This window comes from Anomaloglossus baeobatrachus, chromosome 2, assembly GCF_048569485.1.
Source record: "Anomaloglossus baeobatrachus isolate aAnoBae1 chromosome 2, aAnoBae1.hap1, whole genome shotgun sequence".
NCBI classification, from domain to species: Eukaryota; Metazoa; Chordata; class Amphibia; order Anura; family Aromobatidae; genus Anomaloglossus; species Anomaloglossus baeobatrachus.
This window is the reverse complement of record NC_134354.1, coordinates 276,399,198-276,471,286: the sequence shown is the minus strand read 5'-3', so window position 1 is coordinate 276,471,286 and position 72,089 is coordinate 276,399,198.

The following is a 72,089-nucleotide window of genomic DNA, read 5'->3' as shown; positions in this document are numbered from 1 at the left end:
CACAAAATTTTGCACAGACGGTCCATGTGACTCAGAGAACGTCATAGACTATGTTTTGACAGAAAAATGTAACCCCGCGCTTTACAGTAACTCTCCAAAACACCGGTCTCCATTAAAGTCACTGAAGATAGGAGCTACAGCTTATTAATAAGAGCTGTGAGTGGTTGCTATAGGAACAAAATAAATTGTTAGTATAAGAAGCTTATGTGTGAGGTACTAAGATGTCAGTGGAGAGAAAGATAGAGACAGAGAGAGAGACAGACAGAAAGACAGACAGACAGACAGAGAGAGACAGACATAAGCACAGACAGAGTAATCAAGAGCTGTGGAAAAAAAGCGCAATAGGGTCTTACCCCAATATAGAAAGGGTACAAATGTAAAATCAAACTCACCTATAGCAGTTGTGCCAGTCATGACCACTATGCCAGCATGTAAGAATCCGGGTCCAGGCAGCAGTCCCAAGAATGGCTGATAACAGAGAGTAAAAGAAGAAAGGGTTCTCAATTCCGCGCCAAGGACCCAAATGGATTCAGAAGGAGATTAATGCTTCTTTAACATCATGCACAGGTCAACGCGTTTCAGGAGTCACAGCTCCCTTCATCAGGACAACAGGCAAGGTTTGATGTTCTTTGCCTTTTGTTCTGATGAAGGGAACTGTGACTACTGAAACGCGTTGACCTGTGCATGATATTAAAGAAGCATGAATCTCCTTCTGAATCCATTTGGGTCATTGGCACGGAATTGAGAACTCTTTCTTCTTCTTCTCTCTGTTATAAGCACAGACAGAGAAAGAGGCAAATGGATAGCTGCGGTAAACCTGAGGACAAACCTGCGGAAAAGTCCGCGGGTACATTGTCTTATGGGCACATAGCCTAATAGTCCGAGGAAACAGTCCAGTCAATCCTTCAAAGCAGTAGCTAGGATTTTTTCTAAATAAGAGCATACAGCAGAGCAGAAAATGGGAAACAGGCTTTCTCAAGGCAAACTGTCACATGCAGGTGACCATGAAAGCAGTAGGTGTTTTGACTATCTGGCCATGGCTATCTCGCTATCTGGCCCCGAACTATGGTGTTAGGGCATTTTATACCTGGTTTAGACAAAGGGTCACATGTTGCAGAAAAAGGCGCAGATATGTTACATCATTCTGCGGTAAAAAGGCGTTTACAAAATGGACTGACCAGATGCTCTTTCGGACAAAGAAAAGTTGACAAAGAAATTCTTTGAAATATGATCCCCGTTCATACCCACGTTATCAGATGTCATTAGAGCCAGGCTTAGATCTCAGTTTGAACACACATCGTGGTACCTGTTAGAACTTATAAGTGGACACAACCCAATTCCATAATAATTGGGGTCCTTGCTCCAGGGGGACCGCTCTGCTGCTCATCACCCGGCTGTGTTCTGATTATGGGTATGCTTACTCTAGCTCTTCCCACAGTCTGATTTGTCCTGCTGCTAGGTTCACGCACCCTCTAGGTCAGGGGTCTCAAACACGCAGCCCGCGGGCCGCATGCGGCCCTTCAGGCTGCTTCGTGCGGCCCCCAGGCCCGTGCCCCTGGTCACTATCGCGGCCGGTGCAGGGGCCGCAGCCACTGTCTGCACTTTGTTAGATGAGTGTTTTGCCGGCGCTGCGCCCTCAGAGGCAAGGACTGCGCGCGCGCAGTGTCGGCAAAACAACCATCTGATCTGCCATAAATCGCTGCCAGGGGCTGCGGCCCCTGCACCGGCCGCGATAGTCACCGGGGCACGGCCTGCAGACAGCAAGAAGCAGAGATGAGGAGCCGAGGGAACGCGGGACAGGTGAGAAGAATGGTGTTTTTTTATTTGTTGTGTATGTGAAGGACGGCACATTAACCCCTTAGCGACCTATGACGTACTGGGTATATTATGGCTCCCTGGTACTTAAGGATCCATGACATACCCAGTACGTCATGGCGAAATCGCAGCCCCGGTGGCTGCGATCGCTGTTTGCATTGCAAATAGCAAATACCTTAGATTCGGGGAGGAGGGGACCTCAGGAGGGGTGGTGTCTCCTCCCCGGACCTACGGAGGCTGTGATTGGCTGTGCGGCGTTCGGCAGCCAATCACAGCCACTGTAATGTTCCAGCCTTTGAAAATGGCTGTAACATTGAAATCCAGCCCTGATCAGTGCAGCTGTAGCACCGATCATTGGCTGGAGCTGGGTGACCTCAGTTTCACCCGCCCCCAGCTCTGATTGGAGAGATCGGCCCTGTGACCGATCTGTCCAATCACTGTGGATCTGGGGTCCGAGATCGCCCCCTCAGCTTCAGGAATCTGTGGGTGGAAGCCGAGAGCGATTGGTAAATTATCACCTTTCACCCGCCGCCGCCACTGCCCCCCCCCATTACTACAGGATGGGGACATTACTATAGAATAGGGACAAGGTGGGCACATGACTATAGAATAGGGACAAGGTGGGCACATGTCTATAGGATGGGGGACAAGGTGGGCACATGGCTATAGAATAGGGACAAGGTGGGCACATGACTATAGAATAGGGATAAGGTGGGCACATGTCTATAGGATGGGGACAAGGTGGGCACATGTCTATAGCATGGGGACAAGGTGGGCACATTACTATAGGATGGGGACAAAGTGGGCACATGTCTATAGCATGGGGACAAGGTGGGCACATGTCTATAGCATGGGGACAAGGTGGGCACATGTCTATAGGATGGGGACAAGGTGGGCACATGACTATAGCATGGGGACAAGGTGGGCACATTACTATAGGATGGGGACAAGGTGGGCACATGTCTATAGGATGGGGACAAGGTGGGCACATGACTATAGGATGGGGACAAGGTGGGCACATGACTATAGGATGGGGACAAGGTGGGCACATGTCTATAGGATGGGGACAAGGTGGGCACATGACTATAGGATGGGGACAAGGTGGGCACATGTCTATAGGATGGGTGACAAGGTAGGCACATGACTACAGAATAGGGACAAGGTGGGCACATGACTATAGGATGGGGACAAGGTGGGCACATGACTATAGGATGGGGGACAAGGTAGGCACATGACTACAGAATAGGGACAAGGTGGGCACATGACTATAGGATGGGGACAAGGTGGGCACATGACTATAGGATGGGGACAAGGTGGGCACATGACTATAGGATGGGGACAAGGTGGGCACATGACTATAGGATGGGGGACAAGGTAGGCACATGACTACAGAATAGGGACAAGGTGGGCACATGACTATAGGATTAGGACAAGGTGGGCACATGACTATAGGATGGGGACATTACTAAAAGATGGGGACATTACAAGGATGGGCATAATACTATTGGATGGGGACATTACTATAGAATCGGGACAAGGCTGGGGTCATTACTATAGGATGGGGACAAGGTGGGCACATTACTATAGGATGGGGAACATTACTAAAAGATGTTGGCCAAAATTTCTATATAGTGATAATTGTAACACTATTAGTTACAAGAAAGGGATAAAATGTAAAAAAAACCAAACAAAATAAGGCATGACTTTTTTTTAACATCAAATTTTTTTTTTTAGATTTAACCAAAGAATGTGCACATTTGTTATAATAAACAAGTGAAAAATGTTGAAAGTCAGTCATCCAAAGGTGTGTAAAAAAATATATATGGTACCAATAAAAATGTCACTTTGTCCTGCAAAGAATGCGGCCCCCCAAATTATATTTTTCCTCTGTGCGGCCCATACACCCAGCCGGGTTTGAGACCCCTGCTCTAGGTCCACAACACCAAGAATATTTGATATGTACACTAGTTAACTTGGTATTTGCAGTACTACTTTGCTCTAACCACGATACTGTACTATTTATTCAAGTTTCCACTTGGTTGTAGTACTCTTTGGCTCTGATTGTGTTGTGACCTGCAGCTATCTGTCATGCTCCCCGGGTCCCCTGTCACGCTCTCCGGCTCCCCTGCCTCGCTCCCCGGCTCCCCTGCCACGCTCCCCGGCTTCCCTGCCTCGCTCCCTGGCTCCTCTGTCAGGCGTCCCCCGCTCCACAGCCTCCAGGCCCCATCACCTGCGGTCCCCAGGCGGCTCGGTCCCCGCTCCCGGCGCCCGTCGGCAGCTTTGCTCCAGCCCGGCTCTCCTGCCTCCTGTTCACCACTCCCTGCCCTGGCTTCTGGCACCCGGGCCTCGCGCATGCGCATTAGGGCGCGCGCGGTCATTGACCCTTTCTTAAAGGGCCAGTGTCCTCCAACAGGATATTGAAGGATCAGGTACTGGGTATATAGGGGGATCCTTTCCAAGTGGGCGGGGCCTGTTCTTCGTGTTTTGCTAAGCTAGGAGTCAGGTCTCCTTGTGTCTTCTGGTATACTTACCTATCTCTCTCCTAGAGCCGCTCCTGCCTCGCCATCCGGTCCTGACGATTCCAGAACCCCGAACGGTGACTGTCCGCCATCCCGTCAGTACATACCATCTCTGATCCCTGTGGTGACCCGTCTTCTCGCTCCGTCGGTTCCGGACTCTGCCTGACAACATCTCGGCCTCCGAACCTGAGCTCCGTCACCCGGACTACCTTCAGTGACTCCGTGGTCCCAGGGACTTCTACACTCCACCCCTTTGAACGGACTGTCCTGCTACCTGTAGTGCTCCGGCTACCGGACACCTTGCCTTCGGTGAGGTGTTCAGCCCAGTGGATCCACCTCCTGGGTCTGCCCGTCCACCTGGCCCTAACAGTAAGAACAGGCCATGGATCCCGCCGAAGCACTAGCGGCCCAGCTGGGCAACTTGCAGCAGGAACTCAGACAACAGCGCGAGACTCAGTCCCGCATGCTGGCCTTCATGACCTCGGTGGATACCCGCCTGAACACGCTGCAAGCAACTGCCACGTCCCTGGCATCTCAGGTTACCACTGCACAGTCCACGGTCACGGTTCCCGTGGCGGCTCCCTCGGAAGCTTCTAAACTCCGCTTGGCCTCTCCACCCCGATATGCCGGAGATCCCAAGACCTGCAGAGGATTCTTAAACCAGTGCTCCCTCCATTTCAAGCTGCTTCCGCACCTGTTTGCCTCCGACCAAGCCAAGGTGGTGTTTGTGATGTCCCATCTAGAGGGTAAGGCACTGGCCTGGATGAACCCCTTGTGGGAAAAGGAGGACCCTGTAACCACTAACATCCAGGACTTCCTGCAGGCGTTTAGAACCACCTTTGACGAACCCGGACGTGCCACCGCATCCGCCTCATCACTCCTCAGGCTACGTCAGGGGACCATGACGGTGGGGCAGTATGCCATCCGCTTCCGCACTTTGGCCTCAGAATTGGGGTGGAACAATGAAGCCCTCACCGCCGCCTTCTGGGAAGGACTCTCCAGTCGTATTAAGGACGAGCTGGCAGGCCGCGATGTTCCTTCTACTCTCGATGCCCTGATCTCACTAGCCACCCGCGTGGACCTCAGATTCCAGGAACGATCCAAAGAGGTGTCCCGTGAGAGACGTCCGATACGGCATTCCTCTCCTCCGCAGAAGCCCGCTGTAATTCAGTCAACGTCGTCTGGTGTCTCTGTCCACGAGCCCATGCAGATTGACCGTTTGCGGCAGTCCGAACAATGCCGAGCAGAACGGCTCGCCAAGGGCCTCTGCTTCTACTGCGGAGAGGGCACACACCTTCTACGCTCCTGTCCAGAGAGGCCGGGAAACGCCAAAGCCTAGGGCTGGTAGGAGAGGCCACCCTAGGTGCTGGGACTCTCTCAGACCCGGTTACGTGGACTGTTCAAGTGACAACGGGAGAGACGCGGTTCACGGCCGAGGCGTACCTCGATTCCGGGGCAGCAGGCAATTTCATCCAGCAGGCCACGGTGGACAAGTACCAGGTGCCTGTTACTCCACTCGACAAACCCCTCGTGATTGCCTCTGTAGATGGGAGACCCCTCTCTGACACCATCTCGTGGATCACCAAGCCGGTGGAACTACGCATCGGTGCCCTGCACACTGAGAACATCGCTCTCTACGTCCTCCCACACATGTCTCATCAAATCCTGCTGGGACTCCCCTGGTTACGGACACACGAACCGTCAGTCAGCTGGGGTACTGGTGAAATCACCCGATGGGGCTCCTCTTGCCACGAGAACTGTCTGAAGACTATACAGCCCATCCGACGACCTCCGGTTCCGGAGTCCCTACCGGGACTGCCCTCGGCCTATTGGTCCTTCAAGGACGTCTTTGATAAAAAGGAGTCAGAGGTACTGCCGCCACATCGTCCTTACGACTGTGCCATCGACCTACTTCCGGGAACTACACCACCTCGAGGACGGATATATCCGCTGTCTCCTGCTGAAACAAGGGCCATGTCTACCTACATCACGGAGAACCTGGCAAGGGGATTCATTCGGAGATCCTCCTCTCCTGCTGGAGCAGGCTTCTTCTTCGTTAAGAAGAAAGAGGGCGACCTACGCCCATGCATTGACTACCGGGGATTGAACCAAATCACCGTGAAAAATAAATACCCCCTGCCGCTCATCCCCGAATTGTTTGATCGGCTTAGAGGAGCTCGTGTGTTTACCAAGTTGGATCTTCGGGGTGCCTACAACCTGATTCGCATCCGCTCTGGGGACGAATGGAAGACCGCATTCAATACTCGCGATGGGCACTATGAATACTGTGTGATGCCCTTCGGCCTGTGTAACGCACCAGCAGTCCTTCAGGAATTGGTGAACGACGTGTTCCGGGACCTTCTCTACGTCTGTGTGGTGGTGTATCTTGATGATATCCTGGTCTTTTCTCCGGACCTCCAGACCCACAGAGAGAACGTGCAGCTGGTACTACAAAGACTGAGAGAGAATCGTCTGTACGCCAAGTACGAGAAGTGTGTCTTCGAGCAGTCTTCTCTTCCCTTCCTGGGTTACGTAATCTCCGATACCGGTCTGCAGATGGACCCGGAGAAGGTCTCTTCCATTCTCATCTGGCCCCCTCCTTCCGGACTGAAGGCAATCCAACGCTTTCTGGGATTCGCAAACTATTACCGTCAGTTCATCCCTCACTTCTCTGCTCTGACTGCACCTCTCTCCGCCTTGACCAAGAAGGGGGCTAATCCAAAGGACTGGTCACCTGCGGCCGACGCCGCGTTTGGCTCCCTGAAACAGGCATTTGCTTCCTCCCCTGTGCTCCACCGTCCTGAGTTAAACCGACAGTTCACCTTGGAGGTGGATGCCTCCTCCTCGGGAGCCGGAGCAGTGCTCATGCAGAAGTCCTCCTCCGGGAAGATGGTTACTTGCGGTTTCTACTCCAAGAGCTTCTCAGCGCCTGAACGCAACTACACCATCGGTGACCGAGAGCTATTGGCAGTCAAACTGGCTCTGGAGGAATGGCGCTACCTTCTGGAGGGAGCAGTGTACCCCGTGATCATTTACACGGACCACAAGAACCTGGAATACCTGCGGTCCGCTCAGCGACTGAACCCACGGCAAGCCAGGTGGTCCTTGTTCTTTGCCAGGTTCGATTTTCAGCTCCATTTTCGACCCGCGGACAAGAATGTACGAGCAGATGCCTTGTCCAGGTCATTCATGCCCATGAAGCAGGAGGAGGAGACATCCCAGCCCATCTGCCCTAGTAAAATCATTCCGGTGGCCCCTGTCACCCTGGCCCAGATACCGTCCGGGAAGACCTATGTCTCTGAGACTGACAGGCAAAAAGTGTTGCACTGGGGCCATGCCTCGAAAATAGCCGGCCATGCTGGTCAGAAGAAAACATGGAGTACAATTGTACGTCACTACTGGTGGCCATCCCTTCGCACGGACGTCGCTTCTTTTGTCTCAGCCTGCTCCTCTTGTGCCAGGAACAAGACGCCCAAACACCTGCCATATGGCCGTCTTCTGCCTCTGCCTATACCCTCCATTCCGTGGCAACACATTGCAATGGACTTTATTACGGACTTGCCCCTGTCCTCCGGACACACAGTCATATGGGTCGTGGTGGATCGGTTCTCCAAAATGGCTCATTTCGTCCCTATGGCTGGACTGCCCTCTGCCCAGGAACTCGCTGACGCCTATATACAACACATCTTCCACTTGCATGGCTTTCCATCACACATTGTGTCCGACAGAGGAACTCAGTTCACCTCCCGATTCTGGAGGGCTCTCTGCAAACATCTGGGAGTGACTCTGGACTTTTCTTCAGCCTACCATCCTCAGTCGAATGGCCAAGTGGAACGAGTCAATCAGATCTTGACCTCCTTCTTACGTCACTACGTCAACGCCCATCACGACGACTGGTCCACGCTTCTTCCTTGGGCTGAATTCTCCCATAACCACCACGTCAGTGAGTCCTCCTCCAGCTCTCCCTTCCATGTCGTTTACGGACTTCAGCCTTCCGTCCCATTACCTGTATCCTCTTCCTCGGATGTCCCTGCTGCTGATGCTGTAGTCCGTGACTTTGCAACAATTTGGGACTCTGTCAAGGCGTCCCTTGGACGTGCTTCCCTGCGGATGAAGAGACACGCAGACAAGAGGCGTCTGGATCCTCCATGTTTCTCTCCAGGAGATCTGGTCTGGCTTGCTTCCAAGTACGTCCGCTTGAAGCTACCATCATACAAGCTGGGCCCTCGCTACATCGGGCCGTTTAAAGTCCAAAGCAAAATAAATGAGGTCTCCTACAAGCTGCAGCTCCCAGCCACGATGAGAATACCCAACTCCTTCCACATCTCCCTGCTCAAGCCGGTTGTCCTTGGTCCCTTCTCTGCTGCTGCCAGTTCTGCTCCTCTTCCAATTGCTGATGATGACATCTATGCGGTAAGGGATATCGTGGCCATGAAAACCGTACGGGGCCGACAGTTCTTCCTGGTGGACTGGGCAGGGTATGGTCCTGAGGATAGGTCCTGGGAACCCCGGGAGAATGTGGGTACTCCCCTGATACGTGCCTTCCTGTCCCGATTGCGGGGAGGGGGGCGTGGGGGAGGGGGTACTGTCACGCTCCCCGGGTCCCCTGTCACGCTCTCCGGCTCCCCTGCCTCGCTCCCCGGCTCCCCTGCCACGCTCCCCGGCTTCCCTGCCTCGCTCCCCGGCTCCTCTGTCAGGCGTCCCCCGCTCCACAGCCTCCAGGCCCCATCACCTGCGGTCCCCAGGCGGCCCGGTCCCCGCTCCCGGCGCCCGTCGGCAGCTTTGCTCCAGCCCGACTCTCCTGCCTCCTGTTCACCACTCCCTGCCCTGGCTTCTGGCACCTGGGCCTCGCGCATGCGCATTAGGGCGCGCGCGCGGTCATTGACCCTTTCTTAAAGGGCCAGTGTCCTCCAACAGGATATTGAAGGATCAGGTACTGGGTATATAGGGGGATCCTTTCCAAGTGGGCGAGGCCTGTTCTTCGTGTTTTGCTAAGCTAGGAGTCAGGTCTCCTTGTGTCTTCTGGTATACTTACCTATCTCTCTCCTAGAGCCCCTCCTGCCTCGCCATCCGGTCCTGACGATTCCCGAACCCCGAACGGTGACTGTCCGCCATCCCGTCAGTACATACCATCTCTGATCCCTGTGGTGACCCGTCTTCTCGCTCCGTCGGTTCCGGACTCTGCCTGACAACATCTCGGCCTCCGAACCTGAGCTCCGTCACCCGGACTACCTTCAGTGACTCCGTGGTCCCAGGGACTTCTACACTCCACCCCTTTGAACGGACTGTCCTGCTACCTGTAGTGCTCCGGCTACCGGACACCTTGCCTTCGGTGAGGTGTTCAGCCCAGTGGATCCACCTCCTGGGTCTACCCGTCCACCTGGCCCTAACACTTTCTTGGTATATATTGCAATCTTCTATATCGCATTTTCAATTATATGCTTTATAATTCTATAATTGTTGTTGTACACAAGCCTAGTGAATTGTGCTGCCGACTCTGTATTGTGCCAGCCTTTTTGTATTAAAATATATTTTGCACCATACTCCTGTTTTGTTCTCCTGTTTTCTCATGCTTTTTGAGTGTGCTATGTAGGCATAATGTTTTGGCTTTCCTACTGTTTAAGTTGGGATTTTCTCACTATAACCAATTCCATAATAATAGACGCTATAAGTTAGAGGGCGCATGTAGAGGGGGGAGGGGGGGGTTGTTGGGGACTGTTTGGCTTATTTTGACATATTAATGTCTCAACTTTTGTTATTATTATCTCTGACATATATATTGTATTTTGAAACCTAATAAAAAGAAGTTTAAAAAAAAGGCGTTTACGGGTTAAACAAAGAAATTACAAAATCTATATTTCCATTTACATATACATCAACATTTAATTTCATGAAAACCATTAAGTTTCTATGTTCTCATCTACTCACGTCATTAATAACATCACGGCCATTAGGACATGCACATAACTTTTCAATATTGACAGGCCTGCATTCTGGTTTTTATGTTAACTCACTATATTCACTATTTTCTACCATATAATTCCACATATTTAGTCTCATAGCCCTGAGGCTGTTTCAATTATGGCTTTTCTCTCTTCTTGCTAAATGACACTGAGGTCATTTTATGGTTTTATTCTGGGGAGAACTTTCATTTATGCATCTCCTTTACTGCACTGCCTAAACTATACTAAGGTCTGCAGACAACATGGCTACTAGTGTTTGCTGAGCACAAGATGGCTTCTCGATGCAACAGGGCTGACCATTTTCTCACACCGTGACATTGCAAAAACATACAATAAAAAGAGATCAAAACGTTATATGTATCTGTGTCACCCAGGGGTCAGGGGGTTAACTTTACTCGTCGCCAGGCTGGTGATGTCGGTTTCGGGGATGACACGGGTGGCCTTGCCCAGTTTCGTGCCCGGAGGTGTCCACAATAAAAGGGTAAAATAGGAGGTGGATGTTTGTCGTGACTCCATCTGTGGTACGCGGCCAGGGATTAGCCGCCGCTGCTGTTGCTGTCCTCTGTGGCGGGTGGTAATAGCAGCAAAGATGGTATCGCTCCCCACAGGTGGAGTGGACCCTGGGGAGGATGAAGGCAGTGGGGTCGGCCGATGGCGCCGAAGTGCAGGGCAATGACAAAGCCGACACCGGGGCTGCAGTTCAAAGTTATGTTTACTCACAGTTCGTAAGATGCCCCGGTGGCGCCGCTCTCTGCCGCGATGGGCTCCAGCCGATCCCGGGTAAATCAGAAGCAATCAACGGTGTATGTGGAGTGTGAGACCTTCCTCCTCTGCGCTTACTTGTGGATCCCCGTGGCTTAAAGCAACTTGGAGACACAAGTGTTCTTGTAAAGTGTCCAATCCCGTATGCAGGTGGCACAGATCCGCCATGGGGCCCGACCGTGATCTTGACCCTGAAACCTATGTGTCACTGTGCTCCAGGAAAATGGGTTTTGGGCGATGGAACTGCCAATTCTAGTTGTCCAAAGTGGAATATGTCCGACCCCAGGGCTCTGCACCCTGTCTGCGCTGACACTGTGGGAACGGTTAGGCTCGACCTCCAGCTACCATATTCTCCTCTGTCTCACTAGCTCCACCTGCCTTTCGCCCTTTTCCAGTCTGCCAGATTCTAGCAGGAGAAGCTCTCAAGCACTCTCTCCTGCGACCGTGTTGTTCAGAGTCTCAGACTATTCTAAACTGAAACTGTTTGTGTGTTCCTACTCCCTCAATGCAGCCCCCACCTTTCTGATGACTTACCAGTGGTTGTCCCAGCAACCAGGAATTTCCCTTGCGGTCTGGATTCCTGAGTTGTGTAACTGTCTGACTCATTTACTGGATGTTGTGTAAGTGAAAAAAAAACAGTGATTAACCCCCTCTTACCCAGATACCAAAAGTCACGTGACATGATCATGTGGATTCGGTGGTTGTCATGGTAGCACAGGGTCATGTGATGACTCCTGTGCTAGTTAGTTGCTAGTGGTCGTAACTATAGATACCTAAGCTACTGTAATGCCCTGGACATCAAGTAAGCGGCATAGCTAATCAGTAGCACTATACTACATTTATTATTGCAGGTATTTGTTGTTATTATTATTATTATTATTATTATTATTATTAATAAAAATAATATATTATTATATAATCCAACTGGCTGTCATTTACCGCCCTCCAGGGACAGCCACTGCCTTTTTTGACCATTTCACCACCTGGCTACTACATTTCCTTTCCACCGACATCCCCACCATCATCATGGGTGACTTTAACATCCCCATTGACACTTCTCACTCATCTGTCGCTAAACTTCTAACACTCGCTTCCTCCTTTGGCCTCACTCAATGGTCCTCTGCAGCTACTCACAAAGATGGCCACACGCTGGACCTCATCTTCACTCGCCTCTGTTCCCTATCTAACCTCTCTAACTCATCTCTACCCCTGTCTGACCACAACCTACTCACATTCTCTTCCCTTTCGTCTCCAAGTACACAACCCCCCCTCCACAAACCTTCACACCCCCGCAGAAATCTCAATCACCTTGACTTACACTCACTTTCTCAGTCTCTTTTCCCTCTTGCAGACATTGCTTCTTCAAAGAATGCAGATGCTGCTGCCACTTTATACAACACCACTATCTCTGCACCTCTCGAATCAGCTGCCCCCCTCACACACTCCAAAACCCGCACAATCAACAGGCAACCCTGGCAGACGAGTCAGACTAAAGAATTGAGACGGGCTTCCAGAACTGCTGAGCACAGATGGAAGAGGTCTCATTCCACTGAGCACTTCGTTACATACAAACAAGCTCTCAACACTTTCAAGTCTGCACTAACCGCTGCAAAACAAACCTACTTCTCATCCCTCATATCCTCTCTATCCCACAACCCTAAACAGCTATTTAACACTTTCAACTCTCTCCTCCGTCCTCCAGCACTACAGCACCACCTCCCTCTCCTCTCATCTCAGCTGAAGACTTTGCCTCTTTCTTCAAGCAGAAGATTGACAACATCAGAGCAAGCTTTGGCCCACAATCCCCACAGCCACTCCTCACAACTATCAACCTTCTTCCTCAAAATCCAGCTTCTCCACCATGACAGAAGAACATCTTTCCACTCTACTCTCAAGATCACATCTAACTACCTATCCACTTGACCCGCTCCCATCGCATCTCATCCCCAACATCACCGCAGTCCTCATCCCAGCCCTAACCCATCTCTTCAACCTATCACTAGCAACTGGTGTATTCCCTTCATGCTTTAAACATGCCTCAATCACACCCATCCTCAAAAAGCCCTCCCTTGACCCATCCTCTGTGTCAAACTATCGCCCCATATCACTTCTCTCCTATGCCTCAAAACTACTGGAATAGCATGTCCATCTTGAACTGTCCTCATACCTCTCTTTGATCAGTTACAATCTGGCTTCTGACCCCATCATTCCACTGACACTGCCCTGACCAAAGTCGCTAACAACCTACTAACCGCAAAAGCCAAGCGACACTACTCTGTCCTCCTCCTCCTGGACCTGTCCTCTGCCTTTGACACAGTAGACCACTCCCTTCTATTACAAATTCTCTCATCTCTGGGCATCACAGACTTGGCGCTATCTTGGATCTCCTCATACTTATCCAACCGAACTTTCAACGTCTCCCACTCTCACACCACTTCTTCATCTTGCCCCCTATCTGTCGGGGTCCCCCAAGGTTCAGTTCTTGGTCCCCTGCTGTTCTCCATTTACACCTTCAGCCTGGGACAGCTCATAGAGTCCCATGGCTTTCAGTATCATCTCTATGCTGATGATACGCAGATCTACCTCTCTGGACCTGACATCACCTCCCTACTAACCAGAATCCCACAATGTCTGTCTGCTATTTCATCCTTTTTCTCTGCTCGATTCCTAAAACTGAACATGGACAAAACAGAATTCATTGTCTTTCCTCCTCCTCACTCCACTCCCCCACCTGACATATCCATCAATGTCAATGGCTGCTTACTTTCCCCAGTGCCACGCGCTCGCTGCCTGGGAGTAATCCTAGACTCTGATCTCTCTTTCAAGCCACACATCCAAGCCCTTTTCACCTCCTGCCGCCTCCAACTCAAAAATATTTCCCAGATCCGTACATTCCTTTCCCAAGAAGCTGCAAAAACCCTAATACATGCCCTTATTATCTCCCATCTGGATTATTGCAACCTCCTGCTCTGTGGCCTCCCTTCTAACAGTCTCGCACCTCTACAATCTATTTTAAACCATGCTGCCCGGCTAATCCACCTGTCCCCCCGCTATTCCCCGACCTCTCCTCTCTGCCAATCCCTTCACTGGCTTCCCATTGCCCAACGACTCCAGTTCAAAACACTAACCATGACATACAAAGCCATCCACAACCTGTCTCCTCCCTACATCTGTGACCTAGTCTCCCGGTACTTACCTACACGTAACCTCCGATCCTCACAAGATCTCCTTCTCTACTCCCCTCTCATCTCCTCTTCCCACCATCGCATCCAAGATTTCTCCTGTTCATCCCCCATACTCTGGAATGCTCTGCCACAACACATCAGACTCTCGCCTACCTTGCCAAGCTTCAAAAGGAACCTGAATACCCACCCCTTCCAACAAGCCTACAACCTGCTGTAACCCTCAGTCTGATACCGCGCCGCACAATCAGCTCTACCCTAACCTACTGTATCCTCATCTATCCCTAGAAGACTGTGAGCCCTCGCGGGCAGGGACCTCTCTCCTCCTGTACCTGTCTGTGTCTTGTACTGTTTATGATTATTGTACTTGTCCCTATTATGTATACCTCTTTCACATGTAAAGCGCCATGGAATTGATGGCGCTATAATAATAAATAATACTAATAATATTACACCTACTACATATTGGACTAGGATCTACAGGCTTGTGCCTGTGTGTCTATGTATGTGTGCATGTCTGTGCATGAGTGCCTGCATGTGCCTGTGTCTAAATATGTGTGTGTTTCTGTGCATATGTTTGCCTGTCTGCATGTCATACATATGTGTGTGTGTGTGTGTGTGTGTTTGTGTGCGTGCATGTGCCTGGCTGTATTCTTGTTCCTGTTTACATATGTGTGCGTGCATGTGCCTGGCTGCATTCTTGTGCGTGTCTATGTGTGAATGTGTCTGTCTGCATGGTTATGTATGTGTGCATGTCTGCATCCATGTGCGTGTCTGTATGAATATGTGCATGTGACTGTCTACATGCACCTGTCTGCATGTGTGTATATTTTTCTGCATGTCTACTGTATGTGTCTGCCTATGTGTACGTGTGCTTGTCTGTGTGTGTGTCAGCATGTCTGTACATTTGTCTGTGTGTCTTCAGTTAGTATGGAAAGTATTCAGACCCCTTTAAATTTTTTACTCTGTTCCATTGCAGCCATTGGGTAAATTCAAAAAAGTTCATTGGGATTAGTCAGATAGGGACATCGGTGTGAAGAGTGAGGACGCTGTATATGAGGGAGGTATAGTTGGAGTAGCCCAGAGTAATTCATCCAGACCCTCAGGGTCACCCCAGGACACCCAGATCAAGTGGACCAAGGAAACTCCTCAGTAGCTGGGTGCAGAAATAGGCACGGACTGACCCTGAAGTTGTGGGCTTTGATTCTAATGGAATTTCCAGGACGCAACTGAGCACATAACCATAGCACTGGTCTAGGAGTGAGGTACCATAGACCTGAATGAAGGAACTCCATATAGTGGTGTATGAAATCCCTGTGCGAGGGGACGTGATTAGATCTATGTGGGACTCCATTAATTTACTAGCTGCCACTGTGGTGTTGCCAGGGGAAACAGACAGCCCTATAGTAGCCAGAGAGATAGATGTACAGGAGGGAGAAGTGTGCAGGAAAATGTGAGATGAAACCAAACCGTAACATGCCTGTAACGTTCAACTATGTGCCCGCAGTGGATGTGCTCCACAGAAACTGTGTGAGTTATTCAGTAAAGCAGTGTTAAATGTTATCCTGAACTTCGTGTGTGAATTTGTCCTGAGGAGGAGAAGCTGCGGTGTCCCTGGTTGCCCTGTGGAGGTGGCAGGAGTGCAGCACCGAAGAGACACGCTGCCTGGAAGTAGGGGCTCATCTCTGCCCACGACTATGGCCACCTGCCACCCCCAAAACATTTGGCGTAGTCAGCAGGATAATGTTTAACACTTCTTTACTAAATAACTCATGCTATGTGGGGCAGCATTATGCTATGTGGGGCAGCATAACACTATGTGGGGGTGCATAACGCTATCTCGGGGTGGATAACGCTATGTGTTGGTGCATAACGCTATGTGGGGCAGCATAACACTATGTGGGGGTGCATAATGCTATGTGGGTGGCTGCATAATGCGGTGAGGGTACATAGCGCAATGTGGGCGTGCACAATGCTATGTGGGCATGCATAACACTATGTGGGGGTGCATAACGCTATGTGGAGAAATATAGGGAGTGTATTATAGTACAAGGAGGACGATGGGGTGCATTAGATAATATGGAGGACTATGTGGGGCCCATTCTGTATGGATGACTATGTAGGAGCATTATAGTATATGGAGGACTTTGTGAGGCCCATTATACTATATGGAAGGCTTTGTGGGACCCATTATTTTATTTGGAGGGCTATGAGGGAGCCTTTATACTTTATCTAAGAGTTATATGAGGGCCATTAATAATAATAATAATTAATAATTTGATTCATTTATATAGCGCTATTAATTCCACAGCGCTTTACATACATTGGCATTGTACTGTGTGCAAGCAATTATACAGTGTGAAGGTTTGTGTGGGGTCCGTCATACTGTGCTGAAGGCTGCGTGGAGGCTATTATACTATTTGGAGGATAGTAAGGTCCATTATACTGTATGGAGGGCTGTGTGGGGGTCACAGTTGGGGATCTTACTGTGTCTGGGTCATCTTTCATTACCACGGTAGTTGAAGGGGGGTACAGTAGGGTTATCATACTGTGATTGGGGAGGGCACTGTGGAAGAATTTATGTGTGAAATATGCTTTTCTGTGTCCCAGACGAAGAATATTATTTTTTTTTGGGGGGTGCAATTAGAAATTCTGCTATGGGGCCCCATGATTTCTATGTACGCCCCTGTGTGCAGTATTTACGCTACATAAGCATACTGCCCCAGCATTACATTTTATTACATTTTTTTTATTGGTTTAGTAAAGAAAAATAATCAATAAGCTATTTTTTGACTCCTGTTAGAGATCACTATAAATTATCTGATCTTTGTGTTGTACAAATTATTACGATTACAGGGACACCAAATAAGACCATTTTATTTTTGTGGTGTTTATTACTGGGTTTTTTTGGGTTTTTTTTAAGCGCATTAAAATGTCATTATTGTAATTGTTCTTCAATATTTTTTAGTAATTTTATATGAAGGAAAAAATATTTCTTTTATTTTCCCTGTAGAATAGAGATAAATAGAAATACATTGCTATGTATAGATGTATCTCTATGAACCAGTATAATCTACTTCTGGGTTCACTGCCTGTAATGCAGCTTCAAATACAGCAAATTCTCCTATCTTCATCAGTGTGACTGTGGCTGATAGCTGTAGCTACTGCCTGGAAGGATTAATACAAAGAAAAAAGAGTTTTTATAGTGCAAAAAAGTACAAATTTTATTCAGGACATGAAGTGGACATCTTTATAAAAACACTTAAAAGCATATCCGGACCGGGTATAGACAATGTTACATACACATTCCCAGGATCAATAGGCCATTACATATAAACGACGTCCGTGAATGCACTACTGCACGCCTCATCCGCCCATAATCCCTCGACAATCCGCGCCATCCCTACCGGACAATACTTAAGGATGAGGCGAATATGCTCATCCAGCACAGCCTTTGAGACGCAATCAGCAGATCTCAGGGACCGTTTCCGTAACAGAGAGTATAGTGGCAGGAGCATCAAGGCTGGTTATAACCAGGCTAAAAAAACTTCACGGATGCAACTGCTAAATACTGCCCCCAAGAAACAGGAGAAACAAGAATGTGCGGCGAGGTTCATTGGAACCTACAATCAGGAGTGGGAGACAATGCGGCGGATTATGAAAAAACATTGGCCAGTAATATTGACAGACCCAGTGCTGTCAGAAGTACTAACCCCAAACCCGTTGATGACCTCGAAGAGGGCGAAAAGTCTTAAAGACATTCTGGTCCAAAGTCACTACATACCTCCAAGGACCAATCCGTTTGGTTCTCGGGGTCCCTTACAGGGTTGTTATCCCTGTGGCCACTGCCTGGCATGCAGTAATGTCCTTCGGAGTACGAATTTTTACTCGTCTAATGGAAGAAGGGATTTCCAAATCAGACGATACATCACGTGTAGTACTACACGTGGTGTATTTTGCTACATGTATGTGCCCCCTGACCTACGTGGGCCTCACCTCGCGTGAGCTCCGCGTGGGGGTCAGGGAGCACGTAAGGGACATTGCTGCTGCCAGGACAGAGACAGATCCTACCCTGCTTTAAACACTGCCCAGGCACTTTAGATCTCACCACTCCTGTGACCCCTCTAAATTAAAGTTCAGGGGCATCGACACCATAGACGGTGAGATCAGGGGTGGTGACCTCAAAAAGCGCCTGGCGCAGAGTGAGACAAAATGGATTGTGACCCTAGACACTTTGGTTCCTCGAGGTCTCAACAAATCTGTCAGCTATTCCCCATTTTTGTGATACCTTTTTGAACTGTCAGTGTGCATGGTGGTGAGGATTTTCACAACTGCACACTGTATTGTGTACATAGTATACATATTAACAATAATAAATATCTCTTGGTCTCTATTGGGTTTTTGTGGTGCCATTTCATTCCTTTCACCTGCATCTTTTATGCTTTTATTCATTTTAGAATATTTGCGTACCCCCAGAATAATGCCGGGTTTTGTATTTACAGGCTAATAGAGTGATGCACACCTTTATCATGGCTTGATGGGTGACACAAGGAGGAGCAAAAAGATATGAGGAGAAATCGCATAATATAAGAAAGAATGGAATTCCTCCTACCATATGCATGGATGTCATCATTAATACAATATGATATGTGCGTCACAATATAATATTATATACTTCCTATTTACTCTCCAGTGCTACTCGGCGGTCCCAGTGCAAGCGCGCTGATTCCGGAGCTTGTCCTCGCTTGATTGCCGCTGTCTTTATGTCTCGCGCCTGCACGGGAGCCATGGTAACGTGTCCACGCTCCCGCGCATGCGCGATAATGACGTGACGGCCGATGTCTCACGGGATGTGACCGGCGCATCAGCGCGAATGCCACTTCCGGGACTCCCGATTTGCCTGGATTACGAAACACTTATATTTAATCCCGGTACACTGGGGACGCAACTAGGAATCCCTCCCCTGATGAAAATTTGAATACCTCAAATATCAAAACGTATGTAGGGCGTTTTTCCTGAGCCTTCCCCCCGTGGCTGGCTATGGACAATGTTCTTCCTATCATGTGGGCACTGTGCCCTTAACTTCATACTGTATGTATACTTGTATACTGACCAGTAATCTGGTATCATGGGCCACTTGTGATATTGCGCAAATATGGTGTATTTACTATGATGGGCACCTACTTTATATGTAATGGCCTATTAATCCTGGGAATGTGTATGTAACATTGCCTATACCCGGTCCGGATATGCTTTTAAGTGTTTTTATAAAGATGTCCACTTCGTGTCCTGAATAAAATTTGTACTTTTTTGCACTATAAAAACTCTTTTTTCTTTGTATTAATAGGTTGATGAGTTTGTGCTACATGTGGGGATTTGGTGTTTTCCACACCAACAAACATCATTGTATGGTTTTACGGAGCATTGTATTTATGCCTGGAAGGATTGAAGTCGTGGGTTAAATTTCCAGGGAGAACTGATCTCAAGAGAATAGTTTATTTAATTAAGTGTGTGCAGAGTAGAGAAGCTGGTTCACTCCAATGAGGAGGAACTCCGAAGCGATAAAGACATCTCATGAAGAGAGAAGTGAGTATTGGAAGTCAGGACAACACACTGAGTTAGAGGAACACACCCTTAAAGGCGTGGTTCACCCATATTTTTTATTTTCTAGATCGATATTATATTGAGAAACAAAGTTTCTCTCAAATACCTTATGTTGGCAATAGTGCCTGTGAGAGGCGCTATTGCAGACCGCTGTTCCCCTCACCTGATCCCCGGGCTCCGTGACCTTGGCCATTTTTCAGCAAGGCAGAACAATATTTTGCATTCACCATCTCATTATGAATTCAAAAATATGACTTTCTTATCTATTATATTGATGCAATTTATAAAACCTCAATTCATAATTTTTCTAAGGGAACAAAGGGTGTGAATGTACTTTAGTTTTCTGTCATGTGCTATAAGGGGATAAGCTTGGACTGGGGCTAATAGACTGGCCCTCAGGCCAGGCAGCCTTAGTTGTCCCTTATCCCCAGAAGTACTTTTGATGGTGAAGAGGTCTGGACCACCAGCCTAGCCCTGCTCCTGGCCAGTCCTGTTCTAATACCTCCTCTCCCCCACTCCCAGTGAGGGTCATGATTAATCCCACACAAAAAGACAGGAAAATATCGAAACTCGCACACAGAGAGGTTTTGACAATATGTTCTCAGGGGGAAATAAAGAACATGGAGGAAATAAACAGACTACGTGACAACAAGATTATTTTGACAACACACCAATTAACGCACAGAAGATCTCCAGAAACTGAATCACCACAGCACAAGAACCAGTATTGCAAAATGTCTAATCTGGATGGATCAAAGACACCATCTTAAAAAGGCAGTGAGTAGCTGTGATAGGTGTCTCACAACATGTAACTCCAGAGGCAATCACCAGGCTAGCAGAACTTAACTCCTGCAAGCCTGAACCAAAGAGAACACAGCTTGGTCGAGACCCAAGCATGTCAGAGAAACTCAGAAGTCTAACAAGAGACCTAGTGTGTAGTGTCAGACTCTGCTGTGTGAACAGGGTCTGATGCCGCCCTGACAATTGGCGAGTTTTGAACTAAACCCCGTGTGACATTTTCTGTTCACTGAGGCTCTTATCTCTGCCGGTGGTAAATCTGCCCTTCTTCATATCTTTATGCATTGAAACTAAGGCTGGGCTCACATTTTCTATCTCTTTATTTACCTGTTTCCCAAAGGAGGGGGTCAGCTACATAGGGGTCATGTGCAGGTTGAGTGTTAGTCTGACTTTGGTATGAGCCTAGCTGCCCATACATGGAGGTTTGTAGTCCAAATAGTGGCATTTTGCCCAGACACGGATGTTTTTAACCTAGATAGTGGCATTTAAGTTCCCGGATTACAGAGATATACCTTGCCGTTGGTTTCCGGGCTTACATGCATTGTCCAATACATAAACTAAATATCTCTCTTTTGCAGTAATGCAGTGCCATATTTTCCCTTGCACATTTTTGGCTTTTTCAGTGTGCAGCTGTATGCATTTTATAATCAGAGGCCAGCAGCTGACATCATTTACCAACGTCAGCTGCTTGCTTCTGATTGGACAGGGTATTATGGTCAGGAGACCACAAAAGATCTTGCAAAAATCCCATAAAAAAGGTAGAAGATAATACACAAGAGTAGTTGGAAACTTAGCTGGCTGCAATCCACTGACTATACAAACACAACTAGAAGTATTGGTGGAGACTTCCTAACAAACCTAGACACCTCATCACTGATGGAGAACTAACTAACCTCAAAGATGGAATGAGGAATCCTGACTTTCCTCAGAGCAGCTCCAAAGGAAAGTCAAAGCCCCCAACACATAATGACAGTGATGTAAGAAAAAAACAACACACAGATGGTAGATATACACTGTGTGCAGAACTATTAGGCAAATGAGTATTTTGATCACATGATATTTTTTATACATATTGTCCTACTCCAAGCTGTATAGGCTTGAGAGCCAACTATCAATTAAGCAAATCAGGTGATGTGCATCTCTGTAATGAGGAGGAGTGTGGTGTAATGACATCAACACCCTATATAAGATGTGCTTAATTATTAGGAAACTTCCTTTCCTTTGGCAAAATGGGTCAAAAGAGAGATTTGACGGGCTCTGAAAAGTCCAAAATAGTGAGATGTCTTACAGAGGGCTGCAACAGTCTTGAAATTGCCAAACTTTTGAAGCGTGATCACCGAATAATCAAGCGTTTCATGGCAAATAGCCAACAGGGTCACAAGAAGCATGTTTGCAGGGCCGGCTCCAGGTTTTTGTGGGCCCCGGGCGGAAGAGTCCCAGTGGGCCCCATCCACACGCAGACACACACATACGTACACATACATATACATATTTAAAGACAAACTCACAAAAATACATATAGAACTGACACATCTATACAGTCATATACACTGACATACATAGATACACATCATACATGCATACAGACACACACAACACAACTCTGCTAGATACATACATACAGACACACACAGCTCTGCTGCATACATACACACATAGCTCTGCTGCATACATACACACATAGCTCTGCTGCATACATACACACATAGCTCTGCTACATACATACACACATAGCTCTGCTACATACATACACACATAGCTCTGCTACATACATACACACATAGCTCTGCTGCATACATACACACATAGCTCTGCTACATACATACACACATAGCTCTGCTACATACATACACACATAGCTCTGCAACATACATACACAGCTCTGCTGCATACATACACACTGTAATACTTATATATGTTCTGAGGATTTCGATAGCGTAGGGCAATGACAATCAGAGACGAGTTCTTGGTACAAGATATTTTATAATATGTAACCACGGTAGATACACAACGGAAAACACAGCGGTTCAAATACACACGATACCTTCCCGAAACGGAGCGAAGGGAATTCCCGGGGCCACGCACCGGACTCCCCCAGGGAGACCACCAGAGCGAACCCCTATACAGGGACTGTCCGGCAATCACCCTGGAAGGCCTAAATGCGCAGCAGCCGGGACACAAGGGGCAAGCGGTAAAAGTCCAGGAGTGTCCGTACGGGATGAATGTCCAGAGTGGTTACGAACCAGAGAGAACCGGGCAGAGTGCTGACCGAAGATGGCAGACGGAATTCGGGCACAGCTTGAGAAACCGGGTAAGGTCCAGAGTCGGTCGGTCGGTAGTCTTTAGGAGGATCCAAAGGCAAACAGGATTAGCAGCAGCAAAGCAGGAGCACACAGCAAGCAGTATACTCAGGCACTGGACTAGGCTTAGAGGCGGCCTTTTAAGCAGCTGGACAGGAAGTAGGGCAACAGAACAGTAAACTCCATGTTAACCGAGGGCAAGCTCATTCAAAAGAGAACTGGAAAACCTGGAAACCTGACATTACTCCCCCCCCCAGAGACGGCCTCAGGACGGATCAGGGCCTGGCTTGTCCGGGAAACGTTGATGAAACTGAGCAATCTTCCGGGGTACCCGAATGTTACCCACCGGTTCCCAGGAATCGTCCTCGGGGGCGTACCCCTGCCAACGTACCAGATACTGAAGCCGACGACGATGGAGCCGGGAGTCAATAATGTCCTCAACCACGAACTGCTCCTCGCCGTCGACCATCACAGGCGGAGGAGGAGGCACAACACGACCATGAAACGTATTAGGGGAAACGGGTTTGAGGAGAGACACATGAAAAACCGGGTGTACCTTTAGATGGTGCGGTAACCGTAGCCGACAGGCCACAGGGCTCACGATCCCGGTGATCTTAAACGGACCGATGAATTTTTGTCCCAGCTTCTGCGAAGGAACACCCAATCTCAGGTTTTTGGTGGATAACCATACAGAGTCCCCTACCTTGTACATGGGTGCCGGTTTCCGGTGAGTGTCTGCCGACCTCTTGTAACGCTCCTGGGCCGTAGCCACAGTGTCCTTTAGAACCTCCAGATTTTGTCGTAGTTCTGTCAATCTGTCCTCCACCGCTGGCACCGAAACCGCAACCGGTGACCTAGGCAAAACAGTCGGATGGGAACCCAGGTTAGCGAAAAAGGGCGTTACCTTAGTGGAGCTGCTCTGAGTGTTGTTGTATGAGAACTCCGCCAACGGAAGCATCTTCAACCAATCGTCTTGGAGATAGCTGACATAACATCGAAGGTATTGTTCCAGGGTTTGATTTGTCCGTTCGGTTTGCCCATTTGTCTGAGGATGGTATGCAGAAGACAAACAGACATCAATCTGGAGTGCCGTACAAAACCCCTTCCAGAATCTAGACGTGAACTGCACGCCCCGGTCAGAGATGATCTCGTCTGGTACCCCATGCAATCGGAATACGTTCTGGATAACCAAATCCACTGTCTCTGCGGCTGAGGGAAGACCGGTACACGGAATGAAGTGAGCAGCTTTAGTCAATCGATCCACCACCACTAAAATGGTATTGTGCCCGCCTGAGACTGGCAACTCCACAATAAAATCCATGGAGATAGACCCCCAAGGGCGAGATGGCACGGGTAACGGTTGGAGGAGTCCCGTAGGAGCCACACGAGGGACCTTGCACCGGGCACAAACCACACATGAGTGGACATAGTCCTTCACATCCTTTAAACAGGTAGGCCACCAGAAAAAACGGCTCAGAAATTCCTGCGTCTTCAGTACCCCCCTATGACCAGCCAACACGGAGTCATGGACCAATTTGAGAACCCGAAGTCTTACGGCCTCCGGGACATAAATGCGTCGCTCTCTCAACCACACACCATTCCGAAGAACAAGAGTTACATCATTCGGGGGGGCAGCAAGAAATACGTCACCATCATAGGCCAGCTTGATGTCCTTCCACAAGTCCTGGTCCTGGATTACTCCAACGAAATTGGCATCCGATAACACGGTCTGAGACGGGGTTCCAGGCACGGAGTCCACGGCGTGGATTCGGGACAAGGCATCGGCTTTCCCATTACGTGAACCTGGACGGTATGTAACGATAAAATTGAATTGGTTAAGAAATAGGCTCCAACGGGCTTGCCGTGGAGACAGGCACCTGGCAGACTTAAGAAATTCCAGATTACGATGATCTGTGAGTACTATCACTTGCTGCGCGGCTCCCTGTAAGTGGTGTCTCCATTCCTTGAAAGCGGAAATAATTGCCAATAATTCCTTGTCCGCAATGTCATAGTTCCTTTCTGCAGGGGACAACCGGCGGGAAAAGAAGGCACACGGATGCAAGAGACTCTTGTCCCCGGTCCTTTGAGAAAGAATGGCCCCTAATGCATAGTCGGAAGCATCAACCTCCACGATAAAGGGAAGTGCGGGATTCGGATGTACTAATATTGGCGCTGAGGTAAAACATACCTTGAGACGATGGAATGCTTCCTGGGCCTGGGCGGACCACACAAACTTCTGTCCTTTTTTGGTTAACAGAGTGATGGGACGAACAATCTCTGAAAAGTTACGGATAAAGCGTCGGTAAAAGTTGGCAAAACCGACAAAGCGTTGTACCTCTTTGATGTTTCCCGGTTCCGGCCAGTCGAGAATGGCTTGTATCTTGCTAGATTCCATGTTCAGTCCCTGAGGAGAGATGACATAACCTAAGAATTGTATTTGTGAGCAGTGGAACTCGCATTTCTCCAGTTTAATGTACAGGTGGTTTTCCCTCAGCCGGGTAAGTACGGTCTTAACGTGCTCCTGGTGTTCTTGTAAAGAATCAGAAAAGATTAGGATATCGTCCAGAAAGATCACCATGAATTGGTCCATGATATCCCTAAAAATATCGTTAACTAGATGTTGAAATGCCGCGGGAGCGTTACAAAGTCCAAAAGGCATCACTAGGTACTCAAAATGTCCGTACCGACATCGGAACGCGGTCTTCCACTCGTCTCCGGGACGTATACGAAGCAGATTATATGCCCCACGGAGGTCTAATTTGGTGAATATTTTTGCCTGTTGGACCCTCTCCAATAGCTCAGGAATCAACGGTAACGGATACCGGTTCCGGATGGTTATCTTATTCAGTTCCCGGTAGTCACTACAGGGTCTCAGAGTCCCCTCCTTCTTTTTCACGAAAAAGATGGGTGCCCCTGCGGGTGAGGTAGACGGACGAATAAATCCCTTGGCTAGGCTTTCATCAATATACTCTTTTAGTGCTTCTAGCTCAGGTGCCGCCAACGGGTAGACATGACCAAACGGAATCTCCGCCCCTGGGAGTAAGTCTATGGGGCAATCATACGGTCTATGCGGGGGAAGCCGATCAGCTTTTCTTTTGTCGCATATATCAGCGAAGTCACGGTAAACCGGGGGTAAAACAGGTACCTGTACAGTGCCCTCCGTATTTGATGTTACTGGAACCGGAACAGTTGGACAAATGGTCGGACCACTCTGCGGTGGGAAGGATATTTCTTTAGTCTCCCAATCGATGACGGGATTTGTAGACCGTAGCCACGGAATACCTAAAATAATCGGAAAATGAGGAGAAGAAATTATCATGAAAACAAGGGTCCCCTGCTGACCTGGCTTCATCACGCATTCGAGCGGTACGGTTTCCCGATCCACAGGTCCAGAGATTAACGGAGATCCGTCTACCGTCTCCATGGTAACCGGTGAGGATCTTTGCTGAGTCCGGATACCGTGTTTCCTAGCAAAGGAAGAGTCCATGAAATTTCCCCCTGCCCCAGAGTCTATCATTGCAGAGGTAGGAATTAGCTGTCCCTCCCAACGGATCTGAATGGGGAGTGAGCAATGGGTATATTTCCCCTCTGAGTCCTTCGGTGAGGTAGACATTACCGTCAAGGGAAACACCGCATCCAAGTGTCCACTTGCCTCAGAGATATCGGACTCTGCGTCCGTGTTTTCACACTCTGCCATGGCTGCCAATACCTTATTTGGGCGATTTGGACGTTTCGGGCAGTCGATCAAGAAATGGTCCGATTGACCGCAATAGAAACACAAACGCTCACGGAGCCGGTGTTCACGACGTTCATTGGTCTCTCGTTTTTGCAGAGAGTCCACTTGCATAGGTACGTCCTCGGCCTCCCGTGGCGTCCTGAGAGCGGGTTCTCTGGAAGGAAACGCAATATTGTTTACACGGTTTACAGCTGCCCATTTTTCCTGTCTACGTTCCGTCAAACGGGTATCAATGCGCACACAGTGCTGGAGAAACAGTTCAAAATCCCCTGGAGATTCGGAACGGGCTAACTCGTCCTTGATGGTACCGGACAAACCTTTTCTGAAAACAGACAATAAGGCATTGTTTCCCCAATCGGTGTCTACCACTAACCTCTTGAACTCAGTGGCGTATTCAATGACAGAACGCTTTCCCTGACGTAAGGAAAGGAGAGCCGCTTCAGCGGTAGCACGGCGATTCGGATCATCAAACATTTGCGCCATTGCATTCAGAAAGTCATCCAGGTGATTCAAACGGATGTCCCGATTCTCTATCATGGGATTAGCCCAAGCCAGTGCTCGTGAGGTTAATAACATGATGATACATAACACCTTTGACCGATCAGAATGGTAATAATCAGAATGTACATCGAAAAACAGTATACATTGGTTAACAAATCCACGGAACTGACTACGATCACCATTGAAACGGAATGGGGGTAACCTAGGCATACCGGCAGTTGATACGGACGTAGTGGGGACGGCTTCCTGAGCCTCCACTCTGACTTGCAAATCCTGTATAGCCGGCCCCAGTACCTGGTGATCATGGCCCAGCTGTGCCTCCACATCTCTAAGTTTATTCTGCACCGCCTCCATCTCCTGCTGCAGGGAGTTAATCATAGAGAAGAGCTGATCTACTCGTGTCTCAGTCATTGCCCCAGCGAAATCCTCTTATGGCCTGAGTATAATGTAATACTTCTATATGTTCTGAGGATTTCGATAGCGTAGGGCAATGACAATCAGAGACGAGTTCTTGGTACAAGATATTTTATAATATGTAACCACGGTAGATACACAACGGAAAACACAGCGGTACAAATACACACAATACCTTCCCGAAACGGAGCGAAGGGAATTCCCGGGGCCACGCACCGGACTCCCCCAGGGAGACCACCAGAGCGAACCCCTATACAGGGACTGTCCGGCAATCACCCTGGAAGGCCTAAATGCGCAGCAGCCGGGACACAAGGGGCAAGCGGTAAAAGTCCAGGAGTGTCCGTACGGGATGAATGTCCAGAGTGGTTACGAACCAGAGAGAACCGGGCAGAGTGCTGACCGAAGATGGCAGACAGAATCCGGGCACAGCTTGAGAAACCGGGTAAGGTCCAGAGTCGGTCGGTCGGTAGTCTTTAGGAGGATCCAAAGGCAAACAGGATTAGCAGCAGCAAAGCAGGAGCACACAGCAAGCAGTATACTCAGGCACTGGACTAGGCTTAGAGGCGGCCTTTTAAGCAGCTGGACAGGAAGTAGGGCAACAGAACAGTAAACTCCATGTTAACCGAGGGCAAGCTCATTCAAAAGAGAACTGGAAAACCTGGAAACCTGACACACACATAGCTCTGCTACATACACGCATAGCTCTGCTACATACATACACACATAGCTCTGCTGCATACATACACACATAGCTCTGCTGCATACATACACACATAGCTCTGCTACATACATAGCTCTGCTACATACATAGCTCTCCTACATACATACACACATAGCTCTGCTACATACATACATGAATCTTCTACATACATACACATAGGATCGTAGCTACATCATAGCTACATACATGCACACATAGCTCTGCTACATACACGCATAGCTCTGCTACATACATGCACACATAGCTCTGTTACATACATAGCTCTGCTACATACATACACACATAGCTCTGCTACATACATACATGAATCTGCTACATACATACACATAGCTCTGCTACATACATACACACATAGCTCTGCTACATACAGACACACACGTGGCTCTGAGGGGCCCACAGACGCGGCTCTGGGGGGCCCACACACAGCTCCAGGGACCAGCACATACAGCACCGGGGGGGGCAGGACATACACCTAAGGGGGGAGAAGCCCATACAGCTCACCAGGGCACATAAATCGGGGGGCGGGGAGGGCACATACCGCTCAGGTCACGGTGGAGAGGGGGCCCACACAGCGCCGGAGAGAAGAGCTGTGCTGGGGGTCGCTGGCTGGCACTGCAACTCCTTCATCTGTGGGACTGAGCAGGCCGGTCGGTAGCTCCGCCCACAGATGAAGTTCAAACCAGGAAGTCTGCGCGCCTTAAAGGGACGGCGCTGCAGATTCCTGGCGAGGACTGCGGACCCCCGGAACTCGGCCCGGGGGCAGCAGAACTAAGGCGAGGGGGCCCCGGCCAAGGGGCACCAGAACTGACGAGGCCGAGTGGGCCCCCCCGGCTCTCCAGGGCCCCGGCATTTGCCCAGGTATGCCGCGTGCTGACGCCGGCCCTGCGTGTTGGGCAAAAAAGGCGCAAAATAACTGCCCATGAATTGAGGAAAATAAAGCGTGAAGCTGCAAAGATGCCATTTGCCACCAGTTTGGCCATATTTCAGAGCTGCAACGTTACTGGAGTACCAAAAAGCACAAGGTGTGCCATACTCATAGACATGGCCAAGGTAAGGAAGGCTGAAAAACGACCACTTTTGAACAAGAAACATAAGATAAAACATCAAGACTGGACCAAAAAATATCTTAAGACTGATTGTTCAAAGGTTTTATGGACTGATCAAATGAGAGTGACTCTTGATGGGCCAGATGGATGGGCCAGAGGCTGGATCAGTAAAGGGCAGAGAGCTCCACTCTGACTCAGACGCCAGCAAAGTGGAGGTGGGGTACTGATATGGTCTGGTATCATCAAAGATGAACTTGTGGGACCTTTTCGGGTTGAGGATGGAGTGAAGCTCAACTCCCAGACCTACTGCTAGTTTCTGGAAGACAACTTCTTCAAGCACAGGTACAGGAAATAGTCGTTATCATTCAAGAAAAACATGATTTTCATGCAGGACAATGCTCCATCACATGCATCCAACTACTCGACAGCGTGACTGGCTAGTAAAGGTCTAAAAGATGAAATAATGACATGGCCCTCTTGTTCACCTTATCTGAACCCCATAGAGAACCTGTGGTCCCTCATAAAATGTGAGCTCTACAGGGAGGGAAAATTGTACACCTCTCAGAACAGTGTCTGGGAGGCTGCGGTGACTGCTGCACGCAATGTTGATCGTAAACAGATCAAGCAACTGACAGAATCTATGGATGGTAGGCTGTTGAGTGTCATCATAAAGAAAGGTGACTATATTGGTCACTAATTTTTTGGGTTTTGTTTTTGCATGTCAGAAATGTTTATTTCTAAATTTTTTGCAGTTATATTGGTTAACCTGGTGAAAATAAGCAACTGAGATGGTAATATATTTGGTTTTTATTAAGTTGCCTAATAATTATGCACAGTAATAGTTACCTGCACAAACAGATATCCTCCTAAAATAGCCAAATCTAAAAAAAAACCTCACTCCAACTTCCAATAATATTAAGCTTTGATATTTATTAGTTTTTTGGGTTGATTGAGAACATGTTTGTTGATCAATAATAAAAAAAATCCTCTAAAATACAACTTGCCTAATAATTTTGCAAAGTGAGGCTCTCCTAGCTCGATACAAAAGTATAGAATAGATTGCTGGTTGTAGCCAGTAAAAAACCTGAATAATACCAACACCTGATAATCAAAAATTCCCTTAAAGATCACACGATCTTTCCTGCCACTATATCAGGAACTCTTGTGCAAATACATTTAAATAGAAAATGCATATATGATAGAAAAGATCTTAACTACAAAAACACATGCGATACAAAAATACAAAACTCCTGATCAAACAGGGAGTAAAAACTCCCTTTCTTGCTAGGAATAAATAGTCCTCTAAAAATAGTGCAGGAAGAGCACTTATTCACTTGCAAGTAACAAAAAGGACACATTCTCAACCACAGATTTAGAAAAAGACATAGATTAAGCAGAAACAGTTCAGCCTTTAACCAAGCCCAGACTAAGGCGGGCTTTGCACGTTGTGACATCGCAAGCCGATGCTGCGATGTCGCACACGATAGTCCCCGCCCCCGTCGCAGGTACGATATCTTGTGATAGCTGGCGTAGCGAAAATTATCGCTATGCCAGCTTCACATGTACTCACCTGCCCTGCGACCGTCGCTTTGGCCGGCGACCCGCCTCCTTCCTAAGGGGGCGGGTCGTGCGGCGTCATAGCGACGTCACACGGCAGGCGGCCAATAGCGGCGGAGGGGCGGAGATGAGCAGGATGTAAACATCCCGCCCACCTCCTTCCTTCCGTAGAGCCGCCGGCGGCAGGTAAGGTGAAGTTCCTCGCTCCTGCGGCGTAACACACAGCGATGTCTGCTGCCGCAGGAATTATCTGCTGCCGCAGGAATGAGGAACAGCATCGTACCTGTCGCGGCAGCATAATTATGGAAAAGTCGGAGCCTGCAACGATGATACGATAACCACGCTTTTGCGCTTGTTAATCGTATCATCTAGAATTTACACACAACGATGTCGAAAGTGACGCCGGATGTGCGTTACGTTCGATTTGACCCCACCAACATCGCACGTGCGATGTTGCAATGTGCAAAGCCGCCCTTAGAGAACAAAATACTTATCAAGCATAGCTGCAGATTCAGGATGACAATGGAAACAAAACCGATGGAAAGGAACAAAAAAACGCTGTGGAATTAATTCCTGGAATATCCAAAAAGGCGCTGAAAACAGGCAAAACAAAACCTACAGGGAAAGGCAAAAGCTTAAAGGCTGGAGGACAAATTCAGGACATCTTAACATGGAGCAGAAACAATTATCACTGGCAAAGGTTAGACAGAGACTGACTTCCTATATCCCCCCCAGGCTGGACTCCATAGGCTTCCTAGAACAGCAACAATCTCCAACACCTGTCTGAGCGACAGATGCAGAATCAGACTCACTACCAGCACTAACCACCAGAGGGAGCCCAGAAACACTCCCGGGAACAGCACCATCTCTGATGATATTCACAACAACAGGGGTTGCCATTGGTAAAGAGCTTCTCTGCGCTTCTCCAGCGAATCATTCAACTGCAATAAAGCACTGATGATGGCGGCCCCCGACACTGGCTGCGATTACCAAGGGGTCTAGGTGCCTGTGGGTCACAAGGAGCAGAAAAGAGGACACCGAGGGAACGGTGAACAGGTGAGAAGTGTGTGTGTGTGTGTGTGTGTGCGTGCGTGCGTGCGTGCGTGCGTGCGTGCGTGTGTGTGTGTGTTTTGATACAATGGGCAGCATGGTGGCTCAGTGGTTAGCACTGCAGCCTTGCAGCGCTGGGGTCCTGGGTTCGAATCCCACCAAGGACACCATCTGCAAGGAGTTTGTATGTTCTCCCCATGCTTGCGAGGGTTTCCTCTGGTTTCTCCGGTTTCTTCCCACACTCCAAAAACATACAGATAGGGAATTTAGATTGTGAGCCCCAATGGGGACAGTGTTCCTGATGTATGTAAAGCGCTGCGGAATATGTTAGCGCTATATAAAAATAAAGATTTATTTATTTTATTTATTTATATACAATAGGGGACATTCTCTAGCATGGGACATTGTTATAGAAGGGGACATTGCACACAAGAGGAACAGCATGGGCGCGGTACTACAGTGGACAAAGATGGGCACATTACTGCAGGGGACAAGAATGGGTACACTACCACATTATTAGAACCATAGAAGAGTCAGATCAATAGAGGATCATATATAGCAAAACCAAAAAGATAAAAACCTCTGATTACAATATTTTTATTATTACATATTAGAACATTTATATATTACATTAGTTTAGTGGAACAAAGATAAAAACCTCTAAAACATTAAATTTATTTAAATCTCATTAAAATAGTATTGTCAGTTACTTAAGACACAAAGGGGCCATACCCATTAATAAGGTCATGGACTAATGTCATAAAGTGCATAGAAACACACGGTGAGATCCTGGATTGGGCGGTGAGTAAAACTGAGTATGTGCAATGGTGTCGCTGCTACTCACAAGACAGTAAGGCTGCACCGATATTTAGATGTTCAGGGGACAGGGCCTGCAATTCCCTAAAATTGCCCCTGCCTGTCAATGGAGGTGTAGTTCACCTTACTGTTTTTAGTGCCCCCGTTCCTCGGCGGCTAGCCCTAAATACGCCCCCACTGCTATACCAAAGATCCAAATTCCACCACCAAGTGCAAAGTGCTGAAAATTGGTCACACAGTCAAATGTCCAACTCAAATGCAAAGAAGATACATGTGGCGAGGACTCCCATATATAAATGAATGTCCTTGGGCCTGTAAAACAAATCCCAGTCACTCATTTGCTCGGATGGTCATTTTATCCCTTTACACATTAACAATTGGGCCTGTAATTTTATCCCTTTAGATTTTAGATGTTTTTTTATTTTTGGTTTTGCCACATTACCACATTACCACAGGGTTCAAAGACAGGCACATTACTACAAGAGAAAAGGATGGGCACATTGCTACAGTGGACAAGGATGGGCACATTACTACAAGAGGACAAGGATGGTCACATTACTACAGGGGCAAGAATGGGCACATTACTACAGGGGACAAGGATGGGCACATTGGTACAGGGGATAAGGTTGGTCACATCGCCACAAGGGACAAGGATGGGCACATTACCACAGGGGACAAGGATGCGCCCATTAGTACAGGGGATAATGATGTGCACATTACCACAGCGGAAAAGGATGGGTACATTACTACAGGGACAAGGATGGGCACATTACTACAGAAGACAAAGAGGCGCATATTACTAAAGAGGACAAGGATAGGCACATTACTACAGGGGACAAGCATGGGCACATTACTACAGAGGACAAAGATGGACACATTACCACAGGGGACAAGGATGCGCACATTATCACAGGGGGCAAGGATGGGCCAATTACTACTGGATGAGAACTAGGATGCAAGCATTTTTACAAGGTGGGAACCAGGATGAGGCACATTACAACAAGATGTTGGTCAAAATTACTATAAGGCGCTAATTGTACAACAATATTCTTACAAGAAGGGAATAAAACGTAAAAAAAACTAAAAAAAAAATCAAACTAAAGCATGAATTATTTTTTACCATTATAAATGATTTTATATATAAACTGAAATAAATGAAAAAAGTGCACATTTGTTATAATAAATGAGCAAGAAATGTTCAAAAAAAGTGATCTAAAGATATATGGAAAAAGAAATATGGTATCACTAAAAATATAACTTTGTGCTGCAAAGAATGCGGCCCCCCAAATATTTTTTTTTTCTATATGCGTCTAGCAGTTCCAAATGTTTTAGACTAAAGGCCGCTTTACACGAGGCGATTTATCATGTGATCGCATGTATGATCGCACCCGCCCCCATCGTTTGTGCAACACGGGCAATTTGTTGCCCGTGTCACACAAAGTCGGTAACCCCCGTCACACTACTTACCTCCTGAACAACCTCGCTGTGGGCGGCGAACATCCTCCTGCTGAAGGGGGAGGGGCATCACAGCGACATCACACAGCGGCCGCCCAATAGAAGCGGAGGGGAGGAGATGAGCGAGACGCAACATCCTGCCCACCTCCTTCCTTCCTCATTGCCAGCGGGACGCAGGTAAGCTGCAGTACATCGTTCCCAGGGTGTCACACAGAGTGATGTGTGCTGCCTCGGGAACAATGAACATCCGGCGCACAGAAGGATGTTCGATTTTTTGAACATTAACGACGTGTCAATGAGCAACGATAAGGTGAGTATTTTTGCTCGTTAAGTCGCTTGTAGCTGTCACACGCTACAATATGTCAAACGATGCCGGATGTGCGTCACTAACGACGTGACCCCGCCGACATATCGTTTGATATATCGTAGCGTGTAACGGGCCCTTAATTCTTCAACTGCGATTTTTTTTTTTTTAAGTCGCTAAATTTGGCACCACTCTACTCCCTCCTTGGTAAATTTTCGAGTACACAAAACATTTGGTGCTTTTTTGTCATTTTTGGTGAAAAAAGTCACAAAACAGTTCAAGACAGGATGAACCCTCATTTTTAATGAATTTCGTGCTACAATTGGCAAGAAACAAAAACAGGAAATTGACTTAAAAAACTAGTGCTGATCAATCGAGGCACTTGTAGTTGTACAATGTATAATGTGCTTTTGCCTCCACCTAGTGGCCTTGCTTCATTATGTTTTGTATGCACATCAGAGCTGGAGTGGCATGTTCCATTGACCTGTAGGCAGGGGCATAACAATTGCTGTTGCAGAGGGTGCGATCATTACCAAGTCCGTGCGGGAGGGGAGGCCTGCTGACACAGGGCCTATTTCCCCAGGATGTGTATCTTCAGCAAATATCTGAAATTTATTACGATGCAGAGACTGGCAATTCCATGCAGTAAAATATATGCTACCAGCCAATCTGTGATTTTTTTTGTGCCATCTATGACGGGCATGACACAGTCAGTTGCCAGCCTCTGTATCGGCTATGAAAGAAGGCTTCGCACATTATGGGAGTGGAGAAAGGGAAGAAGAATTATTTAGTTTTAAGATATGTCGGAGAAGAGCAACTACATAGAGCCTTATTACTGGAAGAGACATCATGACAGGAAGGGCCCAGGATGGGGGACATTATTATATGAGGGGGGGAGGACACGTATGTTTTTATAGGACATAAAATGTTGCTAGGGTCCATATATCTGACCAATTTGCAGATGGGTGCCCAAATTTTGCAGCGTGGCCTATCGGATTCTAGTTATGCCACTGCCTCTAGGTACATTTCATAAATTACCTAAAAGCATGTCCATTGTATCACCTCACCGAGTTGTCTACATGCAACTAGTCTAGCTAGAGAAATAAAGATTTAGCGAGTTCACTTCTTACATTGTACAAGACATTATTACTTGCAGCCCTCAAAGACCTTTCCCACATACTGTATATCAGTGGCCAATTACTGTTTATCCGGGGGGGGGGGGTTTAACCAATAGTTTTTATTATTTTATAACATAGCTCGATTTATTCAACATTTACATCTGCACGTCAATTTTGGTTGTACATTTCGGTAAGGTTCCAATTTTTCTTAACTCTACAACTCTACAACAAAATCTCTCAAACTCCCCTTCCTTTCCCCCCATATCACACTATTGTTTCCCTCTCTTTTCTGTGCTAAAGATGAAGACAACCTCCCTTAAGACGCAGTCTGTGACTCTGTCATCTCCTTCGTTTAGATTGGCACTGAAGCCAGTCCGCTTGGCCGTGTGTCTAAGGGTATGTCCGCACGCTGCGTTCTTAATTTGACAAAAAAAATGCACCCTCTGGCAGACTTTCACAACTGGAAACTGCATTTGACAAAAAAAGCATCTAAAACGCATGCATTTTGGATGCATTTTGAATGCATTTTGGATGCGTTTTTGGCATTGCGGTCCCCCAGCACCGTAGAGCATGACTGGCCGCTGACAGCAGACAGAGACAGAGCCGTGCGATGAGAATGAACTCGGGTAAACCTCTGACTTTAGATCCAAAATACAACCAAAACGCAGTGCAAACGCACAGCTAAACATTTTGGTTGCGTTTTGACACACCTCATTCATTTCAGTTTGTGGAAAATGTTCACAAAACGCAATGAAGAAGTGACATGCATTTATGGTTACGTTCCCAGATAATAAGAGATTACCTTGTCGTTGTTCCGGGCACAATTGCATTGATCAATACTTTTGCTAAATATATCTGTTATCTACAGTATATATATAATTGCCTTATTCTGTCTGTCTGTCTGTCTTGCTCCAAAATGACGTCATTACAGTGACAACCGTCGCATTGGTCGCTTGGCTCGGCCGAGCCCCGACCCCCGCACGCATTGGCCGCTCGGCTCGGCCCCGCCCCCGCACACATTGCCCGCTCGGCCCCGCCCCTGCAAACATTGGCCTCTTGGCCCCGCCCCCCACACATATTGGCCACTCGGCCCTGCCCCCCGCCCACATTGGGCACCTATACACCTCCCCCCAGGACTACTCCACCTATTAGACACCTCCCCCCAGGACTACTCCACCTATTATACTCCTCCCCCTAGGACTACTGATCCTATTATACTCCTCTCCCCCCCAGGACTACTGCTCCTATTTTACTCCTCTCCCCCCAGGACTACTCCTCCTATTATACTCCTCTCCCCCCAGGACTACTGCTCCTATTATACTCCTCTCCCCCCAGGACTACTCATCCTATTATACTCCTCTCCCCCAGGACTCCTCCTCCTATTATACCCCTCTCCCCCCAGGACTACTCCTCCTATTATACTCCTCTCTCCCCAGGACTACTCCTCCTATTATACTCCTCCTATTATAGTCCTCTTATTATACTCCTCTCTGAGGGGTGCGCAGCATGGGGGATGGAGCACGATGGGGGGTGCGCAGCATGGGGGGGATGAAGCACGATGGGGGTGCACACCTCACCCCAAAACACACACACACCGCCCCGCACAACACACCACACACACTGGGAAACATAAACACCACCCTACACAGACACCCACACACACAGACAACGCCGCATACACAACACCCAACACACAAATAACACGGCACACACAAATATACGTACACACCGCGCAACACACACACACACACACTGCACAAAACATACCTCCCCCAAAACACACACACCCACACAAACCGCGCAACACACCTAGCACCACACACACACAATTCTGCAGATACACAGCGCTCCACAAACAACGCAACACATACAACACAGCACACAAACAACACCGCTCTCACACCCCCCCGCACACCCAGAACATTTACAGCGCCCTACACAAACACTTGGCAACTACACACAACAACATCTATATATATATATATATATATATATATATATGTATATATCTATATATATATATATATATATGTGGCGCCCTGGACAAGCCAGGTCGTCACAGGTACTGCAACAACACACCCCACACCCTGAGATAGGTACATCAGTCACACACAAATCCTTGTTGCCTCCCTCCAGGGGCTGATGTCCATACCAGGTGGGGTGGAGCCAGGCGGTTGGCCCCACCCACCGAGGAGTTCACAGTCCTGGAGGCGGGAAAGGAAGTCAGTTAAGCTCGGGCAGAGCTAGAGTTCAGTTAAGGAGAGTGAAAGTGAAGGAGCAAGAAGTGGTAGTTGAGGAGAAAGAGCAGACTGACCGTGTCCGGGTATGTGGCCCGGGCACCAAGAGCAAGGTTGGCAGATGGTGGTGGCCGTCTGCAGGAGAGGCCGATCGACGTAGGAACGGGGACGGGCGGTGGCCCGCCGGTACCGATCCGGGGAGCGAAGAAAAGCGAGCACAAACCGGCAGGGCCTACGGACCCCGAACAGGCTTGGAGTCGCCGTTAAACCGGTCAAATCCGTTAGCGACTGGGTTTCCTAGCAGCAAAGACCTGATAGAAGGCAACCGTCCAAATCGAGAAAGGGAAATACAGCTACGGCCACTGCTAGAATTCCCAGGGCCAGAGCCTGCGGGCAAAAGGGGCTCCTCCGGCACACATCCAAGCTGGGGAGCGGGTTACCGGTGGAAAGCCATCGGGACCGAAGACACACAACAGGTGCAGGGAAAGGCAGCCACCACCACCCGTCCGGGAGTAACCACCGCAGCCGGCTGCGGAACCCATCCATCCAGCCGTTTGTTTTACCAGAGACTCTGTATTCATCATTGGCTGAGTGAGTACCACCGTGCCGTCAGGCACCGCGCTGCCCCCGCGACTCTGCACCTCGCCAACCCTGCCTCCCCCGACACCTCACCGGGCCCCGGGACCACCAAATCCCCCTACCCACGGAGGGGAGAGAAACATCTCGGCTGCTCCCTGTCATCGCTCCCGGGATCCCCGTCCAGAGCAGCGGTGGTGTACCAACCTCACCACAAACCGTGGGTGGCGTCACGGACCATACCCTCCAACCCCAAACCACCACTTTCACGGGCGAGGAGCGCCGCTCGAGTCCCCGGATCCGGCCCACCGCTCGAGCCACCGAGCAGCGGCGAGCAAGCAGCAGCCCAGAGCCGGACCCGAGCGCGGTGAGCGCAGCGGCCACCCTCCCCGCCCGCGATATATATATATATATATATATATAAATAAAACAAAAATCCTACATTAACTACACAATAAATTCTAGAATACCCAATGCGTTAGAATCGGGCCACCATCTAGTTTCAAATATTCTCAGCAGTTATGCAATTTCCATTTTTCATGTTTTCCATTTTTACAGTTAGTCAAAAGTATTTTTCATTGTTCTTATATTCGTCGTATAGCAGTAATGCTTTTCCTATAATTCCTTATAACATAGTGTTTAGTGTGCAGCTTTTTCACTTTATTATAGTTATGTGTTTTTTTAAGCTAGCACCTAATTCACACATATTGGTGTTCCAGACAGTCTTTTCTTATTAAAAAATGTTCACAAAACACAATGAAGAAGTGACATGCTGCTTTTTTAGGCAATGATTTTGACAATATTTGTCAAACAAAACGCTGCCTAAAAAAAGCAACGTGCGCATGGAATTTCTGATTTATCATAGACTTGCTGGGGGAGCACAACGCATGCATTTTGTCAATGACACAGTGCAGTTTAAAACGCAACCAAAACGCAAGAAAACCTCAACATGCGCACATGGCCTAATACTTTTAGTTCCCCTAGTGTGCCGCTGATGTCTTCTAATAGGTACCACGCTGTTGATATAACGGGTTTTATGAATTTGGCTGTTTAAGCATCCGAGTAATAGTGTAGCAAGAATGCTTTCCACTTTACAATGAATGGCTTTATTACCTTTTCCTTGTTATGTTTTGCTTCCAGCCAATGCTGAATAAAGTAGAGTTTAGGTTTGGTCTATTATCTCACCGAGGCTTGGTGCCGAATCTTGCAACCATTGCCTCAGCAGGCACCTTTTGACTATTAAGCAAATGGAGTGGAACAAAACCGGAAGACACAGTTAACCCTTTGTCTACTTCCCATCAACCAGCTCCTCCATTATCCGTTATTTTCAAGTATTCATATTACTGCTTTTTACATCTTGTATAATATTTTGCGATATGTTTTTACACATTTTGTCTGTGATTAAATTGTGTTTTTTCAAACAGATTATACTGTGGGTACTTTTTTTATTCTTTAATCTGCCTTGTCCTCTTAAGGAGTAGCCATTGTTTTAAATGTATATTTCATAAATCAGTAGTACACGTAACAATACGCAATTTTGTATTATAACTAGGGATGATCGAATATCACAAATATTCGGCAATATCCGGCTTTGCGAATATTTGACGAATAGGTCGCCGCTATGTGAATATTCGATGCACAATGTAAGTCTATGGGAAGCCCGAATAGTTGCTATTCGGCAACTATTCGGGTTTCCCATAGACTTACATTTCGCATCGAATATTCGCAAATAGTCGAATAGCGGCGACCTATTCGTTGAATATGGGCGTAGCCGAATATTTGCGGTATTCGATCATCCCTAATTATAACTTATAGCAGAAATCCGCTTCCTTCTCCTCCTGGACTGATCATTCAGTCTCAAAATTCTCAATTTCTGGGTACGTTATTGGGTCATATCACTGCCAACATGTTTCGTCCATTCATTTAGCTCATGGTATTCATTATTATGGACTAATCTGTTGGCTAGGCCTTTTCTACACAGAGGTTACTGTACTGGTATATAAAAATATTTTAGGAACTTTGGGTTGACTAACAACTTTGATCATGTGGATTTTAAGATTGATTTTGTAGTTCTAAGTGCAAAATGAAGTCTGATAAAATGTTTAATCAATTGAAATGCAAGAGTCTAATGTAGATGAGAACCAGTGGGTTGTAGGTCCTTTGGAATTAAGGGTCATCCATAATTTAAGCACGAGGAAACATAAAGGAGCCACTTTACTCAAAAGGTTCACACATGGTAGACAATCACAATGATCTGTATACCGTAATAAAGTAGAAAGGAATGAATTGTCATGGGGCTTGAAATAAGATTATACACTCGCAATACTGTCAGAGAGAGTTCTTGATATGTTTTCATCTCAGGTTTTGAGGGATATACAACCTAGGCATCCTCCAATCTCAGGAAAGGAGAACAAGCATGTTGCAAAAATAAAAAAGTTTGAACAATGTGAACGTGAAAATTCTCAAAGGAGGAAATTTGGTTCTCATATTGTTGAATCTGATAGGCAACATACTGACTATACTTACTGTATGTACCGTTGCCTGGAGACCCAACCCCAAAATATCAGCAGTATGTTCTTAGAAAGGGCATAGATTTTGGGGTATAAAAACAAAACAGTGGAAAAAGTTTCTTCCTTCCATCTTCAGTGATGGTATATTTTCTCTAAGGCGGGCTTTGCACACTACGACATCGCAGGTGCGATGTCGGTGGGGTCAAATTGAAAGTGACGCACATCCGGCATCGCATGCGATATCGTACTGTGTAAAGCCTAGATGATACGATTAACGAGCGCAAAATCATCGTAATCGTATCATCGGTGCAGCGTCAGCGTAATCCATAATTACGCTGACGCGACGGTCCGATGTTGTTCCTCGTTCCTGCGGCAGCACACATCGCTGTGTGTGAAGCCGCAGGAGCGAGGAACATCTCCTACCGGCATCACTGAGGCTTCCGTAGGATATGCGGAAGGAAGGAGGTGGGCAGGATGTTTACATCCTGCTCATCTCCGCCCCTCCGTCGCTATTGGCCTCCTGCCGTGTGACGTCGCTATGACGCCGCACAACCAGCCCCCTAAGGAAGGAGGCGGGTCGCCGGCCAGAGCGACGGTCGCAGGACAGGTGAGTGCATGTGAAGCTGGCGTAGCGATAATTTTTGCTACACCAGCTATCACACGATATCGCACCTGCGACGGGGGCGGGGACTATAGCGTGCGACATCGCAGCATCGGCTTGCGATGTCGCAACGTGCAAAGCCCGCCTAAGGCCCGTTTCACACGTCAGTGAAAAACACAGACGTTTTTCACTGGCGTGTAAAACACGCACATGTCCCTGCGTGTGCCGTGAATCACGGCACACGTGGGTTGTATAAGTGCAATCCGGGCTCCGTTCTCCGTGGCCCGTGATTGCACTTAGAAATCAACTCACCTGTGCCCGCTCCCGCTCTCCGTGGTGCTGAATCCTCCCGCGGTGCAGCATCCGGCCGGCGCTGACCCCTGCAGCAGCTGCTTCCGGGTCGGCTGTGTCGTGCATCATTAAGATGCGCGACAGTAATCAGCCGGCTTAGAAGCAGCAGGGAGAACAGGCTGCAGAGAGCGCGGCTGAAGCCGGGTGAGTTAAAATGTTTATTATTTTAAATGCACGTTTTTTTCTGGCACGTGTTTCACGGACCACACCACTGCGTGGTCCGTGGGACATTAGTGATGCCAGAAAAAAATGGACATGTCTCCGTACGGCAATCACGCACACGCGGGTACGCCGCACGGAGACACGTGCAGTAAAAAATCACTGACGTGTAAGCAGACCCATTCATTATAATGGGTCTGCGTATGTCAGTGATTCTGGTACTTTTAAAAAAAAGCACAAACGTACCAGAATCACTGACATGTGAAAGGGGCCTAAGGCAGGGGTCTCAATCTTGGCTGGGTGTATGGGCTGCACATAGAAAAAGATAATTTGGAGGGGTCACATTCTTTGCAGGACAAAGAGACATATTTTTTTTTCTCTACACCTTTGAATCACTGTTTTTAAATGTTATTTTTTTGTTTAAATAGAAAAAAACAAAAACAAATATTTTTTGATGGTAAAAAAGGATAAAGCTTTAATTTGATTTTTTTTTTACATTTTATCTCTTTCTTGTAAATAATTTATTTTTACAATTATCTAGTAATGTCCCCCATCCTGTTCCCCTTCTTGTAGTAATGTGCACCCTCCTGGTCCCCATACTGTAGTAATGTCCCAATCTTTGTCCCCTTGTACAGTAGTAATGTGCCCATCCGTGTCCTCATCCTATAGTAATGTGACATCTTTGTACCCTTGTAGTAATGAGCTCATCTTTGTCCCCATCTTGTAGTAATGTCCCATTCTGGTCCCCTTCTTGTAGTAATGTACACCATCCTGGTCCCCATTCTGTAGTAATGTCCCAATCCTTGACCCCTTGTTGTAATGTGCCCCATGCTTGTCCTCATCCTGTAGTAATGAGCCCATCTGTGTCCCCATCTTGTAGTTATGTCCCATCCTGGTCCCCTATTGTGCCGTTCTTCACATACACACACATAAACAAAAAAAACCAAATCATTCTTCTCACCTGTCCTCCGTTCCCTCAGTGTCCTCTTCCCTGCTTCTTGCAGGACGCAGGCACGTGCTCCCCTTGACGATCGTGGCTTGCAGCCGCCACTGTGAGCACTTCATCTGAAATTCACATGAAAGTTTTGCCGCCACTGTGCAGAGTCAAGTTATCTCTGTCTGCACAACTATTCCAATGGCCGCTGACGGCCAATTAGAGGCAAGCAGCTGATTTCATACGTGTCAGGTGTTTCTCCCTCATTGGCCAGCGGCTGCCATTAGATAATTGTGCAGAGAGAGCTTGACTCTGCGCAGTGTCGACAAAAACGTCATCTTAAATAACTTACATAACGTGTTGATGGCTGTGGCCCCTGCACGGGCGGCATGTGCCTGCAGACTGTAGGAAGCAGCCTAAGGAGCAGACTGTGGCCCACAGGCTGCGTTTTTAAAACTCCTGCTCTAAGGTATACAAGTCAGTAACATTTCACCCAGAATGCCCCACTGTAGCCAATGTAAGCTCTTTTCAAATATGTGGATTGGCTATAGAAACCCCTTCTAGAAACCTAAGAATTCGGTTGGAAGGGGAACTGAAATTAGCATTGAAAGACATAAAAAGCCTTAAGGATCACATGACTGAATTTTGATTCTGAGAGCAAACAGACAAAACATTGGATCAAACTTTGATCAATAAAATTCTATGGGGGGCTGTGCACATGTCTGATTTTTTTCCTAGGGCCGAGTCAGTTTGTGGAAAAAATCGCAGCATGTGTGATTTGCATCTGTAAATTGGATGGCACTTGACCATACAAGTCAATGGGTGCTTGAAAAAATTTGACCGCACTCGGGTAACATCTGAAAGTGGTTTGATTTTCACAGACTGACAGGATGGAGAAGATGGACAAATGTTTTTTTCCATCTTGTCCATATCCAATAAAAAGTGGATCACACTCTGATAAAACTATGGTCAGAGTCTGATCAGAGAATAATTAGCATAATCGGATCAATTTTCTCAGATGAGAGAAAAGATGGTTGCGTGACCCAAGCCTTAAGCTGGTGTCACACTAAACGACAGCGACAACGACGTCGCTGTTACGTCACCATTTTCGGTGACGTAACAGCGACCTTGTAAGTCGCTGTTATGATCGCTGCTTAGCTGTCAAACACAGCAGAAGCAGCGATCATAAGGTCGCTGTGCTACATGTTCAGAGAGCAGGGAGCCGCGCTTAGCGCTGGCTCCTTGCTCTCCTGCAGCACACATCGGGTTAATTAACTCGATGTGTGCTGCAGCTACATGTCACAGTTCAGAGAGCAGGGAGCCGCGCTTAGCGCTGGCTCCTTGCTCTCCTGCAGCACACATCGGGTTAATTAACCCGATGTGTGCTGCAGCTACATGTCACAGTGCAGAGAGCAGGGAGCCGTGCGCACTGCTTAGCGCTGGCTCCTTGCTCTCCTTGCTACAGTATACATCGGGTTAATTACCCGATGCATACTGCAGCCACATGTCACAGTGCAGGAGCCGGCGCTGGCAGCAAGAGCGGAGGCTGGTAACCAGCGTAAACATCGGGTAACCAGGGAAAGGTCTTCCCTTGGTTACCCGATGTTTACGCTGGTTACAGCTTACCGCAGCTGCCAGTGCCGGCTCCTGATCGCTTCATTTCGTCGCTCTCTCGCTGTCACACACAGCGATGTGTGTGTCACAGCGGGAGAGTGACGACCAAAAAATTAAGCTGGACATTCAGCAACGACCGGCGACCTCACAGCAGGGGCCAGGTCGTTGCTGGATGTCACACACAGCGACAGCGACGGGACGTCGCTGCAACGTCACAGAAAATGGTGACGTAGCAGCGACGTCGTTGTCGTCGTCGTTATGTGTGACACCAGCTTTAAACTTGAATTTTTCAAGAAGAGGGCATTTCTTCCATTTGTTGAATTCTAAATGATACAGATAAGGCTAGGATCACACGAGCGTGTTTTCCTTAATCTCAGATAATCGGACAAATTATGCTAATCACACTCTGATCAGACTCTCTGATTAAAAAAAATTTCACGGATTAATTGACTTGGATGGCCGAGTACGATCCGATTTACGGATGCCAATTGTGCATGCTGGGGTGTTTTTTCCTCGGACACGATTGGTCCGGAAAAAAAAATCAGATTTGTGCACGGCTTCATAGAATGACATTAGTCAGCATGCAATCCAATGTTGTGTCAGATCACACTCAGACTCAAAATACGGTTGTGTGCATCTTGTATTAGAGTAGATTATATGTCAATTTTGTATATGAAGCCATAAGTTTTATCTTGACACACAGTGCATTTAAATTCATGGATAGATTATTCTATCTAAAATCGAAGGCCGCAAAACGTTAACCTGTAGCATGCACATTTGATAATTTATATCTACACATTTAGGAAGAATTATATATTCATACTGATCGGTATCCTTATAACCATTATATCAAATTGTGTCTCTCTTACGTGGACATTTTCAGAGTCTGGCCTAACTCAGAAGAGCAACTTGACAATGTTATTACTAGGGATGATTGAATACCTCAAATATTGGGCTTCGCAAATATCTGACGAATAGGTCGCCGCTATGCAAATATTCGATGCGCAATGTAAGTCTATGGGAAGCCCGAATAGTTGCTATTCGGGTTTAACATAGACTTACATTGCGCATCGAATATTCGCGAATAGTCGAATAGCGGCGACCTATTCGGCAAATATTCACGAAGCCGAATATTTGAGGTATTCGATCATCCCTAGTTATTACCTATTTCAATCAGACCAACACTATGGATATGAGTCTCACGCATTGTTTTGATGGCCAAAATTTGGTATTATAAGATATACTAGTGCAAGTGCTAGAAGGCAGAGATCAAAGCTTTGAGAAAACTGACTGCAACAAATGCGTTATTGCATTACAATAGATCATATACCCAGCATGTGAAAAGCTCCGTTCCATACAGTCAATTTCTCTGTTTGAGGAAAATCATTAATAATGAAAAGACATTTTGCAAAAGGGCCTTGAACTTAAGGAAAGGTTTCCGGAGAGGGGTTATCCTGATAGATTACTAGAGAGCTTACCCAGCAGGACATGTTGTGTAGAAGAATAGCTAAGAATGCTAAAAGGAATAAAACCAGGCAGTTTGTTTTCAGATTGAGTGTAGTTCAATGGCCACAATTATTAGGTCAGCAATCATGAGAAATTGGACCTTAATTGAGAGTGACCCAGATTTAAAATAAGTGGCTCAGTTAAAACTGCTTATATCTTCCAAATATTAGCAAAATCTTACAGACATACTAGTGAGAAATAGATTGAATTATCCTAAGAATAACTAGACAGGCATAGTCCCTTAGAAAAGTTTAAGAGTGGCCATTACTCTTTCTGCACTTGTAAATTGGGGACAAGGCATTTGCAGATGGGGAACATAACCCACAAAGTCAAACATTTCATGTCCTACAGGACTCGTTTTGTTGTATAGATTGTTTTTTTATCCAAGTAAATTTTATTATAGTGGTAAATCAGTAAAGTGTATGTATGACAGGCTTAGAGGAACCTTTTTCTTCCATCAGCACAGGAATAGTTTATACCATTCTAATTACTCACATACAGAGAGAGTCGTTAGGTAGGTTTTCTGGAATATGTTTTGTTCCAAAGTTACCGCATGAGGGTGAGGCATTATTACACAGGTAAGCCAGGTGAATCTTTTGCACAGAGGAAGAAGGTCCAATTGGAAGTCCAAAGAGAGTGAGGTGCATACATCACTGATTATTTATTAGTAGAGATGAGCGGACCTGTTGACGTTTGGGTCTGAGTGATCAGCCGGTCTTTAGATTAAGTTCAGTTCTGGACCTGGACTTGACACAAACTTCATTGGAAGTCAATGATTGGGCGATTCAGCTCTCCACCCACATACAGGAAGCCATAAACAGAGCATTTCCAGGGCAAGGAGGGTTTTTTTTTTTTTGTTTTTTTTTCGGGGAGTAACTCTACATCTGATAACGTTGTTTTTACCCTCATTGAGAGCCATTCAGAGACCGCAAGCTACTTGTACAGGGCCAAGCACTTAGTGCATCTAAGCACAGTGATGCTTGCTTGACCTCCGAACTCAAACACTGAGTTTTTGTAAAGGCTATGTTCGGTGCGAACACTGACCTTTACTGTACGGGTTTGCTCATCTCTACTTACTATATGATCTTTCTAGATGTGGGAATTAATGGTAAAACATTGGAGAAGTGGACAAAGATCATTATAGATATTTAGACTTCCCGGACCCAATGCTTGCAGCCAGGGCAGGATTATAGGCGGGGATTGCAGGGCTCGAGCCCCGGTACCCCCACCACAGGAGCCTCTAAGGGGGCCCCCACCACCAGGGCTCCATTAGGGCATTACAACCATGACTGGTGTACTGGACCTGGTGAAGAGGTACAACGGCACATTCGCCTTCGTCAGTTCTGTGGCCCCCGGGCCAAGTTCCGGGGACCGCAGTGCTCAGCAGTAAAGTGCGGCTGTCGTTGCTTTAATCCACATTGGCACGCTGTCCTCAGCGTTCGCTGTGTGCACCTGGATTGAAGTTCATCTGTGGGCAGAGCTACTGCGCAGTGTGCTCCAGCCCCACAAATGAAGAGGAGCCGCAGAGCCGTTCAGCATCCCCCAACACAGAGTTGCCTTCCGGCGCTATATGGGCCCCCTCTCCATTGTGACCTGAGCGGTATGTTCCTCCACCCCTCCGACATTTATGGGTCCCAGTGAGCTTTATGGACTATTCTTCCCCCATCCCTGGAGCTGTATGTGGTGGCCTCCAGAGCTGTATGTACTGTCCCACGGAGATGTTTGTGGCGCCCCAGAGCCATGTGTGCACATATTTCAGCTGCCCCCCACCATATGCTACAACCCTTGTATAAAAAAGAGATAACTAAAACATTGTGTGTGTGTGTGTGTGTGTGTGTGGGCAGCAGAGCTGCGTGTGTGTTCAGCAGAGCTATATGTATGTGTGTAGCAGAGCTGTATGTATGTGTGTAGCAGAGCTGTGTATATGTATGAAGCAGAGCTGTGCGTATTTATACTCTTTGGGCAGCAGAGATGTGTGTATGAGTGCAGTAGAGCTGTGTGTGTATATATACTCTTTGGACAGTAGTGATGTGTGTATGTGAGCAGTAGTGCTGTGTGTATATATACTCTTTGGGCAGCAAAGCTGTGTGGGCAGCAGAGCTGTGTACATATACTCTTTGGGCAGCAGAGATATGTGTATGTGTGCAGTAGAGCTGTGTGTATATATACTCTTTGGGCAGCAGAGCTGTGTGTGTATATATACTCTTTGGGCAGCAGAGCTGTGTGGGCAGCAGAGCTGCGTGAATACGTACTCTTTGGGCAGCAGAGTTGTGTGTGTACACAGCAGTACTTTGTGTACTGTAGTGTTGTGTGCATGAAAGCAGCAGAGCTGTGTGTTTTTCTGTGTCTGTACATAGGCAGCAGAGCTGTGTGTATACAGGATGTACTCTTTGGGCAGCAGAGTTCTGTGTGTGTATACAGCAGTGCTTTGTGTGTAGTTTTGCAGTGTGCATGAAGGCAGCAGATCTGTGTGTGCTGCTGTGTCTGTAACTATGCAACAGAGATGTGTGCAACAGTGCTATCAGGATCTATGTGAAGCAGAGCTGTGTTAGTGTGTATGTATGTATCAGAGCTGTGTGTACGGACCCCCAAAGCCACACGTGTGCCTTCCCAGGACTGTATGGGCCCCCCAGAGCGCTACCAGCAATGTGTATGCCCCAGAGCTGTTTGCCACTCCAGTAACATCTATGCCCCCCTCAATAATGTTTATGCTCCCTGCCCCTCCTCTAATGTATATATTGTAGGCCCCAGCCCCTCCTGGGATGTATATACAGCAGTGCATTGTCAGTGTGCACGGTGTGCGGCCATGTCTGTTAGTGATGGCCATCATACAGCATAGCCACGTGCCCTGGAGTTGCTGGACGGAAACAAGCGGGAGAGGTGAGTGAGGCTGGAGGCGACTTCCCCATATTAATACCTCTAATGTGTCTGTGTGTACATGTATGATATGTGTTTCTATGTATGACAGTGTATATGACTGCGCATATATTTATGTCTGTTTATATGTATTTTTGTGAATTTGTCTTCAAATATGTATATGTACGTATGCCTGTATGTGTACGTATCTGTATATGTGCATGTCTGTGTGTGGATGGGGCCCACTGAGACTCTTTCGCCCGGGGGCCACAAATACCTAAAGCTGGGCCTGGCTGTCTTAACGTTGGGATCAATAAAAAAAAAATGTGAGTAACTCTACTTTCTGTGTATAAGGCTGTGGCCACGCGGGGATTACTGCGAGTGGTCACATGACACTCAGCTCACGCTCACAGCACAGTGGGAGCCGAGTGTCATGCGACTGTGGTCCGATCGTGCGATGAGACCACAGTTGCAGAGGGGAGGACCATTACTGCGGAGGAGAGGGCCAGTGCTGCGGAGGGGAGGGAGGGATTTACCATCCTATCTCCTCCGCTACCGGCTGATGCGAGAATCGCACTGCTCTCATGTTACACCGGTGTAATGACAGAGCAATGCGATGAATCTTTCGCCCCATAAACTTGAATGGGTGTGAGTGGAACAAGATCGCATTGCACCTGCAGCAAACTGCGACGGTTTTCTTGGTCCGATTAGCGCTGAGAAAATAATCGCTCATGAGAGCTTTCCCATAGAGTAACATTGGTCTGGGTGGAATGCGATTTTTTATCGCATTCCACTCGCACCGTTTTTTTCGCCATGTGTCCTAGGCCTAAGTGGACTGCCTGGAGTTATCCTGGACTGTATCTGTATTGTAATACTGTAAATATGAATGTGGCAGAACAGGATAAGACACATGCTCATTGGATATATATCTAAATGCTACAGTTCGTGCTCTACTGTTATGGCTAAATGTTAATGTTATTGGGCCCCCACCAGATTTTTCGCCCAGGGGCCCCCACCAACCTTAATCTGGCCCTGCTTGCAGCCATAAGTTTAGTTTAATAATAAATTATGTACCTGATTCGTTTTTGCATTTGCACCTTTTTCTATTTAGTTTTTAGTGTTTTAGTGTTATTCGTGCCAAATTCTTCTTTTAATTACATTATTTTAAGTCTATTTTATATGTGTCTTTTTTAAGTTCACCATTATGAACAGAGTTTGGGGTTTGCCCAATGTTTTAATTCTTTAATTATATTCTTATAAGGAGAAGGGTATTTTGGTACCGCGCCAACGACCACTCATGCAGGAGATGAGATTAACGTAACTTTATTCCATACTCAGGTCTACGCGTTTCAGGAGCATCTGCTCCCTTCCTCAGGACAATACAGACACAAGCAACATCAAAATCAATTTTGATGTTGCTTGTGTCTGTATTGTCCTGAGGAAGGGAGCAGATGCTCCTGAAACGCGTAGACCTGAGTATGGAATAAAGTTACGTTAATCTCATCTCCTGCATGAGTGGTCGTTGGCGCGGTACCAAAATACCCTTCTCCTTATAAGAATATATTTTCATCCAAGGGGTGACTGCTGCCGCTGACCCAGTTATATGCCTTTACAGTGGTTGTGACTTTCACAACTCCACTTGGTGAGTAGCCTCTGTGTATTACACCCTATTTGTTTGTAGGGTAAGACCCTATTGCGCTCTCTTTCCACAGTGTTTTCACGATTTTCTTAATTCTTTAATTGCAAGTTTTTAAAAGTTGTAAAATTTGAATGATTTCATGCAACTATGAAATTTTGTACAAATTTGCTGACATTTTAGCAGAACATGTACTTTTTTTTTCTAACTAGGTGCAAAAAGGTAAAAGACAAAAATAAAACGTTTTTCTGGACTTTGCGCAAAACTCAGGAACCACGTACACCATTTTGAAGTATTTGAGACAAAAAAACTTCAACAAATACCACAAGACAAAAAAAAACTTAACAGTGAATAAAAAAAATTCTCTAATCGGGCCCTCTGTTTATTGCCCCCACTACTCTGTGTTGCTATTTGTCACAAACCTAAAAAGCGCATGTTGTGCAGATCATTTTCATGAATATCATGTATATGTTGTATCAATCTAGTAGAACTCTTCCTTGTCTGGAACAATTTACATGTTCACTAAAACGATAATACATCAGTAGAATAGTTTAGACCCGCCCACCGGTGGCTGTGACTGGTTGCAGTGAGACAGCTGTCACTCAGCGAGGGGGAGCGTCTGACTGCAACCAATCATAGGCGCCAATGGGCGGGGGGGAAGCAGTGAATACGAGATGGAATAACGAGCGGCCAGCATTTTCAAAAGCAGGAGAAGCCGCCAGAGCAGTGTGACAGCTGTGCAGCACCGTGCCGGTGATCGGGGAGTATGAGAAAGGGGGTAAGAGGGAGAGACCGACAGACAGACAGAGAGAGAGACCTACATCGACAGAGAAGGAGACTGACCAGCCGACAGACAGAGAGAGAGAGACCGACAGACAGAGACAGATATTTGCTAACCAGAAAGGAGACATCTGAGCATGCTCTGTTGCTAAAAGACGGACTTGTGTAGCACCCCTATGGTACCAGGTGCCACAAATTTAACAGTGGAAACCCAAACCCCGGAATATCCATGCCAGTCAACACACCAGCATCTTCAGGCCACACACATAACCCCAAACACCAAACTGGGAGACTGCCTAGTAATTATTATTATTTTTTTTTTATTATTATTATTATAGAGCCATCAATTCCATGGTGCTTTACATGTGAAAGGGGTATACATAATAGGGACAAGTACAATAATCATAAACAATACAAGGCACAGACTGGTACAGGAGGATAGAGATCCCTGCCTGCGAGGGTTCAAAGTCTACAAGGGATAGGTGAGGATACAGTAGGTGAGGGTAGAGCTGATTGTGTGGCGCTGTATCAGACTGAGGGTTACGGCAGGTTGTAGGCTTGTCGGAAGAGGTGGGTCTTCAGGTTCCTTTTTGAAGCTTGTCAAGGTAAGCGAGAGTCTGATGTGTTGTGGCAGAGCATTCCAGAGTATGGTAGAGGCACGGGAGAAATCTTGGATGCGATGGTGGGAAGAGGAGATGAGAGGGGAGCAGAGAAGGAGATCTTGTGAGGATCGAAGGTCAAATGCAGGTAAGTACCGGGAGACTAGGTCAGAGATGTAGGGAGGAGACAGGTTGTGGATAGCTTTGTCGGGGAGTAGTGGGGGGACAGGTAAATTAGCCGGGCAGCACAATTTAGAATAGATTGTAGTGGTGCGAGACTGTTAGATGGGAGGCCACAGAGCAGGAGGTTGCAATAATCCAGGCGGGAGATAATAAGGGCATGCACTAGGTTTTTTGCAGCTTCTTGGGAAAGGAATGTTCGGATCCGTGAAATATTTTTGAGTTTGAGGTGGCAGGAGGTGAAGGGGGCTTGGATGTGTGGCTTGAAAGAGAGATCAGAGTCTAGGAATACTCCCAGGCAGCGAGCACGTGGGACCGGGGAGAGTGGGCAGCCATTGACATTGATGGATATGTCAGGTGAGGGAGTTGAGTGATGGGGGGGAGATGATGAATTCTGTTTTGACCATATTCAATTTTAAGAATTTTAAGAATCGAGCAGAGAAAAAGGATGAAATAGCAGACATTGTGGGATACTGGTTAGTAGGGAGGTGATGTCAGGTCCAGAGTGGTAGATCTGCGTATCATCAGCGTAGAGATGATACTGAAAGCCGTGGGACTCTATGAGCTGTCCCAGGCCAAGGGTGTAAATGGAGAACAGCAGGGGTCCAAGAACTGAACCTTGGGGGACACCCACAGATAGGGGGCGAGATGAGGAAGTGGTGTGGGAGTGGGAGACGCTGAAAGTTCGGTTGGTTAAGTATGAGGAGATTCAAGATAGCGCCAAGTCTGTGATGCCCAGAGATGGCAGAATTTGTAGTAGAAGGGAGTGGTCTACTGTGTCAAAGGCAGAGGACAGGTCCAGAAGGAGGAGGACAGAGTAGTGTCGCTTGGATTTTGCGGTTAGTAGGTCGTTAGTGACTTTGGTTAGGGCAGTTTCAGTGGAATGATGGGGTCGGAAGCCAGATTGTAATCGGTCAAAGAGGGAGCAGGAAGAGCGGTATGAGGACAGTTCAAGATGGACATGCTGTTCCAGTAGTTTTGAGGCATAGGGGAGAAGTGATATGGGGCGATAGTTTGAAACAAAGAAAGGATCAAGGGAGGGCTTTTTGAGGATGGGTGTGATGGAGGCATGTTTAAAGCATGAAGGGAATAAACCAGTTGTTAGTGATAGGTTGAAAAGATGGGTTAGGGTCAGGATGAAGACTGTGGTTAGATTGGGGATGAGGTGGGATGGGAGTGGATCAAGCAGGCAGGTTGTGAGATGTGATCTTGAGAGTAGAGTGGAAAGATGATCTTCCGTCATGGTGGAGAAGCTGGATTTAGAGGAAGAAGGCTGTGTAGTTGTGAGGAGTGGCTGTGGTCATTGTGGGCCTAAGCTTGCTCTGATGTTGTCAATCTTCTGCTTGAAGAAAGAAGCAAAGTCTTCAGATGAGATGAGAGGAGAGGGAGGTGGTGCCGGGGGACGGAGGAGAGAGTTGAAAGTGTTGAATAGCTGTTTAGGGTTGTAGGATAGAGAGGATATGAGGGATGAGAAGTAGGTTTGTTTTGCAGCAGTGAGTGCAGACTTGAAAGTGGTGAGAGCCTGTTTGTATGTAATGAAGTGATCAGTGGAATGAGACCTCTTCCATCTGCGCTCAGCAATTCTGGAAGCCCGTCTCAATTCTTTAGTCTGGTTCGTGTGACAGGGTTGCCTGTTGATTGTGCGGGTCTTGGTGCATGTGAGAGAGGCAGCTGATTCGAGAGCTGCAGAGATGGTGGTGTTGTATAAAGTGGCAGCGAGTAGCCCCCAGCCACGGCGGTCGCCTCAGGGACACTGCTCCACCTCCAGGGACGCCGCAGGGACATCTCTTTGGGATCTTCTCTGGCGACAGGTATTTCAGGTTATTTACATCTGAGTCGTGACGCCACTCTTGGTTTGCGGTCGGGGTTATGGGTGACCGCCACTGCAGTTTTAACGAGCGTCTGAGGCTGATGGAATCTGCAGTTGGATGGTGTGGCCTCTGTGAGGTAGCGTGGTCGGCTGCGCAGCAGAAGACACGGGATCCAGGCATTAAGTTTCACAGCACACGGTTTAATGTCCAAACAAAGGTCCACACCAATATACATGTGCCTCTCCAGCAGAGAACTCAAGGAGTTGTGTTCACTCCCCCACACCCGGCACACCTGCCCTTGTTCCTGATTCTATTTAACCCTTCCTTCAGCCTGTAGGGAAACAGCATTAACCCTAGAGTGGATTTACTTTCTATCATGGAGTGAGCACAACCGGGGCGAGACATACCGGCCGTCATAGATAACCCCGGTCACAGTCTCACATACCCCCCCCTCAGTTCAAGCGTGCGGGGCTGAACTCCCGCCATCAAACACGGGCCGCGGGACAAGGCATCGGCGTTGCCCTGCAACCCACCGGCCCTATGTTCAACCGTAAACCGGAAGTTCTGCAGAGAAAGGAACCACCGGGTAACCCGGGCATTCCGTTCCTTGGCGGACCTCATCCAGACCAGTGGAGAGTGATCCGTCACCAAGCGAAACTGCCGTCCCAGCAGGTAATAGCGTAGGGACTCCAAGGCCCACTTGATCGCCAGGCACTCCTTCTCCACTACGCTATAATTCCGCTCGGGAGGGGTGAGCTTCCTACTTAAGAAGGTGATGGGGTGTTCCTCCCCCTGAACCACCTGAGACAACACTGCCCCCAGGCCGACCTCTGAGGCGTCAGTCTGTACTATGAACTCCTTCCGGAAATCAGGGTGTACGAGAACGGGTTGTCCGCACAGGACCCCCTTCAGGGCCCGGAAGGAGTCCTCGGCCTGCGGAGTCCAGCGCACCATGACGGACTTCTTGCCTTTGAGAAGGTCCGTCAAGGGGGCTGATAGTCCCGCAAAATCCTTTACAAACCTCCTGTAGTATCCCACGATACCCAGGAAGGCCCTAACCTGCTTCGTGGTCAGGGGTCTAGGCCACTTCTGGATCGCCTCAACCTTGTTAATTTGGGGCTTAATCACTCCTTGGCCTATTACGTAGCCCAAGTAGCGGGCTTCCGTGAGCCCCAATGCACATTTCTTGGGATTGGCTGTCAATCCGGCTGTTCGAAGCGTGTCCACCACCGCTTGTACCTGTTCCAAGTGGGTCTGCCAATCGGAGCTGTAAATAATGATGTCATCAAGGTACGCTGATGCATACGCCTGGTGGGGTTCCAGCACTAAGTCCATCAACCTCTGGAACGTGGCCGGAGCGCCATGTAACCCAAAAGGCAAGACAACATAGTGGAAGAGACCCTCCGGCGTAACAAAAGCGGTTTTCTCCTTGGCGGACTCCGTCAGTGGCACCTGCCAGTACCCCTTGGTCAGGTCGAGCGTGGTAAAATACCGCGCCTGTCCCAGCCTATCAATCAGCTCATCCACCCTGGGCATGGGGTAGAGATCGAACTTGGATATTTCGTTCAATCTCCTAAAGTCATTGCAGAACCTTAAGGAGCCATCGGGTTTTGGTATTAGGACAATCGGACTAGCCCATTCACTCCGGGATTTTTCGATGACCCCCAGGCGTAACATTGTCTTTACTTCCTCCGATATGGCTTGTCGTCGAGCCTCCGGTACCCGGTATGACTTCAGGCGTACCTTCAGGTGGGGCTCGGTGACAATATCATGTCGTATCAGACTGGTCCTACCGGGCAGCTCGGAGAAGACATCGGGGTTCTGCTGAACCAACCGTCTGGCCTCTCGCCTCTGAGTCTTGGTGAGGGCTTCTCCAATCCTTACTTCCGGTTCGTCCTCTCCGGAGGTCGCTGGAGCCGGAGGTGAACGACCCGAAGAGGAGGGAGATGGGGAAAAAACAGCCATCAGGCTTTCCCGTTCCTGCCAAGGTTTTAATAGGTTGACATGGTATATTTGTTCAGGTTTCCGCCTACCGGGCTGCAATACTTTATAGTTAACCACCCCGACTCTTTCCTTTATCTCGTAGGGGCCTTGCCACTGAGCCAGGAATTTACTCTCCGCCGTGGGGATTAATACCAACACCCGATCCCCGGGTTTAAAGGTCCGCACGGTGGCTTGTCTATTGTAGCGGCCGCTTTGCGCGGCCTGAGCCTCCTGTAAATGCTCCTTCACAATTGGCATGACCGCGCTTATGCGGTTCTGCATACCCAAAATGTGTTCAATCACACTTTTATGGGGGGTGGGCTCTTGCTCCCATGTTTCCTTTGCCAGGTCCAACAATCCCCGGGGATGTCGCCCGTATAACAATTCAAAAGGCGAAAACCCCGTGGATGCCTGTGGCACCTCTCGTATGGCAAACATCAAATAGGGAAGCATCATATCCCAGTCTTTCCCGTCTTTTGAAATCACCCTTTTGAGCATGGTTTTCAGGGTTTTATTGAAACGCTCGACTAAACCGTCCGTTTGAGGATGATACACAGACGTACGCAACTGCTTGATCTGGAGTAGCCGGCATAGCTCTTTGGTCACTTTAGACATGAATGGGGTCCCCTGATCCGTAAGGATCTCCTTGGGCAACCCCACCCGGCAGAACACAGCAAACAACTCCCGAGCTATAAGCTTTGCTGCAGTATGTCTGAGAGGTATCGGCTCGGGATACCGGGTGGCATAGTCAACGATCACTAGGATGTGTTGGTGCCCTCGAGCGGACTTTACGAGGGGCCCCACCAGATCCATCCCTATCCGTTCAAAAGGGACTTCTATAATGGGTAACGGTACCAACGGACTGCGAAAATGGGTCAGGGGTGCGGTAAGCTGACACTCCGGGCAGGTTTCGCAGAACCGTTTTACCTCCCCAAAGACTCCGGGCCAATAGAACCTTTGCAATATTCGCTCCTGCGTTTTCTTGACCCCTAGGTGGCCACTCATCAGGTGTTTATGAGCCAAGTCGAGGACCCGCCGACGATGCGGCTGGGGCACCACCAACTGCTCTACCCCCACGCCCCGTATTTCATCTACCCGGTAGAGTAAATCCTGCTTAAGAGCGAAATGGGGGTACCTTACCTGGGCACCGGGCAGCTGTGCCACCCCGTCAATTACTGTCACCCGACTCCGGGCATGTATTTGTTGAGGATAAAGAATTGAGTATCCAAAAATACTTAATTCAGCCATTTCATAGACTCAGTTATATAGTTCAGTAGATGTGAACTAACACACATATTTGTGAATGCTTTTGTTTCTTACTAACATGAATGTATGTATATTGCATATTCAGTGTATTTTCCTTAGACACAGTATATACCAGCATATGTAATTGTAAAGATGGCCACCATTTCCTGTTCTCCACCCAAGACAGATCGACAAAGAAATTCCTGAAGCCTGGACTGTCCAATCCAAGAAGGATATGCAGATCTCTCTACGTCATGAAGCCCTGACCTACGATACTTGATTGGACTAAAACTTTTGTTTACACCCCTTTTACTTCGTGGTCTAATTGTCCGAGAATAAAGATTTTCAGTCTTGCCTCAGCCTTGGTCGTGAGAGGAAGAGTTTTAATTGATTTCCAATTAATTATCATTCTTTTTCGCCGTGCACAAACGACATTTTAATTCGGAACAACGATCAGATCGGGAAAAAGGGATCACTTGTATCCCATCCTCAACAACTGGAGGCACCGCTGAGATACCGTAAGAAAGATTGGCCGAACTTCTATCTCGGATCCGAGGGATCGTTTCCTAGTACCCACAGGCCGCCGAAACAGGAGCTGATCACTCAAAATCGCAGGTAAGTGTCATATATAATGTATATGAGAACTGCCTGCGGTTTCGGCGATTTGTGGCGAGCGGTCTGATCCCTGAACTGAGGAAGGGGTTGACGCTATTGACCCTTAGCGGGCTTGAATCTTTCGCCGGTAGTCTAAGAACAAAGAGACGGACCCAGACCCCATAGCGTCATAGGGTCCGTGGGTCATACGATCTGATCGTTTGTTTTCTTTATTGCTAATTGTGAACGGTGTTTTTAGCTTCATAGATAGCTTGTAGATTCTACGCTCTGATCTAGTTTTCAAAGAGTTAATTGCCTGTAGTTTTTTTCTTCTTCGCTGTGACCAAAGGAAGAAGGGAGGTAGTCACAGACTGAGCGCGGGAATTGTATTACACGCTGTGTCTGCAGTGTCTTAGACAAAGAAAGCAGGGGGGTTGATAGTTAATCCCCCCTTGCCCCTGCATTTCTTCACTAAGAGGAAAGTTTGTGTGTGTTAGAAAGCGGGGGGGGGGTTGTAATAGAGCCCACATGGACGCAGCTGTTGTCTTTGTTCTGTGCAGGAGAAGGGGGGTGGAGGGTGAAGAGGCAGACGCTGGGTGTTAAAACAGCGCAGCTCTTTGGAGCGAGGAGAGAGGAGGGGTCAGTGGGCTGCAGCCTTTGTATCGTAAAGCAAGCAGAGTTGTAATGATTTGAAAGAAAAACAAGTGTTATCTTGGTTTGGATTTGAGAGAAATTAACTAGTTTATGCGTTTTTCAGCATTTTGTAATCGTTGGTTTGTTTTTGGAACAGAGAGATAAGGGAATTGGCGTGTCCCCCAGTGTTTTATTTATATATATATATAAAATACATCGATTCTTGTGTTAATGGCCGGAAATAGGAACACGTGGAGAACGGTATTAGTATCCACGTGTTGGACGCTGAAAAAGTGCGTCCGCTTACACGGGAAAGAGGGGGAGGGATTCCGGTGGTGGAGAAAAGTGTTTTGAACCAGCGTATTCCCCTGAGTATTAACTCATGCACTGCTATGTGAGACGCCGGAAAAATAGGAACGTACGAGGAACGGTATTGTATTCGTACGTTGGACGTCGCAGTATGTCCTTATTGCATAGTAGGGAAGTGGGAAGAGGGTTCAGTTGGATGTGGCCAATCCAGCTAGAGCACTGTATACTCTGTTCAAGAAGAGATTGTTTTTTAGTAGGAGCTGAGAACGCTGTCGCCCTAGTTATAAAAAAAAAACGGAAAAAATATACGAAAAATTGTAAGAAATTGTGTAATATCGTTGGACTACCACTAGATGGCAGGCTGCAACCCATGTATTGAAGTTCAGATTAATCTGTAGTGAGTTTATAATGAAGGACAAAGACCCTATTCACTGTGTGTTGCTGTTTGTAGAATCACTAAATGTTTTTCTCTAGCGGTGCCTTATTGTTCTTCTCTAGAAGTCATTATATCTGGTGCTAATCAAATCTCTCCTTTGTATGCTGAAATGCAAATTTACAGGCACCAAAAGTATCCCTGGTTTACTACGTAGTTCCAGCCACTCCCAGTACACCCAGGGAGTCACAACATGGATGCTGCACCCGGAAGTCAGGTGCCTGGAACTTCCTGTGGCAGCCGTCTTGCTACACCCACTGATGGCAGTACACCTCATAAGCCACACCCCTCGCAATGGCTCTTTGTTCAAAGCTCTCCACCCATCCCCGGTGGGAGGTGTTCTCTGGTATATATGACTAACACATTTGAATAAGCATAAATAGTATATTTGTTTACTCAGTTATCCCATAAGTGCAAGTCAAAGATAAGTAAGTGAAACTTTTACAGAATTTTCTGTTCGCATAAAATTAATTGGTATTTTAGAAGTCCTGCAGCATTATATCATAAAATAAAATAGAGGAAGGTAAATATATATATCTTTATACTATGTTAGTTAATTTAAAACAAAAATCGTAAACGACTTACCCCTACTGATGTCAAAATGTATCAAATCCATTTGTAAAAAGGAATTAGGAAAAATGTATAATTCATTCAATGTACATGGGTAATGGATGTGTTCCCTGCTACGTCTTTGTTATAACAAAGGATGACTTTTTTGTTTTTTTTTCCTTCTTCCTCTCTCACTTTTAAGAAGTAAGAATGGAATGTGTCTCTCTCCAATAGTGACGTAAGTTTGGTTTAACCCTTAGAGTTCAGGATTTCCCATTTTTAGTTTGCTGTTTATACCTGAATAGGGAATATTAAATTTTATGGGATGCGCGATATAATTTGTGTTGTTTTGTTTTTAATGGCGATTTATTTGAACAATATTTTTATTTTGTGACTCTATCACCTTTTCTGTTTTTACGATTATTTCTAAACAATTTATATATTTTTGCAGGTTAGTCGCCTAGTCACAGCTGTCATTTAATCATGTCTCAGTTGTTTCTACTATGAAAGGTTTTTCTTTTCTTTATGGATACAGTGTTTATTGTAAGGTTTTTAAAATTTCCCAGTAATGTATAGTGTTCTGAGATGTACGTTACTTTTAGTGTTTGTTCATTTTAGGTTTTAGTATGTGGCTAATTTATTACCTGCTGTTTTATCTTTTCTTTTAGGGAATACCAGTATAAAAATGCTAAATTTTGCCATATTGGTAAATAAACAATTAAACAAGGGGGGAATAAGGTATTAATTATATTCTCCAGTTTCTTGGAGGGTGCAGTAGGCATATTAGATAGGTTTTGAAGCTGACCTTTTTCCCATAGGTTATGTTTATTAGATTACTATGAGGTATATCTGTTAACTGAAATAGGAAAGTCTTGTCTTATATGTTTATTTGTTTATTTGTTTGTTTATTTATTTAGTATTCTCAGTCATGTGAAGTATAGATGACCACTAACTGTATTATGATCAGAGATAAAGTTATAAGAATGATCTAAAGTATATTTTTTAGTTTTTGTTTTTATAGATGAAACCAGATGTTGGTCGATTCTGCACAGGAGATGCTGCTGTTTACACCACATGAGGTAGTCTAAATTCGACCACTCCCTCCAATCCTATTGATACAGGAGACAGTGATGCATTAATGCCTCTCTTGATGGGTAGAACAGGAGTGGGTAAGAGTCGTTAGAGATGTATGTAGGTTGTAGATTTTTTCCTGTTGTCAAATGAATTAGGTATGCCGAAAAGAAAGTCTAGATCTGAGCTGATGGATTCGGATGGAGATCCTCGCACAGGTGCAGCTGACCAAGAAGCAGTGAACGGGCCTAGAGTTGAGAGTCTTTCACCAATACCGACCATGCCTTGGTGACATTGGTCACGTCAGTGACTTCTGTTACTCCTTGTGTTCTTAAATCCCTACAGGAACAAGCGATACAACAAGGAATGGAGTGTGACATGCAGGGAGCCAGCTGACTGAGGAAGGTCTGTGGATAAAGGGTGGTAAGCTTTCTCTGCCATGAGAGCTCTTCTTAATGATGGCCCAGGTAACATCTGCAAAAGACAATTGTCAGTGTGTGCTTTGGTGACACCGGGTTCAGTACCCAGGTGGGCAGATTCACCCAGTCTTGTGAGACAAGTGCCTAGAACGAAGTGAGAAAAAACTGTAAAGAGTCCGTAGAAACACCCTGCACCTGCTCTACCCATTCTTAGAGACTGCAAACTGATTATAGATGTATATCATGAGCACGTTGTATGCAAGTCTGTGCGTGTTGTGTAAATTTCTCTCCAGGTTTGGTCAGAGGCATTCCAGTGCAGAAAACGACATTATTGTTGAGAAGCACATGAAGGTGGTATGTAACGAAAAATGTGTTTACAAAAAGTGTATATTTTATAGAAAAGTGGAAACTAGTAAATGGTGTATAAAATGTATATGTTCTGTTTTCTTTTTGCAATAAGCAGGTCTTTATGTAAGATGTTTTTTGGTTTAGCATAGGCATGTATATTTTTATATAATTGACTGAATAGTGTGCTAAACAGGTGTATTCTCCAATTCCAGATCTTAAATCAGAGCTATTAGCATATGGTCTCCAGTCAGGAGACTGATTGATCCTAAAGGACAAGCGAGAAAGAGCCATGAGTCAACACTAGAGGAGCTGATCCAACCGCAGAAATATCTATGGATCCACACCTCGCATTGTAGAAGGGTTAATCAACCAGAGCTGCACTGAGCGTTCTGCTCATACTTATCCTTTTCAGAAAACCCTGTACAGTCTTAGACCAGCATTGCCAGAACAGTTAGAAGAGAGGACTTAGAGAACCTTGAGACATGGGAAAGTCCAACTACAAAGGGTGAGGACTCGCCTAGGAGTCCTTGGTCTCAAACCGGTGAAGAAAACCCCTTTCCCCTTTCCGCCCATGTTTCAACGTTCAGTTAGGCAGGTTTTTCAACAGATCTTTCTACCTCTCTTCCTAAGGGAACACAGTACCCTTAGTATTTAGAAATGGCAGAAGTAAGTCTTTAGGGGGGACTGTTGAGGATAAAGAATTGAGTATCCAAAAATACTTAATTCAGCCATTTCATAGACTCAGTTATATAGTTCAGTAGATGTGAACTAACACACATATTTGTGAATGCTTTTGTTTCTTACTAACATGAATGTATGTATATTGCATATTCAGTGTATTTTCCTTAGACACAGTATATACCAGCATATGTAATTGTAAAGATGGCCACCATTTCCTGTTCTCCACCCAAGACAGATCGACAAAGAAATTCCTGAAGCCTGGACTGTCCAATCCAAGAAGGATATGCAGATCTCTCTACGTCATGAAGCCCTGACCTACGATACTTGATTGGACTAAAACTTTTGTTTACACCCCTTTTACTTCGTGGTCTAATTGTCCGAGAATAAAGATTTTCAGTCTTGCCTCAGCCTTGGTCGTGAGAGGAAGAGTTTTAATTGATTTCCAATTAATTATCATTCTTTTTCGCCGTGCACAAACGACATTTTAATTCGGAACAACGATCAGATCGGGAAAAAGGGATCACTTGTATCCCATCCTCAACATATTAATGTAGGGTCCTGGAGTTGGGCAGTCCCAAACGTATCTGGGGACGCCTCCAACTCCGGGATGGGTTCGACCGTCTCAGCCTCTCCTGCCAATACCTCTAGGGGCGACCTATCGGGTTCACATTCTGTCCCTATCATGGGGACCCCTACGGCAGGTGTCCCGGATTCAGGATTGTAGGGCTCAGGTCCTGGACTGACCAATATCTGAGGAGACTTAGGGGGTCCCTTCCATAAAGTCCAAAAATAGGGCAGATCCCTTCCTAGGATCACGTCATAGGGAAGAGTGTTAAGAAGTCCCACCTCATGTTGCACCTGACCGCAAGGTGCTGTGATGGTGACAATCCCTGTGGGATAGTCTCGGCGGTCCCCAGGTATGCAAACCACCCCCACGGTACGTCCTGTGGCCTTTACTTTAGCCCTCAAGGTGGATCGCACAAGGGTCACTAAGCTTCCGGAATCCAACAATCCTGTAACCGGACATCCATTCACCTGTATTTGGCACAAGTGGGGCTCCGTCTCTGGGGAGACCAGGTCAGCGGTACACACCACCTGAGCATACATTGAACCCCGCCGGGTAACCCCACAATCCATGGGCTCCGTGGTGAGTGGACACTGGGCTTCCATATGTCCCACCCGCTGGCACCGCCAACATCTAATGGGGACGGAAACCCCCTTGACGGGTTGTCGTTTAGGGTACAGAACCTTCCGGACCTCAGGATTGGCGGCCGCGGCCTCAGACGGGACGGTAGGGGACTCCTGCACCGTTGTCAGCGGTGGGTCCTTGGCCCTAGGCTTGGAGGGGCCGGACCGACGGGCGGTACGCAAAGTCTCAGTGTCCCGTATCAAGTCCTGCGTAGCCACATGCCGCTCTACCAGGGACACTAATTGGTCCAGGGTACTCGGGTCACCCTGTCCTACCCACCGTTGAACGGTGACGGGTAAAGTGCGCACAAAACGATCCACTACTACCCTTTCCACCATCTGCGCCGGGCTCAGAGTGTCAGGCTGCAACCACTTTTTTACAAGATGCAATAAGTCATAGGCCTGGGAGCGTACGGGTTTGGCTTCCTCATAGAACCACTGATTTACCCGCTGAGCCCGTACATAGGTATTCACCCCCAACCGTGCCAGTATTTCGGCTTTTAGGGTCACATAGTCAATGGCGTCCTCGGTACAGAGGTCCAGGTACGCTTTTTGGGGTTCCCCCGTCAGATAGGGCGACAATACCTCAGCCCACTGGGGGGTCGGCAGCTTTTCCCGCTCGGCCACCCGCTCAAACACCGCCAGGAACGCTTCCACATCATCCCCCGGGGTCATCTTTTGCAACGCTTGTCTCACCGCTTTCCGGACGCTGCCGTCATCACCCGGTCCCGGGGTTGTTGCTGCCGGTCCGGCACGGATCGACTTGGCCAGGAGAACCATCTGTTCTTGATGTCTTTGTTCCTGCAATTGTAAGGCTTGCTGCTGACGTGCATTGGCCTGAACCAGCTGTTCTTGGTGTCTTTGGTCCTGCGATTTCAAGGATTGGAGCAGGTGTGCATTGGTCTGTTGCTGCTGTGCATTAGCCTGAGCCAAATGCTTTAGTATGTCCTCCATGGCGTCGCTGGGTTTGGGCCGTAGTATAGCCGCTTGAATCCAGGACATGTGCTACCGGGTCACCAGAAAAGGAAGCCACACCTCACCGGCTGGGATGCCCGCCGATTCTCCACCATATGTGAGGTAGCGTGGTCGGCTGCGCAGCAGAAGACACGGGATCCAGGCATTAAGTTTCACAGCACACGGTTTAATGTCCAAACAAAGGTCCACACCAATATACATGTGCCTCTCCAGCAGAGAACTCAGGGAGTTGTGTTCACTCCCCCACACCCGGCACACCTGCCCTTGTTCCTGATTCTATTTAACCCTTCCTTCAGCCTGTAGGGAAACAGCATTAACCCTAGAGTGGATTTACTTTCTATCATGGAGTGAGCACAACCGGGGCGAGACATACCGGCCGTCATAGATAACCCCGGTCACAGTCTCACACCTCCCAAGAGTGAGGCTGGCCCCAGGGGCTCGGGTGTATGTGTGTAGAACAATTGGTCGCAGAATGACTCAGTCTCAGTCCAAAGTGTCTTGCAACTGGTTTTTACTCACTTTCAAATGCTTCAAGTGGCACCCGGGCGATGCTGAGATACACCAAGAGAGAACCAGGTATCCTTCAGGCTGGTATAAGGGTAACTGCTAACTCGCCTTCCTAGCACTTATTGTTTCCGACAACCCCTGACTTAAAGTACCATGGGATTCATCCAGGGAAGTCGCAACTGCCTTTTCTCCCCTTTCTGGCCCGTTTGCTGGCAGCGTGGACCAAGGAAGACGGCTCCAGGCTCGATCCTCCTTATGGGCCCCCTCGTTGCTGCTGATGCTCGGACTCTGTTTTGGTTGGTGTGGGACTTGTGTTCCTCCCCACCGGCAGGTTTAGCAGACCACTAAATGGATGTCTGGCTCTAGGGACCTGTTCCCCGTGCGTGCCTAGCCACCAATGGTCTCCGTACACGACCAGCTGACTTCCTCAGCGTCTTTCTGTCCAACTTCTGGTGACCGTTCTCCCCCGCTAATGGCTACTTCACGGGCAGGGTCTGACTAGCGTGTCCGCTCTCCTGCGTCTCCACTAGAAATGAGCGAACCGGTCGCGGTTCGGCTCGAGTTCAGTTCGCCGAACGGAGGTCTCGTTCGAGTTCGGATCGGCGAACCACTCGAACCGCATAGGAAACAATGGGAGGCAATCACAAACACATAAAAACACCTAGAAAACACCCTCAAAGGTGTCCAAAAGGTGACAAACAACTCACAACACAACACAAACACATGGGAAAGTGACAAGGACATATACTCATGCGAAAACAAAAGAGCTAGACAAGAAAAAAAAGGAGGAGACACAGATATAGGCATGGCATGCCCTTCTAAAATCATGTAAAACACCGCAAGTTTACTCCACGCGGAGTCTCCCTTTTTTCCAAAAATTGGGCCACACAGACACCCACCCCTTCAGTGGCAGCACTTGTGCCCCAGTTGTACACTTCACAGCTAGATTTGCATCAAGCACATTCAAAAATACGCCATCCTTAACCGTCCCCAGGATGACACCGGGGTAGGTAGCTAAGTCTTTCCTGATCCCAGCTCTGTTCATCTTGGATCATTTTTAAAAACACTGTAAGCAAGGGTTACTCCAAGCGGAGTCTCCCTTTTTTCCAAAAATTGGGCCCCACACACACCCACCCATTCAGTGGCAGCACTTGTGCCCCAGTTGTACACTTCACCGCTAGATTTGCATCAAGCACATTCAAAAATATGCCATACTTAACCGTTCCCAGGATGACCCCGGGGTAGGTAGCAAAGTCTTTGCTGAACCATGACTTGTTCATCTTGGCTCCTTTTAAAAAACACAGCAAGCAAGGGTTACTCCAAGCGAAGTCTCCCTTTTTTCCAAAAATTGGGCCACACACACACACCCACCCCTTCAGTGGCAGCACTTGTGCCCCAGTTGTACACTTCACAGCTAGATTTGCATCAAGCACATTCAAAAATACGCCATCCTTAACCGTCCCCAGGATGACACCGGGGTAGGTAGCTAAGTCTTTCCTGATCCCAGCTCTGTTCATCTTGGATCATTTTTAAAAACACTGTAAGCAAGGGTTACTCCAAGCGGAGTCTCCCTTTTTTCCAAAATTTGGGCCCCACACACACACACACACATTCAGTGGCAGCACTTGTGCCCCAGTTGTACACTTCACAGCTAGATTTGCATAAAGCACACTCCAAATTCACAAGCATTTACTCTCCCCAGGATGACACAGGGGTAGTAAATTCCTTGTGGATCCATGACTTGTTCATTTTGATGAACGTTAGTCTGGCCACATTGTCACTGGACAGACGCGTGTGCTTATCTGTCAGCACACACCCAGCAGCACTGAAGACACGTTCAGAGACAACGCTGGCAGCTGGACACGACAAGATCTCCAAGGCGTAAGTGGAGAGATCAGGCCATTTTTCAAGATTTGAAGCCCAAAATGAGCAAGGCTCCAGTTGCAAAGTCATGGCATCGATGTTCATTTGGAGATACTCCTATATCATCCTCTCCAGCCGTTGACTATGTGTCAGACTTCTTGTCTCTGGTGGCCTTGCAAAGGATGATCTAATAAAATTATGAAAAGATTCAATAAAATTGCTGTTACCAGCACCAGATACGATGCTGCTGGTACGGGTAGACTGTTGAAGATGACGAGACCGTCCCATGTTTGTCAAGTTACAACTGGGAGATTCACTCCCTGCACCAGGGTTGTTTGGTGGAAAAGCCGAGTTAAGATCGAGTAACAGCTTCTGCTGATACTCCTGCATACGTGCGTCCCTTTCTATGGCTGGATTTATGTCAAAATTTGGACTTGTACCGGGGATCTAATAGTGTGGCAAGCCAGTAGTCATCTTCACTTCTAATTTTGACAATACGAGGGTCATGTTGGAGGTAGTGCAGCAAAAAGGCGCTCATGTGTCTTGCGCAGCCATGCGGACCAAGTCCACGCTGTGTTTGTGGCATACAGGTGCTAACCGTTCTTTCTTCCTCTGACATCTCCCCCAACCTCTTTCAACAGAAATTTGACCAAGGTCTCCCTCATCCGCGGAGTCTTCCATGTCCATGGACAGTTCGTCCTCCATTTCTTCATGTTCTCCTGCACCTTCCTTAACATTTCGCCTGCTACCATGCGCCCTTGTTGATCCCTGTCCCCCATGGTCCCATGCCTGCTGCGTTGGTGATGATGAACGTCTGGACCTTGGTGATGTTGTTGTCTCTTGCGCATATGAATCCTCCTGTAGTTCCTCCCCTTCCTGTTGTCCCACCCCCTGACACCGAATAGTGTTTAGCGTGTGCTCCAGCATGTAAATTACTGGAATTGTCATGCTGATAATGGCATTGTCAGCGCTAAACATATTCGTCGCCATGTGCTGAAGGGTGCATAGGTCCTTGATCTGAGACCACTCCATCAGGGTGATCTACCCCACCTCTGCATCTCGTTGGCCCATGCTACACGTCATGACGTATTGCACCAGGGCTCGGCGGTGCTGCCACAGTCGCTGTAACATGTGGAGAGTCGAATTCCAGCGTGTCGGCACATCGCATTTCAGGCGATGAACCGGCAGGCCGAAAGACTTCTGGAGCGATGCAAGTCGCTCAGCAGCGGTGGTTGAACGGCGGAAGGGAGCAGACAGTTTTCGTGCCCTGTTCAGAAGGCCATCTAGGCCGGGATAGTGTGTTAAAAATTGCTGGACAACAAGGCTCAACACGTGAGCCATACAAGGCACGTGTGTCACCTTGCCCAGGCGAAGGGCCGCACCCAGGTTTGCAGCATTGTCGCACACGGCCTTACCAGGCTGCAGGTTGAGTGGAGACAACCATTTACCAAACTCAGTCTCCAGAGCTGCCCACAACTCTGCCGCTGTGTGACTCTTATTTCCAAGACATTTCAAGCTAAAGACCGCCTGATGCCGTTGCGCTCTGCTGCCAGCATAGTAATGAGGGGTGTGTGATTCATTCTGCGCAGTTAGGCTACATGCACACGCTGCTTTTTTTCCTGCTTTTTTGCTGCTTTTTTGGCTGCAGTTTTGTTGTCAGAACTTTCTGACATTTGACTTCCCAGCAAAGTCTATGAGAAGTCAGATTTGTCATGCGCACGTTGCAGTTTATTTGTCAGCGTTTTATTTGTCAAAGGTTTGTGACAAATAAAATGCAGCATGTTCATTCTTCCTGCGTTTTTGTCAACATTTGTCACAAAAAACGCAGCAAAAATGCAGGGTGTGAAAAACGCACCTAAAATTACATGCGTTTTTTGTGACATTTCCAGGCTCTCTCTGACAAGGTGCAGTTTTGGCTGCATTTTGGCTGCAGTTTTGGCTGCAGTTTGTGAACACAAAAAGATGCAGCGTGCGCATGTAGCCTTACAACGCTGGTGGCCTGACCAGGCAGGCTTGGGGCGGAGGTGGAGGACCCAGACGAGGTGGAGGAGGCAGAAGCAGTGGCGGAACTTGGACAGACTGAGGATTGACACACAAGTTGTGGGGACGGCAAGACTTGTGCAGCAGACCCTTCACCATCTATCACCATAGTTACCCAGTGCCCTGTCAGCAACATGTAACGTCCCTGTCCATGCTTACTGGTCCAAGTATCTGTGGTGAAATGCACCCATTCACACACAGAGTTTCTCAAGGAAGCGGTGATGTTGTGTGCGACCTGCTGGTGTAGCGCAGGCACACCTTTCTTAGAGAAGTAGTGGCGACTGGGCATCTGGTACTGGTTACTCAAGAAGTAGGAGGGCACAAAATCCTGGGATCACCCCTGGCACTGAAAGCTAATAATTAATAGAGAGAAAAGAAGTGCCAAAAAACTGAGGGATCACCATATACATAATTAATCAAAAATGTTTTATTGTATATCAAAGAACATAAAAAGCACATTTGTGTCACACAACACCAAATGGTATCACAACAACCATAGACAAATTTTAAAAACATACAAAAAGGAGACCATGTGATTCCCTATATAAAGTGGACCAAGATTTTAACCAAGCTAGTTGGTATAATAAACAGATCAGAAGTTAGTTAAATTTTCAAAGCACATGATATTGCAGCATAGCAAAACATGTGCTGTAGCGCTTCACAAATAATTATAATACATATTCAACCTAGCAACAGCTTATAATGCAGTCATAATATACCCTGATACTTAGACAAAGCAGCCTTGTGCAGAGAAATTATAAAAACCCCAATATCTCAACTAGCATAACCCCAGGTTGAACCTGAGCACCCCAATTCCCAGAGCTGCAGCCTGATAATCCCCAGACCTGGGCTGAGAAAATGAGTGCAAAAAATAGCCCTCCTCAAGGAGACAGATCTTTGACTTGACTCGTGTGTCTATGCACCAAAGTCCAAAGGGTTAAAGCAGGATAATGTAAAGCACAAAGCTGTTTGAAGGTCCAGGGAATCACCTTTCCCACCTTACGCGTGTCGTCACACTTGGTGACTTTCTCAAGGGCAAAAAAGTAATGAGTAACCTTGTACTCTGGTTGTTTAAATACAGCATATGCAATAGAGTCTACACTCCTCACCTGAGACCGATAACAAACAGCTGTGTTCCTAGCAGGAGATCCGTGGGCAGCGCTCTGTGACCATTTGCATATGGGCACTCCCCCAGCACCCAGTATAATACTACGCAGGTGCATAACGCTACAGCCGTCCATCATAGAACCATTGCTTTGCAAGCGCAGTGGATAGGTGTCTCCACAAAAAAAAAAAGTGTATAGGCAGTGCGTATCTTCTAGTTCATGTTTAGTATGTTCCTGCAGGCTAGACAATCACTAATCACATAGCATTTGCTTAAGACTAAAATACGAAGTCTTTCTTTACACTTGTCAATTTTAGACAGAGAGAATGCAAGAATAGACGCAATAAAGCGCCAACCCCACAATACACACTAAATTATTACCACATCTACTGAAATTGATAATAAAGTGTTATTTTACACATAAGACTGGCAACATAAACCTATCTATTCAAGGGAGGAGCATATCCTGAGTATTATTATAACGACAGGCCCACTTTTCCAGCCTTATACACCCAATGCAAGGGGGAGGTGGTGGGGAAAGGCGAGAGGAAGGGTTTGATTTTAACCAATGCATAACCCAATCTAATCCAGCAGAGATGTTAAACTGCGTCTGTACACATATGAAAGGTTTGCAAAACAAATGAAGTAGAATAAAATAAGTCAGCCTATCACTCAATCTAAGTGTGAAGTCCCATGTTTTTAAACAGGCATGTACATTTATAAGCAGAGAAAAACGCTCACGGAAATATAAACACATAAGCCAAGACAGTGGCCTCAGAGCATAGACACAAATTTCTAAACAATATACCAAGGTGATGTGTGACCCAAATCCATAACAAAATCACATATATCAATAGCACACTTTAATCAGGCAAAAAGTTCTTCTATACAATCTAGAGGGGCGGGTACAGAGGCTGGAAAATCCAGGCATGTCGACCCACAGTACTCAATATGAAGAAAGTCCTTTATTCAAGGGTTACATTATCATGCTTTAACCCTTTGGACTTTGGTGCATAGACACACGAGTCAAGTCAAAGATCTGTCTCCTTGAGGAGGGCTATTTTTTGCACTCATTTTCTCAGCCCAGGTCTGGGGATTATCAGGCTGCAGCTCTGGGAATTGGGGTGCTCAGGTTCAACCTGGGGTTATGCTAGTTGAGATATTGGGGCTTTTATAATTTCTCTGCAAAGGCTGCTTTGTCTAAGTATCAGGGTATATTATGACTGCATTATAAGCTGTTGCTGGGTTGAATATGTATTATAATTATTTGTGAAGCGCTACAGCACATTTTTTGCTATGTTGCAATATCATGTGCTTTGAAAATTTAACTAACTTCTGATCTGTATATTATACCAGCTAGCTTGGTTAGAATCTTGGTCCACTTTATATAGGGAACCACATGGTCTCCTTTTTGTATGGTTTTAAAAGTTTTTAAAATTTGTCTATGGTTGTTGTGATACCATTTGGTGTTGTGTGACACAAATGTGCTTTTTATGTTCTTTGATATACAATAAAACATTTTTGATTAATTATGTATATGGTGATCCCTCAGTTTTTTGGTACTTCTTTTCTCTCTATTAAGCATCTGGTACTGGGGCACAGTGACAGACATAAGGTCTCTAAAATCCTGTGTGTCCACCAAGCGGAAAGGCAGCATTTTGGTAGCCAAGAGCTTACAGAGGGATAAAGTCAACCTCTTAGCTTTGTCATGGGTCGCAGGAAATGGTCTTTTATTTGTCCACATCTGAGGGACAGAGATCTGGCTGCTGTGTGTAGACGGTGTTGAGTAGGGTGTCCCTGGAAAAATGCAGGTTTGTGAGGAAAGTGCAGGCGTAGACATGATGTTGTCTTCATCAAACGTTGGTGCTATCGATGTCTGAGAGAGCTGTACACAGTCACTTGTTTCCCCTTCCAAACCAATTGACGACCTACTAAGCAAACTGCCTGTTGTGGTTACAGTGGTGGAAGTTGGATGGTTCGCTCCTCTAGGCCGCATTGCAGCACATTGAGCTTCCCACTGGGACATATGATATTTATTCATGTGAGAATTCATGGAAGAAGTTGTCAAACTGCTGAGGTTTTGCCCTCTACTAACAGAATCACGACAAATTTTACAGCTCACATAATTTGGGCGA